Source organism: Anomaloglossus baeobatrachus, chromosome 4 (assembly GCF_048569485.1).
Source record: "Anomaloglossus baeobatrachus isolate aAnoBae1 chromosome 4, aAnoBae1.hap1, whole genome shotgun sequence".
Taxonomy (NCBI): Eukaryota; Metazoa; Chordata; class Amphibia; order Anura; family Aromobatidae; genus Anomaloglossus; species Anomaloglossus baeobatrachus.
The window spans coordinates 366,003,127-366,075,215 of NC_134356.1; the positions used below are offsets into that span (position 1 = coordinate 366,003,127).

The 72,089-nt window shown below is 46.4% G+C and overlaps 1 protein-coding gene across 1 annotated transcript; it reads left to right on the plus strand.

The window, feature by feature from the left end:
• The first annotated feature begins 3,880 nt into the window (after window positions 1-3,880).
• LOC142302414 (hyaluronidase PH-20-like) lies at window positions 3,881-19,948 on the plus strand. Its single transcript, XM_075343474.1, has 3 exons — window positions 3,881-4,714; window positions 15,654-15,743; window positions 19,583-19,948. The coding sequence occupies exons 1-3, from the start codon at window positions 3,881-3,883 to the stop codon at window positions 19,946-19,948; spliced, it is 1,290 nt and encodes a 429-aa protein (XP_075199589.1).
• The last annotated feature ends 52,141 nt before the right edge of the window (window positions 19,949-72,089 follow it).

The following is a 72,089-nucleotide window of genomic DNA, read 5'->3' on the forward strand; positions in this document are numbered from 1 at the left end:
TTGTTTGTGCTATTATTCAGTGACTATGTGATGGTAATATGTAGTCTGGTCATGGTGTGGTGGTATTTGTCCCTTGTATGTAATATTATTTGGTCAATATGAGGTGGTAATATGTGGTCTTATCATAGTGCGATGGTAGTTATCCCTTGTATGTGCTATTATTCGGTCACTATGTGGTGGTAATATTTGGTCTAGTCATAGTATGGTGGTATTTATCCCTTGTATGTTGTATTATTTGGTCCCTATGTGGTGATAACATGTGGTCTAGTCATGGTGTGGTGGTATTTATCTCTTTTATGTAATACTATTCAGTAACTATGTGGAGGTAATATATGGTCTGGTCACAGTGTGGTGGTGTATCGTACATATGTGGCCTGTGGCTGCTGATGCCAGAGATTAGGTGCAGTAGACGGTTGAGGTGAATGATGGACACAAGGTCATACTTTCCAATTTATGTAGGATTCCTTTAATAAAAATGTTCAAAACTTGTAGACAATCCCTTTAATACTATTCAAGATACTAAGAAATGAATGACAGTGACTAGAATAATGTGTACTGACAGGAGGCAATGAGATTATACATTAAGGTATTAGTATGGTAAGAAGGGAAAGAGCTTTTACTTTTACTTGTATTTTGTGGTTGAGGAAAATGCATGAAAATGGGAATGACTTGCAAAATTGGTGTGGCATTTGAATGGGCATGGTTTACTAACATAAAAAGAAACCTGTTAAAAAATGGAATCCCACCCCTGTTTGTATATAAACAACTTGATGCCTTATGCTTGGTATGTGATATACAATTTCACCTCCAGTACTGAATGGATCTATAGCGGAACTAGTGCAATTGCGAATCATCCGAAATATGTCAGGAACTATTTTTAACAGAACAATGAAAGAAGAGCCAGCTCGATCTGAGAGTGGCATGCATCATATAAAGGTGCAAATTCATGGATTTATTCCAACTGTACTATAATACAAAATGAGATTTTTAGCAAATAATTGATCAATTCTTTGAGCCACGCCTGCCACGTCACAGCAAATCTCTATAGGGGAGGTCATACTCTATATCATGTATTTCATGTGCCATGCGGCCGCCTAGATAAAAAAAATTAAAAGCAAAACCATATTGAATCACACATACCTGTAACCTATATATAACCGCTTCCATGTTGCAAAAAGAGGCTACTGCGGATAAAAGGCAGCCCACGTCCCAGCTTGCGCAGCAGACGCCACACACACCAGGACAATAGGTCAGACATGCATGGCAATGGTGGTGGTCAGCCAGCAGACCAATGTAGCATAACTACAACCATAACCATTTTTTTTTCTTTAACACAACAATGCCAGGCCACATGTTGTTTGTGCTGTTATAAATAATATTAAAGGGATTGTCCGGCCTTAGGCTACAAATCTATATTCACTTTATGAGACTGCAGACTTGTGAATCCTCATAGCACTTGAACACCCGCGACAATTGATTGAGTAAAAAGTATACCCGAGCACCCCAATGCTCGATCGAGTATTGAGAAGTGCCAAGTACGCTCACTCAACACTACTTATTATCTCTTGAAAAAAAAACATATTAGGAATTGTCTGAAAATTTCTGATCTTTAAAATTATAAAAGTACTAGCTGTAGTACCCAGGCGTTGCCCGGGATAGTAACTGTCTCTCTGTCTCTCCCCCAGTCTGTCTGTGTGTTGCTGTCTGTCTGTCTCTCTGTCTCTTTCCTTGTCTTTCTGTGTCTATGTCTCTGTCTGTCTGTTTCTATCTCGCTGTATGTATTTGTATCAGTCTATCTGTCTCCATCGGTATCTCTGTGTCTGTCTCTCTTTCCCCGTCTGTCTCTTTCCCCAGCTGTCTCTTTCCCCAGCTGTCTCTTTCCCTAGCAGTCTCTTTCACCAGCTGTCTCTTTGCCCAGCTGTCTCTTTGCCCGTCTGTCTCTGTCTCTCTTTCCACGTCTGTCTCTGTCTCTCTGTCTGTCTCTATCTCTTTGTCTCTTTCCCCGTCTGTCTCTGTCTGTGTCTGTCTGCCACTGTCTGTCTTTTTCTGTCTCTCTCTATCCATCTCCCCACCGACATCTTATTACCTCACACATAAGCTTCTTATACTAACAGTTTATTTTGTTCCTATCGCATCCACTGACAGTTGCTATTAATAGCCTATAGCTCCCACTTCCATTCAGTTTAATGGAGGCACGATTTTGGAGAGTAACTGTAAACCACAGGGTTAATTTTTCCCATCAAAATATAGTCTATGACGTTCCCTGAGTCACATGAGGCATCTGTGCAAAATTTTGTGATTGTAAATGCGACGGTGCAGATTCCTTTAGCAGACATACATACACACACACATACATTCGTACACTCAGCTTTATATATTAGATTTTAATCTAGCATATAAAGCTGACTGTATGTGTGTGTGTATGTGTGTATGTCTGCTAAAGGAATCCACACCGTCACATTTACAATCACGAAATTTTGTACAGCTGCCTCATTTGACTCAGGGAACGTCATAGACTATGTTACGAGGGGAAAATATAACCCCTCACTTTACAGTTATTCGCCAAAAAACCTGCTTACATTAAAGTCAATGGAGCTGGGATTTACAGTTCATTAATAAGCAATGACGGACATTTAGTGACAGCTTATATATCAGTTAATATGATATCGGTAGAGACAGACACACACAAAGAGAGACACACAGAGACAGAGACACACAGAGAAAGAGAAACCCAGAGACACACACACACACACACACACACACAAACACACACAGACAGATAGCCACACACAGAGACACACAGAGACAGATACACACAGAGACAGACACAGACACACAGAGACAGAGAGGGAGACAGACAGACAAAGAAGGAGACAGACAGAGAGGGAGACAGTCAGACAGAGAGGGAGACAGAAAAACATAGAGGGAGACAGTCAGAGAGGGAGACAGACAGACAGTGAGGGAGACAGACAGACAGATAGACAGAGGAAGACAGACAGAGAGGGAGACAGAGAGGGAGACAGAGAGACACAGAGAGAGACAGACAGACAGAGAGGGAGACAGATAGAAAGGGAGAGAGGGTTAGTGAGAGAGAAACTTAGTTACCATCCGGGGTAACACCGGGTACTACAGCTAGTAGTACAATAAAGCAAAAAAAAAAAAGAGAGGGCAGCTGCACAGGGCCACTCACTCGAAGGGGCCCACTTGGAGCGCTGCCATTCATGACTGTATCAGCAAGCATAGCATGCCAATACAGATAAACTCTGCAGTAGCGTAGGAAGACATGACACTTTGTTCTGTAGGACGTAGGTTGCCATGGATACCTAAGCTGCTCCTATTCCCTGCACATCAAGTAACAGACATAGCTAATCAGAAGAACTATACTACATTTCTAATTTGAGGTATTTGCTAATATGATTATTATTACACCTACTACATATTGGGATAGGACCTTAGAGATCGGAATACCCCTTTAAACTCGATTCTCCATAAACTGATCTGCTCATCTATAATGCCTATTCCTCCTGAAATATTACATCATAATTACATGAGCTAAAACAATATATTATGATATTTATGGATAACCTATAACATATAATATGATAGAATAGTAAAATCACTAAATAAATTATTTATATGCATAGACGACACAGTATAAGTTACACCATAATTCATTTAAAATAACATTTACTTCATATGCATTTTAACCCTCTGTTTTCTCTACAGGTATGAGTATTTCTTGCTTTCTAAGGAATGAATCTATAACTAAATGGCTTCTCTTGGACTCACAATGAAAATTATATTTATATTCCTAAACACAGTATTCTTGCTAACACTCAGGACTTCTTGTCAAGTGGCTAAACCGAGAGCACCGGCTGGAATGGACTCACCCTTTGTGGCTATATGGAACGCACCAACTGAACTGTGCATGAGAAAATACAGAATCCCTATAGATGTCAGTTTATTTGAGACCGTGGGAAGCACACTCCCGACTGCCACAAGCCAGAACATTACTTTATTTTACACTGATAGACTTGGCTTCTATCCATACATAGATCCAGTTACTGGTATTAGTTATAATGGAGGAATTCCTCAAATGAGCAATATGGAGAAGCACTTAAAAAAAGCTGGAGAAGATATTCTTTATTATATACCATCAACAACACAAAAAGGCCTTGCCATTATTGACTGGGAAGACTGGAGGCCAACATGGATAAGAAATTGGGCTTCTAAGGCAATATACAAGAAACACTCTATGGACTTTGCTCAGCAGAGGGACCTGACCCTTGATCATACAAAGGTAGAGTCTAAAGCCAGGCTACAGTTTGAGACTGCAGCAAAACGTTTTATGCTAAATACCCTCCGTCTCGGGAAACAACTGAGACCAAATCAACTTTGGGGGTTCTATCTATTTCCTAACTGCCATAATTATGATTATAAGCAAAATCCTCATCACTACACTGGACGCTGCCCAGAGATCGAAATGTTAAGAAATGATAAACTGAGGTGGTTATGGAAAGAAAGTACAGCACTGTTTCCAAACATGTACCTGGAGACTGCGCTAAAGTCTTCACAGCTAGGTGCTCTCTATACACGTCACCGTATCCAAGAAGCCAAAAGACTATCAACACACTCAAACAAGCTTCACTCCCTTCCTATATATATGTACAGTCGCCCTGTATTTACTGATCATAAGGAGAAATATTTGACACTGGTAAGACATATATACATGACATATAAATTACAATAGTTAATGAGAAAAAATGGCAACATGTTATACAAGGTTTAATGGTAAATTTAAAATTACTGGGTACAGGGCTCCTGGTAGGTATATTAGTGAGGACATCAGAATGTATGGGCTCCTGGTGGTATATATTAGTGAAGACATCAGAATGTATGGACTCCTTTTGGAATATAACAGTGAGAACATTAGAATGTATGGAGTCGTGGGGGTATATATCAGTGAGCAGCGTTGGTCTGGTGTGCCGGGGTAGCGGGGAAACCCCCGGTAGGCCCCGACCTTGTTTTCAAACTAAGCTGTCCCCGTCAGCCTGCAGGGCCCCCCCGCCGGGTGTATTACAATGACCTGCGGCCGCGGCTCCTTACACTGTTGAGCCACTGCCGCAGGTCTGTATGTGGCAGACAGATTACCATACCATAGTTCCAGCAGCATAGCTACAGGGGGGCAGAGGGGCGGTCCTGACCTGGAGGGGGCGCCCGGAGCTTATGAGCTGCAGCGCGGCAGGGGCAGAGCAGAAGCTGCTTCAGAGAGGAAGACAATGCATCCTAGTGGTGGATCTGCCAGGACCTGCGATGACTCATGTGACTGTGTGGGAGGAGCTGGGCAGGAGCTGCCGACCGAGGAACATGTGCCCGAGGAAGATGTGTCTGGTGAGGGGGGGCAGGGTGAGTGACATATGAGGGGTACAGACAGTGACACAGGGGTGTTAAGTGATACTGTGTATGTGGATGATTCTAAGGTTTCAGTGTGTTTGAGAGAGGCATAATTTGGAGTACAGTCAGTCTGTGTGAGATATGCAGGATATGAGGGTGCTGGGTGTGTGTGATTTGGGGGGTGCAGGGGGTGTGTGATTTGGGGGGTGTAGGGTGTGTGTGATTTGGGGCGTGCAGGGGGTGTGTGATTTGGGGGGTGTAGGGTGTGTGTGATTTGGGGGGGTGCAGGGTGTGTGTGATTTGGTGGTGCTGGGTGTGTGTGATTTGGGGGTGCAGGGTGTGTGGACCAGTCCCTGCTGCGTGACGTGGGTGAAGTCCACACGGTAACCATATATCAGTAGGGATTAGGGAAAGAGGGATAGCAGCAGTTAGAGCATGGGACGGGATTGGGAAAGCTGGGTGCTGAGCTGAAAGAAAGGCACTCGCTTACTCATCACCCAACTTTTCTATGTTCTGATATCCATCTTGTCCTCAGCTCCCAGCTTTCCCATTCTCTGATATCAGGGGAAAGCTGGGTGCTGAGGACAAGATGGCAATCAGAACATCTGGATGCTGAGGAAAAGAACCAAGTGTCCAGAGTAATTATACTTTACCACAAGTGTCTTATCCTGTACCGAGAATCAAGTGTCAGTATCCTGTACCCCCAGTGTCAGTGTCAGTATCCTGTACCCCCAGTGTCAGTGTCAGAATCCTGTACCCCCAGTGTCAGTGTCATTACCCTGTACCCCCAGTGTCAGTGTCATTATCCTGTACCCCCTGTGTCATTATCCTGTACCCCCAGTGTCAGTGTCAGTATCCTGTACCCCCAGTGTCAGTATTCTGTACCCCCAGTGTAAGTGTTATTACCCTGTACCCCAGTGTCATTATCCTGTGCCTCCAGTGTCAGTGTCATTATCCTGTACCCCCAGTGTCAGTATCCTGTACCCCCAGTGTCAGTATCCTGTACCCCCAGTGTTGGTGTTATTACCCTGTACCCCCAGTGTCATTATCCTGTGCCTCCAGTGTCAGTGTCATTATCCTATACCCCCAGTGTCATTATCCTGTACCCCAGTGTCAGTGTCATTATCATGTACCCCCAGTGTCATTATCCTGTCATTATCCTGTGCCTTCAGTGTCAGTGTCATTATCCTGTACCCCCAATGTCAGTGTCATTATCCTCTACCCCAGTGTCAGTATCCTCTACCACCAGTGTCAGTGTCATTATCTTGCACACCAGTGTCATTATCCTGTACCCCCAGTGTCAGTGTCATTATCCTGTACCCCAGTATCAGTGTCATTATCCTATACCCCAGTGTCAGTGTCATTATCCTGTACTCCCAGTGTCATTATCCTGTACCCCCCAGTGTCAGTGTTATTATCCTGTACCCCAGTATCAGTGTCATTATCCTATACCCCAGTGTCAGTGTCATTATCCTGTACTCCCAGTGTCATTATCCTGTACCCCCCAGTGTCAGTGTTATTATCCTGTAACCCCAGTGTCAGTGTTATTATCTTAGGCTATATGTAATTACTCTTCAAGGGGCCTCTATATGTGATGATAGTACAGGAGGGGCCTCCATATGTGATGATAGTACAGGAGGGGCCTCCATATGTGATGATAGTACAGGAGGGGCCTCTATATGTGATGATAGTACAGGAGGGGCCTCTATATGTGATGATAGTACAGGAGGGGCCTCCATATGTGATGATAGTACAGGAGGAGCCTCCATATGTGATGATAGTACAGGAGGGGCCTCTATATGTGATGATAGTACAGGAGGGGCCTCTATATGTGATGATAGTACAGGAGGGGCCTCTATATGTGATGATAGTACAGGAGGGGCCTCTATATGTGATGATAGTACAGGAGGGGCTTCCATATGTGATGATAGTACAGGAGGGGCCTCTATATGTGATGATATTACAGGATGGGCCTCTATATGTGATGATATTACAGGACGGGCCTCTATATGTGATGATAGTACAGGACGGGCCCCAATATGTGATGATAGTACAGGAGGGGCCTCTATATGTGATGATAGTACAGGAGGGGCCTCTATATGTGATGATAGTACAGGAGGGGCCTCTATATGTGATGATATTACAGGATGGGCCTCTATATGTGATGATAGTACAGGAGGGGCCTCTATATGTGATGATAGTACAGGAGGGGCCTCTATATGTGATGATAGCACAGGAGGGGCATCTATATGTGATGATAGCACAGGAGGGGCCTCTATATGTGATGATAGTACAGGAGGGGCCTCTATATGTGATGATAGTACAGGAGGGGCCTCTATATGTGATGATAGTACAGGAGGGGCTTCCATATGTGATGATAGTACAGGAGAGGCCTCTATATGTGATGATATTACAGGATGGGCCTCTATATGTGATGATAGTACAGGAGGGGCCTCTATATGTGATGATAGTACAGGAGGGGCTTCTATATGTGATGATAGTACAGGAGGGGCCTCTATATGTTATGATAGTACAGGAGGGGCCTCTATATGTGATGATAGTACAGGAGGGGCCTCTATATGTGATGATAGTACAGGAGGGGCCTCTATATGTGATGATAGTACAGGAGGGGCCTCTATATGTTATGATAGTGTAACGGGGTGCCGGGGGTGCCTCGGGGCTTGTAGTCGTGGCCCCCTTTTCTCTCAGGCCAACCCCCGGCTCCGCCGTCACTACTGGGACAGGGGATTGTTCTGTGGGGCAGAGTGTGGTGGAAAAGAGCATACTATCAGCCGCAGGAAGACTCTTCAGGCAGGGATCAGATAAACCAGACGACATCTTTATTGCACAGAGTTTCACAGACAGCTCAATGCACGGATCTTGTAGCGCACAGTCACAATTCCTGTCCGGGGAAATCTTTCCTTGTTGTCTCCTCTAGTGGGGATGTGCCCGGCTACTCCACTTCACCTAGGCTCCCACTCCGGCTAACACAGACTGGACCCACACCAATTCTGCTTCACCCTTGAGGACACTTCTTCTCTTCTTCCCTTCTTTCTTTCTTTCTTTCTGCCCACTCAGCTCCACACTCTGCCCCTGGCTGTTCCTTCTCCCCCGTCCCGGAATCAACTGACTTCAACACACACACACACTTCTCTCTCTAAGCTGCCGGCTCCTCCTCTCTCCTGCCCTGTTTCTATGGGGGCAGCCGTCCCACCCGGGCTCTAGGGGAAAACCCACTGCACAGTAAAAACATGTTTATTAATAACATCAACAGTAACTACCCCAGAGTGAGGTATCTTCAGGGGGAAACTGCACCTCCTTGTAAGGGGTCTGCCCACCCCTTACATTCCTCCCCTCTTTAAGCCTAAGCCTTCCGGCAAGGCTCGAACCTGTAAAACACAATTTAGCAGCAAGGCAAACTTTGGATAAAACTTTAAAACCTTCATAAACAAAGTCAACCACTGAGCGCCCAAGTTCTGCGCCCGGAGTCCCTCCTGGGAGCTCCCGGTCTTTGTAGGCAGTGTGCCCAGAGGCCTTCAGCAGGCACTCCCGGTCTTTGCTGGTCTTCTGCCCGGAGGCTTTTACAGCACTCCCGGTCTTAGTAGATAGGAGAACAAACAATAAAGTCTTCCTTAACATCACGGAGGGAGCCCCTGGCTCAGTCCAGCATCAGGCTCCTTCCGGGCTCGGTAACTTAAACATGGTTGCAAACTGTGGAACTTTTCCGGCTCTTTAACAACACCGGTCTTCAACACGAACATGTCCATCACCTCCGGTCGTTACGGGTCACTTGGGATGGTAAGCGCGCTGCCATTCGGCCCGCTGAGCCCTCGCATAATCGGAAAGGGACTGACCTGGCAAGCGGCGCAGCCTCCGGAACGGTTCGTAGTTGACTGGTGGTTCTGGCGCCTCTGTCTCCGGTTTTGCCTCTTCAACCCCCGACGGGGGTGACGGGGTCGCTGAACGGGACGGACGGGGACTACCCACGACGATCACCGGGTGTGTGACCATACTCTGGTGGATCGCTAACACCGCCGGTGTCCCCTTGTCTGGGTCAGCACTCAGTCCTGTCATGACTTCTGGCGACACCGCCATCGTGTTTCTCGGCCGGGAAATCTCAGCCAGCACCGGTCTCTGCTGTGTACGTCTCCGGTACTGACACTCTTCCCATCCGATCTCTTGCAGACCTTCCTGTAATGGCGCCGGGAACGGTGGAGATGCTGGGGAAGGTGGAGGTGGGCCTTCTTTTCCCGCTCTTGTATACGCTCCACCCCCAGTCTCACACATTAAATCGACCCAGCATAGGCGACTCTTCTTTTTCTCTGTACTGCCACCCTCTCCACATGTTTTCAGTAACATCTTAGGGCCAGCACCTCCCCTCTTTGGACGGCGTACTCTGTACTTCTTTTTCTTTGCCGGCCAACTCAGGGTCTTTCGTTTGGCGCCAATTCTTCGCGCGCTCGCTGTACTCGTGAAGACAGCGGCCATCTTACCGCCGTCTTGTGCCTGGTCCAACGCCTTAGGCACCACTTGGTCTCCATCTTCTTGGATCGGGACCCCTTGCATATAATCCGGATCCTGCCGACTACGCCACATGTAACGGGGTGCCGGGGGTGCCTCGGGGCTTGTAGTCGTGGCCCCCTTTTCTCTCAGGCCAACCCCCGGCTCCGCCGTCACTACTGGGACAGGGGATTGTTCTGTGGGGCAGAGTGTGGTGGAAAAGAGCATACTATCAGCCGCAGGAAGACTCTTCAGGCAGGGATCAGATAAACCAGACGACATCTTTATTGCACAGAGTTTCACAGACAGCTCAATGCATGGATCTTGTAGCGCACAGTCACAATTCCTGTCCGGGGAAATCTTTCCTTGTTGTCTCCTCTAGTGGGGATGTGCCCGGCTACTCCACTTCACCTAGGCTCCCACTCCGGCTAACACAGACTGGACCCACACCAATTCTGCTTCACCCTTGAGGACACTTCTTCTCTTCTTCCCTTCTTTCTTTCTTTCTTTCTGCCCACTCAGCTCCACACTCTGCCCCTGGCTGTTCCTTCTCCCCCCTCCCGGAATCAACTGACTTCAACACACACACACTTCTCTCTCTAAGCTGCCGGCTCCTCCTCTCTCCTGCCCTGTTTCTATGGGGCAGCCGTCCCACCCGGGCTCTAGGGGAAAACCCACTGCACAGTAAAAACATGTTTATTAATAACATCAACAGTAACTACCCCAGAGTGAGGTATCTTCAGGGGGAAACTGCACCTCCTTGTAAGGGGTCTGCCCACCCCTTACAATAGTACAGGAGGGGCCTCCATATGTGATGATAGTACAGGAGGGGCCTCTATATGTGATGATAGTACAGGAGGGCCTCTATATGTAATGTTAGTACAGGAGGGGCCTCTATATGTGATGATAGTACAGGAGGGGCCTCTATATGTGATGTTAGTACAGGAGGGGCCTCTATATGTGATGATAGTACAGGAGGGGCCTCTATATGTTATGATAGTACAGGAGGGGCCTCTATATGTGATGATAGTACAGGAGGGGCCTCTATATATGATGATAGTACAGGAGGGGCCTCTATATGTGATGATAGTACAGGAGGGGCCTCTATATGTGATGATAATACAGGAGGGGCCTCCATATGTGATGATAGTACAGGAGGGCCTCTATATGTTATGATAGTACAGGAGGGGCCTCTATATGTTATGATAGTACAGGAGGGGCCTCTATATGTGATGATAGTACAGGAGGGGCCTCTATATGTGATGATAGTACAGGAGGGGCCTCTATATGTTATGATAGTACAGGAGGGGCCTCTATATGTGATGATAGTACAGGAGGGGCCTCTATATGTGATGATAGTACAGGAGGGGCCTCCATATGTGATGATAGTACAGGAGGGGCTTCTATATGTGATGATAGTACAGGAGGGGCCTCCATATGTGATGATAGTACAGGAGGGGCCTCTATATGTGATGATAGTACAGGAGGGGCCTCTATATGTGATGATAGTACAGGAGGGGCCTCCATATGTGATGATAGTACAGGAGGGACCTCAATCTAAATATATGTAAAAAAAAAAAAGCCTGACCTGCCTATAGAGCAGTGTTGTCAGAATACACAGGACTAGTAAAGGGTTTATCCAACATGTTAGACTATGTTTGCACGTTGCGTTTTTTCTTATGTTTTTGTTGCGTTTTAAACAGCACTGTGTTAATGACAAAATGCATGTGTTTTCCTTCCCCAGCAAAGTCTCTGAGAAATCAGAATTTCCATGCGCATGTTGCAGTTTTTTGTCAGTGTTTTGTTGACAAATATTTGTCAAAATCTTTGACAAAAAAAAGCAGCATGTCACTTCTTGATTGCGTTTTGTCAACATTTGTTACTCATTGATTTCTCAATATGAAAACGCACAGTCCAAAACGCAACAAAAATGCGAGGAAAACGCTTGCATTTTTACTGCGTTTTTTTGTCAAACACAGTGGTTAAATTTGTCAAAAGTCTGCAGAGGGGGCAGTTTTATTGTCAAACCGGAACGCAGCGTGCGCATATACCCTAAAACTAATTTGGAAAGCATAGTGCAGCTTTTAATGGCCTCTGTCTCACAGAATGACTGATCACATCCAGTACAGACCCTGGAGCCGATCATTACTGATAATTATGTAAATGTGGAAGGTGGAAAGAGAAGACAAATATTCACCAGTCTCCACATGGAAGAGTGTATTATTTATTATTATTATTATTATTATTATTATTATTATTTATTTATAGAGCACCATTAATTCCATGGTGCTGTACATGAGAAGGGGGTTACATACAAAATACATATACAAATTAGGGCCCTGCCCTTGCGTACTTACATTCTATAGGATTATGGGGAGGAGACAGTAGGTGGGGTGTAGATTGGAGTGTATGGAGGGTAATACTGCTCACCTCCACATACTGACTCTATAGAGGATTTCCCTATATGGTGGATAGATGGCGGCAGAGATGGATTAATGTTAGTAAACTTTTCCATCTGAAGATGCTGGATAACGTTCTGCTTCTCTTTGATTATTGTTTGGCTGATGGACTTGGTGGTTTTCCTAGGACAAGGAATGTCCGTGTGTAATGCCTGCTTTACACGCTTCAATAAATCTTTCAATCCGTCGTCGGGGTCAAGTTGTAAGTGACGCACATCCTGCATCGTTCGTGACGTATTTGCGTGTGACACCTACGTGCAATCAAGATTGAACGAAAATACGGTGATCGCATACACGTCGTTTATTCCTCATACATTGGACGTTTTGTTGTATGAACCTAGTCAATTGAAACGTGTGACATCCCTCATACGATTTTGGTGTCTGATGCTATGTGCGCAGGTGTGCGCTCTGCACCGTAGCTTAAAAAAGGTCCGCTTCAGAGCGCAGCTGAAAAGCTGCGTTCTGAAGTGCCTCACAATGTCTGTCATTGACTAATCTCTGTCAGTCCGTCACTATCTCTGTCCCTCTCTCTCTGTCCATGTCAGTCTATCCCTCTTACCCCCTCTCTCATACTCACCGATCTCCGATCCCCGGCCCGGCTCTGCACGGCATTCACACTGCTCCGGCGGCTTTTACTGTTTTGAAAAAGCCGGCCGCCCATTAAACAATCTCGTATTCCCTGCTTTCCCCGCCCACCGGCGCCTATGATTGGTTACAGTGAGACACGCCCCCACGCTGAGTGACAGGTGTCACACTGCACCCAATCACAGCAGCCGGTGGGCGTGTCTATACTGTGCAGTGAAATAAATAATTAAATAATTTAAAAAAACGGCGTGCGGTTCCCCCCAATTTTAAAACCAGCCAGATAAAGCCATACGGCTGAAGGCTGGTATTCTTAGGATGGGGAGCTCCACGTTATGGGGAGCCCCCCAGCCTAACAATATCAGCCAACAGCCGCCCAGAATTGCCGCATACATTAGATGCGACAGTTCTGGGACTGTACCCGGCTCTTCCCGATTTGCCCTGGTGCGTTGGCAAATCGGGGTAATAAGGAGTTATTGGCAGCCCATAGCTGCCAATAAGTCCTAGATTAATCATGTCAGGCGTCTATGAGACACCTTCCATGATTAATCTGTAAATTACAGTAAATAAACACACACACGCCCGAAAAAATCCTTTATTATAAATAAAAAACACATTGGAATGTTTGGGTTCCTGGTAGTTATAAATTAGTGACGACATAAGAATGTATGGGCTCCAAGTAGTATATGTTAATGAGGACATCAGAATGTGTGGGTTCCTGGTAGGTATTCAGTACTGACCAAAAGTTTGGACACACCTTCTCATCTCTAGAACAACTATTAAGAGGAGACTTTGTGCAGCAGGCCTTCATGGTAAAATAGTTGCTAGGAAACCAGTGCTAAGGACAGGCAACAAGAAGAAGAGACTTGTTTGGGCTAAAGAACACAAGGAATGGACATTAGACCAGTGGAAATCTGTGCTTTGGTCTGATGAGTCCAAATTTGAGATCTTTGGATCCAACCACTGTGTCTTTGTAGAAAAGGTGAACGGATGGACTCTAAATGCCTGGTTCCCACAGTGAAGCATGAAGGAGGAGGTGTGATGGTGTGCGGGTGCTTTATTGCTGACACGGTTGGGAATTTATTCCAAATTGAAGGCATACAGAACCAGCATGCCTACCACAGCATCTTGCAGCGGTGTGCTATTCCATCTGGTTTGCATTTAGTTGGCCCATCATTTATTTTTCAACAGGACATTGACCCCAAACACACCTCCAGGCTGTGTAAGGGCTATTTGACTAAGAAGGAGATTGATGGGGTGCTACGCCAGATGACCTGGTCTCCACAGTCACCAGACCTGAACCCAATCGAGATGGTTTGGAGTGAGCTGGACCGCAGAGTGAAGGCAGAAGGGTCAACAAATGCTAAGCATCTCTGGGAACTCCTTCAAGACTGTTGGAAAACCATTTCCGGTGACTACCTCTTGAAGGTCATCAAGAGAATGCCAAGAGTGTGCAAAGCAGTAATCAAAGCAAAAGGTGGCTACTTTGAAGAACCTAGAATATAAGACATATTTTCAGTTGTTTCACACGTTTTTAAGTATTTTACTCCACATGTTTTAATTCCTAGTTTTGATGCCTTCAATGTGAATCTACAATTTTTAGTCATGAAAATAAAGAAAACTCTTTGAATAGGGAGGTATGTCCAAACGTTTGGTCTGCACTGTATATGTGTCTGTATGTATGTATGTATGTATCTGCTCTTTGTATGCTTGTATCTGTATGAAAATGCTCAGTGAATACATGCGTATGTGCTATGTGTGTGTATACATATTATGTGTGTGTAACATACAGTGATTTTTGGTTACAGATTGTATGTAGTATTCCTTAATAAACCCCCGGATGCACAGATAAGAATTCATAGGTGTAAACATGTTGGCAATCGCCCAATGAGGAAGAAAAATGCTGCTCATTCATTGGATGATTAGATTCTTTATGACAGAACAAAAATCATTGTTGTCAGCAGCACAAGGCCCGGTGCAAGCTGCAGATAACATGATACTGTATGGGGACAAATTGATCCATAAAGTGGGCTTTACACGCAGGTACGATGTTGTTTCTCGTTCCTGCGGTGTCACACATAGCGATGTGTGCTGCCGCAGGAACGACAAACAACCTGTGTTCCAAACGAGGAACAATTTTTTAAAAATGAATTACGTGTACACGCCAAACGATTTGACACCTTTTTGTGATTGTTACTGATCGCAAAAAGGTGTCACACACAACGACATCGCTAACAAGGCCGGATGTGTGTCACCAACACTGTGACCCCGACGATATCTCATTAGCGATATCATTGTGTGTAAATGGGCCTTTAGTGATTGTTCTGTGCCAATCATTCTTCCTCAAAAAGGTCGGGAAACAATCACTGAATTATTTCAATGTGGTTGATGGCGCCATTTAACAGTTTTAACTGAGCACATGTAAATGTAACTTAAATTTAACTTTAAATGTTTGCGTGTTATGGTGCAATATCTTAGCATTTACTGCCCTACTTTAATCTTTTGCCCAGTTCCCAATTTTTTCTAAAACCAACCCTTACTGATTCTAGAACAAGTGGTTATGAAAGTCATAATACTGAATTTGCACTGTATATATTAACCCTTTCAAGACTTAGGCGGTCCCATGCCTCAATATTTAGAATACATTTTTTTTTACACAGATTATGTAATTTCATTGTAGAATTATAGTTAGGATTATTTTCTTTTTCTCATTTTCAGACTGATCTTGTGAACACAATAGGTGAAAGTGCTGCTTTAGGGGCCAATGGAATTATAGTATGGGGTAGTGTGAACCTGACACGAAGTCTGGTATGTAGTTCATACTCTCTTATATCAGTCTTATATATCAATGTATCAACAAAAAAAACTCAGGCTCTTTGAATGGGTCCTATCTTGTTTAAATGAAATCTTGTATTATTGTGCAAAAGTTGTAAACTATGAGTAGTAAAACAAGAAAAATTATATTCACTATCACCATTATTATACCTTCCCATAGAAGGAGGGAAACATGTTCTTTATACCTCATGGTGCCCTCTGCAAAATTTAAAGCACACAAATGTCCTCAGAGAGGTGGTTTGGTAAACCCAGACTTCTTGATCAGTGTAGGTTAGATCACTTGAAACTACATTGATTAGCAGAACACAGAACTTTTATCTTCGATAGAATGAAACAGCAATGCACATGCTCAATTGCTACTTTAAACTGTAAAATTAGAGAGCGCAATAGGGCTTTACCCGGATAACAACTCGCTTGATTTTCTTAGTCCTGAGGAAGGGGCCTTGATCCCAGAAACGCGTCAACCTATAGAATAAAATACCATTAATCAACAATACTTTTCATTGGCGGTAGCAAGGCATAATACTCTATCTTCTCTCCAGCACCTAACAATTGCTACTTTATTCATGCCCTGTGGGGCTGCTGGGCGCTGTGCTTGGCTTTTTTCAGTAGTCCCATAGAGAATAAATGAAGGCTGCGCTCAGGCATTTGACAGCTTCACTCCATTAGGTAATGGGGATAACTGGGACCTTTGGGCATAAAAAAATCCCTGTCTTGCCGATTGGTGAGGGTCAAGGTGGGCAGTTGCTCACTGGATAGATGATAATTTGTTGTCACCTTACAACCCCAATAAGGCAGATACACAGATCTGTAACATCTGTCAAAAAATATTGGCTCAAAAAGGCTACCTTGGACAGACTTGGTGCTAGCCACTCCATCTGACAGATTCCAGAGGAACCACGTCTTGCAATAGAATCTTTCAACTTCGTAAAAAAAATTATGCTTAAAATATTATGCTGATTTAAAGTAGACATGTGGAAATGTTTTTATTATTTATTTTGTGTGGTATAACTATCTTGTTCAAGGGCATAAAGGCCCCGTTACACGCAACGACGGATCTAACGATATATCGCCGGGGTCACTGATTCCGTGACGCACATCCGGCATCGTTAGCGACATCCTTACGTGTGACAGCAAGGAACGACCATTAACAATGGAAAATACTCACCTTATTGTCCATCGTTGACACGTCGTTCCTTTTTAAAAAATCGTTGATTGTTGAGCACACAGGTTGTTCGTCGTTCCCGAGGCAGCACACATCGCTACGTGTAACACCTCGGGAATGACGAACTGCAGCTTACATGCGGTCGCTGGCAATGCGGAAGGAAGCAGATGGGTGGGATGTTACCTCCCGCTCATCTCCGCCCCTCCGCTTCTATTGGGCAGCCGCTTAGTGACGCTGCTGTAACGCCGCACGAACCGCCCCCTTAAAAAGGAGGCGGTTCGCCGGCAACAGCGACGTCGCTAGGTAGGTAAGTCCGTGTGACGGCACCAAACGATTTTGTGCGCCACGGGCAGCGATTTGCCCATGACGCACAAACGATGGGGGCGGGTGCTTTCACCAGCGATATCGCTAGCGATATCGCTGCGTGTAACACCCCCTTAAGAATTCAAACTTTTAAAACTGTGGTATTTTCAAATTGTCAATTTTTTTACATTTTCATAAATAAACAAAAATCCTATTGACTAAAATTTACTACTAACATGAAGTACAATATGTCATGAAAAAAACAATATCAGAATCACTGGGCTATGTTGAAGCATTCCAATGTTGTTACCACATACAGTGGTATGCAAAGATTTGGGCACCCCATTTTAAAATTACTGTTATTGTGAACAGTTAAGCAAGTTGAAGATGAAATGATATCTAAATGGCATAAAGTTAAAGACACATTTCCTTTGTATTTTATTCAAAAAGTTTTTATTTTCATCTTTTACATATTTAAATTAACAAAAAAAGAAAATGGGTTGGTGCAAAAGTTCCGGCCCCCTTGATGGTTAGTACCTAGTAGCACCCTCTTTGGCAAGTATCACAGCTTGTAAACGCTTTTTGTAGCCAGCCAAGAGTCTTTCAGTTCTTGTTTGAGGGATTTTCATCCATTCTTCCTTTGAAATGTCTTCCAGTTCTGAGAGATTACTGGGTTGTCCTGCATGCACTGCAGTTTTGAGGTCTAGCCACAGATTTTCAATGATGTTCAGATCAGGGGTCTGTGAGGGCAATTGTAAAACCTTCAGCTTGTGCCTTTTGGGGTAGTCTATTCTGGATTTTTACTTGTGTTTACGATCATTATCCATTTGTAGAAGCCATCCTCTCTTCAACTTCAGCTTTTTACAGCACAATTTCTGTGAGAGCTGCTCATAGAATTGCTAGAGAGGCAAATCAGAATCCCCTCAAGACTGCAAAAGACCGTCAGGAAGATCTAGTAGATTCTGGTTTTGTGGTACATTGTTCTACTGTTCAGAGACACCAGCACAAATATGGCCTTCATGGAAGAATCATCAGAAGAAAACCTCTCCTGCGTCCTCACTATAAAATGTATCATCAGATGTATGCAAATGTACATCTAAACAAGTCTGATGCATTTTTGAAACAAGTTCTGTGGACCGATGAGGTTAAAATAAAACTCTTAGGCCACAATAATCAAAGGTTTGTGTGAAGAAAAAAGGGCACAGAATTTCAGTAAAAGAACACGTCGCCAACAATTAAACATGGGGGTAGATCAATCATGCTTTGTAGCTGTGTAACAGCCAATGGCACAGGGAACATTTCATGGGTAGAATAATGTTTTCAATGAAATTTAAACAAATTATTGATGCAGACATAATACCATCTGCAAAAAAACTGAACTTAAAAAGAGGATGGCTTCTATAAATGGATGATAATCCTAAACACACATCAAAATACACAATAGACTACCTCAAAAGGCGCGAGATGAAGGTTTACAATGGCTCTCACAGTCCTCTGATCTGAGCATCATTGAAAATCCTGGCTAGACCTCAGAAGAGCAGTGCATCCGATCTGAACATCATTGAAAATCCTGGCTAGACCTCAGAAGAGCAGTGTATCCGATCTGAACATCATTGAAAATCCTGGCTAGACCTCAGAAGAGCAGTGTATCCGATCTGAACATCATTGAAAATCCTGGCTAGACCTCAGAAGAGCAGTGTATCCGATCTGAACATCATTGAAAATCCTGGGTAGAACTCAGAAGAGCAGTGCATGCAAGACGACCCAGGAATCTCACAGAACTGGAAGAGTTTTCCAAGGGAGAATGGATAAAAATCCCTCAAGCAAGAATTGAAAGACTCATGACTGGCTACAAAAAGCATTTATAAACTGTGATAGTTGCCAAAAGGGGGTGCTACTTGATACCAACCATCAGGGTGCCCAAACTTTTGCATCAGCCCATTTTCCTTTATTGCTAATTTACAAATTTAAAAGATGAAAATAATAAAATACAAAAAATACAAAGGAAATGTGTCATCCTTAACGTTATACCTTTTAGAGATCATTTAATCTTAAACTTGCTTAACTGTTCACAAAAACAGTAACTTTGACAAGGGGTGCCCAAACTTTTGCATACTACTGTAAAGTGATGCTCGTCAGAATTGTATATTTTTTCATAAATCAATAGAAATGATTGTGCTTTATTGTCTTAATATTGTGCTTTTGTTGTGCTTTTGTATGGGGGAGAACATAAAAGCAAATTTTCAACTTATGTGTACATGATGAAAAACTCACTTTATGGACTAAGCATTATATATTTGTGATAAAGATAGATCTAATCTTTATGTTGTGCTTTGTTTTTTAGAACATGTGTATGAGTTTAAATTCTTTCATCATCAACACTTTGAACCCGTACATCATTAATGTTTCATTATCAGCTAAGTTGTGTAGTGCAATACTTTGCCAAAATAATGGAGTCTGCACCCGCAAAGACTGGAACACAAACACTTACCTTCACTTAAATGTAACAAACATTACAATAAAACGATATAAAAGCAGTTATAAGGTGAGTGGAAGTCCAAGTCTGGAAGACCTAAAATATTACGCTGAAAAATTTATCTGCCATTGTTATGCTGGATATATATGTAAAAAGCCTCTAGAGCCGATTAAAATGGAACCCATGGATATTTGTATGGCACACAATATTTGTATTAAGGTCAATAAAAAATAATTGTAGGTTTTTAGTTAAGTATAATATATATGTACATCAATAACATTTCATATTTTAAAAAGTTGTGTACAATTGTCACTGTTTTTGTGGTTTAGAACTGAAATTTCCATTTTACGTACCATAATTCCATGTTATACGAAATGGATATTTATTTATATGTAATGTATGTCATTGCGAAATGTCATTTTTTAGGCCTCATACCAGCAATTTTATGCACAATGCATAAATTGGACCCATATTGTTCTACATCAACTATTGTTTTCCAAAGCTCATGCAGCCATAGACGCTGAATATGCTATGTGCTTCATGTTTTGCTTATGCTGATTTTTTTGTGAAAGTACCATAAAATGACAGAATGATTATGCTCATCACACAAAACTACACTGTGACCAAAATGCCATTACAGAACTAAGATAATTCCATAAATTCAGTACCACAACTAAACTTAATATATACAATTTTTAACATTGATTTTTCAACAACATTTACATAGTTCCCCTTAAACCACTCAAGTGTTCCTTTAGCAGTATGCTTTGGGTTATTGTCTTGTTGGAAGGTGAACCTCCATGCAAGTCTCAAATCAATGACAGACTGAAACAGGTTTTTAGTCAAGAATATCGATGTATTTTGCACCATTTATCTTTCCCTTAACTCAGACCATTTTCCCTGTCCTTGCTGCTGAAAAATTTCCCCACAGCATGATGCTGCCACTATCATGTTTCACTGTGAGAATGGTGTTCTTAGGGTGATGAGCTGTGTTGGCTTGGTGCCAGACATAGCGTTTACCTTGGTGGCCAAAAAGTTCAATTTTTGCCTCATCTGACCACAGCACCATCCACAATATATTTGGGGAGTCTCTTTGGCAAAATCAAAATGAGCATTCCAATTTTTGCTGTGAGCAGAGATGAGCAATCCTGATTGGCACAGATCAGAAAATGTTAAAATCCTACGATCTTTGGCTGGATCGGACGTCCGAACATTTACTGCAAAATTCGTCGATCTTGCCAAGGATTGGTAAATGTTCGATTGGCAAAACGTATCCTCTCCCTGCCCATTACAGCCATGTAAGGTATTGGCATGGCTGTGATTGGCCACTGTAAAAAAAAGGTTAAAGCAGTACATACTTACTGAGTCTCCCCGCAGCTGCAGCGCTACTTCCGAGGCCCATAATTATCCCTCACAAATATTCACCGCTTTCTCTGCCCGCCGTCATCTCTGATTGGCAGACCGCACCTCCACCCTCTCTGACAGCTTTATACTGCTGATGTAAAATAAATAAATGAATTTTAAAAATGCCAGGCCACCTATAAATTGATACCAGCTCAGACAAAGCATACAGCTACAGGCTGCAGCCCCCAGCCGTGTGCTTATCTTGGCTGTGTATCAAAATAGGGGGAACTGCATGCAGCTTTTTTTTTTTTTTTTAAATATTTGAATAAATAAATGAAAATTGCATGCGAATCCCACAATTTTGATACCCAGCCAAAATAAAGCCCAACAGCTGGGCACTGGTATTCTCAAGCTGGGGAGACCCATGCTTATTGGGCACGCACAGCCTAAAAATAGCAGCCTGCAGCCACGCAGGATTGCCGCATTCCTTAGATTTTCCGATTTTGTCACTTTACCTGGCTCTTTCTGATTGACTTGGTGCAGTGGAAATCGGGGTAATAAGGGGTTAATGACAGATGTGAGCTGCCACTAAGATCTGGATAAGTGATGGGTAGGAGTCTATGAGACCCCCCATTACTAATCAGATCTTTTTCTCACTTCACTTCCTTCACTTCTCCAACTTAGACTAAGGCTGATGCATCACAAAGAAATTGGTTTACAAAAATATTTGAACACAGTTTGTAATATAACAAAAGAGATAAAAATCCAAGTGGAGTGAATACTTTTTCAATGTACTGTATATATTAAGCTTTGTTAACTACATATTCACACACCCATAAAAATGTAATATATTCTTTTTTGCCAGTAGTCTCATCATCAAGAAGCTGGCAGATAGACCCTTTATGTCAGTTGTGTCAAACTCATTTACATTGAGGGCCACATGAACATTATGGTTGCTATAAAAGGCCGCTTGTAATTTAAAGGGCTCATGCAGATCCTTATGCAAAACAGTATGAGCATGGACTGCAATGCACAAACTGGCCAGTGGCTATAATAGAGCTGTACCTGGCTAGAAGGGCTATATGAGAGCACTGCCTGGGTTATAGGGCTGTATGAGAGCTGTCCCTGGATTGTAGGACTGTACGAGATCTGTCCTTGGGTAGAAGGGATATAGAAGAGCTGTTCCTGGGTAGTAGGACTATAATAGAGCTATTTCTAGATAGTAGGGCTATATGACAGCTATCCCTGGGTAGTAGGGCTTTATTACAGCTGTCCTTAGGCAGTGGGACTATACAACAACTGCCCCTGGGCAGTAGGACTATACAACAGCTTTCACTGGGTACTATGGCTAGCGTTGTACACCCCCCAAACCCCAAATCCTACACAGGCATCCTTCTAGGATTGCACACCCCCAAACTCTTACCACATGCATCTCGCAGCATTATAGACCCCCAAATCCCATTGTAGACTTCCCCCAACATCACACATTCCACAAAATACCACCACAGACATCCCCTGAATATTGCAATCCCTCCAAACACCTATTACTGGCATCCCCAGAGCATTATAGAACCCCAAAATCCCACTACAGGCATCCCTTTGCATTGTACTCCCCACAAATCTCACCGCAGTCATACCTACAGCATTATACATCCCCAAAAAGTCCCATCACAGTCATCCTCCAGCATCACACACACCGCAAAATCCCACTACAGACATCCCCCCAGAATCGCACACCCCTAAAATCCCATCAAAAGCGCCTTCACCCACATTGCACACACGCCAAATCCCTCCACAGGAATCATAGACCCCTAAATTCCACTGCAGGCATACCCACAGCATTATAGATTAACAAAATCCCACCACCAGCATCCCCCAGTATCACACATCCTCAAAATTCCAAGCATTGTACCCCCCAAATCCCGTGACAGGCATCCCTACACCATTGCACACACCCTCCAAATCCCAATACAGGTATTCCCACAGCATTTAGACCCTTAAAATCCCCCCACAGGTATCCCGTCAGTATTGTACATCCCCCAAAACCCACTACAGGCGTTCCCCCACATTATGGACCCATTAAATCCCACCAGAGGCATCCCCCTGTATTATATCCCCTCATATCCAACCACAGGCATCCCACCAGCATTATAGACCCCCTACACTTCACCACAGTCACCTTCCTAGCATCATTGACCCCACCTAAACCCTTCCACAGGCATATCCAAACATACTCTGATTATCAAAAAATGGGGAAGATACCACATCATTTTTCATTTGTTCTTTTATTTCCTATCCATATTTGTTTGCAGGGCAATTACCCCCATTTTGCTTCCTTTTGCAGCTTCCTAGCCATTACAAAGACCATTCTACAGCCATTTTACATCAAACATTTGCATCCCCATTGACTTATTTGGGGTTCAGGGTCCGAGGTCAAGTTTGGGTCAAATCTGGGTCCCAAACCAAACTTTTAACTAACGTCTGTCCGAACCCGACCATCCAAGGGTCCACTCATTTCTACACATGATGGAAATAACATCACACCTACCAGGGGCCCATACATTCTAGCATCTATAGTTTGTACTGCTCATGGCAGACTCTTTAGCACATGCACAGTACAAACTGGCATAAAATGTAAAGAAATCATGGATGGTGCTTTTTTTATGCTGGAAGCCATGAAAGGCAGAGGAGAATATCTGAGTTTTACTGGCAACCCAACTCGCGGGCCGCATAAAATGAGGTGGCTGGCCGAATTTGTCCAGCAGGTCTTGAGTATGACACCCTTGCTTTATGCAGTGAGACCACCTCCCTTGCAGGATTTTATAGTGTTACTCAACATTCTGTATTTACAGATGTGGTTATTTTTGCATGATTTTTGTAAAAGCTGTGTTAGGCCTTATCACACCCTATATTTAAACAGATACGTAAAAAAATGATACTGATGTCAATCAGTGTTTGGATCATTGTGTCATCTGTGTGACCATTTTTACCATCAGTTGTCACCAGTGTTTTTTTATGGATGGAGCAATAAATAAATAAATTACAAAGCTTCTCCTATACTTTTCAATGTTAAACATGTACAGCACACAGAAGGTACATACAGTTAGGTCCAGAAATATTTGGACAGTGACACAATTTTCACGAGTTGTGCTCTGCATGCCACCACATTGGATTTGAAATGAAACCTCTACAACAGAATTCAAGTGCAGATTGTAACGTTTAATTTGAAGGTTTGAACAAAAATATCTGATAGAAATTGTAGGAATTGTACACATTTCTTTACAAACACTCCACATTTTAGAGGGTCAAAAGTAATTGGACAAATAAACCAAACCCAAACAAAATATTTTTATTTTCAATATTTTGTTGCGAATCCTTTGGAGGCAATCACTGCCTTAAGTCTGGAACCCATGGACATCACCAAACGCTGGGTTTCCTCCTTCTTAATGCTTTGCCAGGCCTTTACAGCCGCAGCCTTCAGGTCTTGCTTGTTTGTGGGTCTTTCCGTCTTGTCTGGATTTGAGCAAGTGAAATGCATGCTCAATTGGGTTAAGATCTGGTGATTGACTTGGCCATTGCAGAATGTTCCACTTTTTTGCACTCATGAACTCCTGGGTAGCTTTGGCTGTATGCTTGGGGTCATTGTCCATCTGTACTATGAAGCGCCGTCCAATCAACTTTGCGGCATTTGGCTGAATCTGGGCTGAAAGTATATCCCTGTACACTTCAGAATTCATCCGGCTACTCTTGTCTGCTGTTATGTCATCAATAAACACAAGTGACCCAGTGCCATTGAAAGCCATGCATGCCCATGCCATCACGTTGCCTCCACCATGTTTTACAGAGGATGTGGTGTGCCTTGGATCATGTGCCATTCCCTTTCTTCTCCAAACTTTTTTCTTCCCATCATTCTGGTACAGGTTGATCTTTGTCTCATCTGTCCATAGAATACTTTTCCAGAACTGAGCTGGCTTCATGAGGTGTTTTTCAGCAAATTTAACTCTGGCCTGTCTATTTTTGGAATTGATGAATGGTTTGCATCTAGATGTGAACCCTTTGTATTTACTTTCATGGAGTCTTCTCTTTACTGTTGACTTAGAGACAGATACACCTACTTCACTGAGAGTGTTCTGGACTTCAGTTGATGTTGTGAACGGGTTCTTCTTCACCAAAGAAAGTATGCGGCGATCATCCACCACTGTTGTCATCCGTGGACGCCCAGGCCTTTTTGAGTTCCCAAGCTCACCAGTCAATTCCTTTTTTCTCAGAATGTACCCGACTGTTGATTTTGCTACTCCAAGCATGTCTGCTATCTCTCTGATGGATTTTTTCTTTTTTTTCAGCCTCAGGATGTTCTGCTTCACCTCAATTGGGAGTTCCTTAGACCGCATGTTGTCTGGTCACAGCAACAGCTTCCAAATGCAAAACCACACACCTGTAATCAACCCCAGACCTTTTAACTACTTCATTGATTACAGGTTAACGAGGGAGACGCCTTCAGAGTTAATTGCAGCCCTTAGAGTCCCTTGTCCAATTACTTTTGGTCCCTTGAAAAAGAGGAGGCAATGCATTACAGAGCTATGATTCCTAAACCCTTTCTCCGATTTGGATGTGAAAACTCTCATATTGCAGCTGGGAGTGTGCACTTTCAGCCCATATTATATATATAATTGTATATCTGAACATGTTTTTGTAAACAGCTAAAATAACAAAACTTGTGTCACTGTCCAAATATTTCTGGCCCTGACTGTATATAATCCATGTGCTGTACATGTTTTTCACAAACCCATAGATTTCTAATGGCCCTTTTCATCTGTGGTGACGGAAAAGCATAGGCATGTGTATAGTAGCATAGGTTATAATGGCAATGTGTGGTATCCCTGGAAAAAAGGTTACAACACGTACATACCACATGGACATTCGAATGAGGCCTAAATTCTGTGAATTTTTTTTGTCTTAGTCTGCTGGTTTTTGGAACAGATACTTAAAACATTCATGTGTGTATATTTTGAAAGATGCTATTTTTGTTACATGTTTTAGTTTTACAGCTCATTATCAATAAAACATGTTGTCATAACACCAAACCAAAATGAATTGTGCCTCTTTTTGTGTGTGTATATATATATATATATATATATATATATATATATATAGTATGTGAGAGAATGACATGATTCTGAATGGATTTCTTCACGTGACAAAATCAAACAACATATGGTGGTTGTTGTTAGTGATCCCATCAAATAACATGGCATTAGTATCAGTGGGTTCTCACTTTAAATGCTTCACCCTCCAGCCTGTTTTCACTACAGGACCGGGCCAATTTTTTCAATTCTGGTTAGTGTTACTATGAGTTAATAACTCTGAAATGCTTCTATGGATGCCGGTGATTTTGAGATTTGTTTTTCGTCACAAATTGTACTTCATGATATTTTTTTGCGTTTCTTCGTGAAAATAATGTAAATTTGGTGAAAAGGTTTCAAAATTTGAATTTGTATGACCTTAAAACAGAGTTGTTTACTGTCACACAAAATAGTTAATAAATAACATTTCTCACATGTCTACTTTACATCAGCACCATTATTGAAACATATTTTTTTGTTAGGAAGTTAGAAGGGTTAAAAGTTTATCAGCAATTTCTGATTTTCCAACAAAATTTACAAAACCATTGTTTTAGGGACCACATCACATTTGAAGTGACTTTGAGAGGCCGAGGTGACAGAAAATACCCCAAAGTGACCCCATTCTAAAAACTGCGCTCCTCACACTGCTCAACATCACATCCAAGAAATGTATTAGTCTTTTAGGTGCTTCACAGGAAATAAAGCAATGTGGAAGGAAAAAAATCCCACAAAAAATCTTACTTTTGCCCCAAATTTTGCATTTTCACAAGGGTAACAGGAAAAAAATGCATTATATAATTTGTTGTTCAATTTCTCAATTTCTCCTATGGAAAACTACTGTTTGGGCACATGGCAGGGCTTGGAAGGGAAGGAACGCCATTTGAATTTTTGAAAGCAAAATTGGCTCTAGCTGATAGCAGACACCACATTTTGGAAACTAGACCTTTCAAGGAATTCACCTAGATGTGTGTTGAGCAACTTGAACCCCCCAGTTGCTTAACAGAATTGTATAACATTGAACTGTGAAAATTAAAAAATAAATTTTTACAACAAAAATGTTACTTTAACTCCAAATCTTTCAATTTCACAAGAGTAAAGCCCGCTACACACGCTTCAATATATCTCACAATCCGTCGTTGGGGTCAAGTTGTAAGTGACGCACATCCGGCATCGTTTGTGAGGTATCTGCGTGTGACATCTACGTGCGATCAGGATTGAACGCAAAACCGTTGATCGCAAACACATCGTATCATTCTCTAGAATTGAGCGTTTTGTTGCACGAACCTAGTGAATTGTAACGTGTGACATCCCTCATACGATTTCAGTGTCTGATGCTATGTGCGCAGGTGTGCGCTCTGCACCGCAGCTTAAAAAAGGTCTGCTTCAGAGCGCAGCTGAAAAGCTGCGTTCTGAAGCGCCTCACAATGTCTGTCAGTCACTAATCTCTGTCAGTCGGTCACTATCTCTGTCCCTCACTCTCTGTCCATGTCAGTCTATCCCCCTCTCTCATATACTCACCGATCCCCGATCCCCGGCGCTGCACGGCGTTCACACTGCTCCGGCGGCTTTTACTGTTTTGAAAAAGCCGGCCGCCCATTAAACAATCTCGTATTCCCTGCTTTACCCGCCCACCGGTGCCTATGATTGGTTGCAGTGAGACACGCCCCCACGCTGAGTGACAGGTGTCACACTGCACCCAATCACAGCAGCCGGTGGGCGGGTCTATACTGTGTAGTGAAATAAATAATTAAATAATTAAAAAAAACGGCGTGCGGTTCCCCCCAATTTTAAAACCAGCCAGATAAAGCCATACGGCTGAAGGCTGGTATTCTCAGGATGGGGAGCTCCACGTTATGGGGAGCCCCCCAGCCTAACAATATCAGCCAACAGCCGCCCAGAATTGCCGCATACATTATATGCGACAGTTCTGGGACTGTACCCGGCTCTTCCCGATTTGCCCTGGTGCGTTGGCAAATCGGGGTAATAAGGAGTTATTGGCAGCCCATAGCTGACAATAAGTCCTAGATTAATCATGTCAGGCGTCTATGAGACACCCTCCATGATTAATCTGTAAATTACAGTAAATAAACACACACACACCCGAAAAAATCCTTTATTAGAAATAAAAACACAAACATATACCCTGGTTCACCACTTTAATCAGCCCCAAAAAGCCTTCCTTGTCCGGCGTACTCCAGGATGCTCCAGCGTCGCTTCCAGCGCTGCTGCATGGAGGTGACCGGAGCTGCAGAATACACCGCCGCTCCGGTCACCTCCACGCAGGTAATGAAGACAGCCGCGCGATCAGCTGCTGTCACTGAGGTTACCCGCTGTCACTGGATCCAGCGGTGGCCGCGGGTAACCTCAGTGACAGCTCAGCTGATCGCGCTACTCACCGCCGCTCCTATCACCTCCACGCAGCAACTGAGGTGAGTAGCGCGATCAGGTGAGCTGTCACTGAGGTTACCCGCGGCCACCGCTGGATCCAGTGACAGCGGGTAACCTCAGTGACAGCAGCTGATCGCGCGGCTGTCTTCATTACCTGCGTGGAGGTGACCGGAGCGGCTGTGTCTGCTGCAGCTCCGGTCACCTCCATGCAGCAGCGCTGGAAGCGACGCTGGAGCATCCTGGATTACGCCGGACATGGAGGGCTTTTTGGGGCTGATTAAAGTGGTGAACCAGGGTATATGTTTGTGTTTTTTATTTCTAATAAAGGATTTTTCGGGTGTGTGTGTTTATTTACTGTAATTTACAGATTAATCATGGAAGGTGTCTCATAGACGCCTGACATGATTAATCTAGGACTTATTGGCAGCTATGGGCTGCCAATAACTCCTTATTACCCCGATTTGCCAACGCACCAGGGCAAATCGGGAAGAGCCGGGTACAGTCCCAGAACTGTCGCATATAATGTATGCGGCAATTCTGGGCGGCTGTTGGCTGATATTGTTAGGCTGGGGGGCTCCCCATAACGTGGAGCTCCCCATCCTGAGAATACCAGCCTTCAGCCGTATGGCTTTATCTGGCTGGTTTTAAAATTGGGGGGAACCGCATGCCGTTTTTTTTAATTATTTAATTATTTATTTCACTACACAGTATAGACACGCCCACCGGCTGCTGTGATTGGGTGCAGTGTGACACCTGTCACTCAGAGTGGGGGCGTGTCTCACTGTAACCAATCATAGGCGCCGGTGGGCGGGGAAAGCAGGGAATACGAGATTGTTTAATGGGCGGCCGGCTTTTTCAAAACAGTAAAAGCCGCCGGAGCAGTGTGAACGCAGTGCCGGGGATCGGGGATCGGTGAGTATATGAGAGAGGGCTGCTAACTTCAGTAATTTAGGAGATTAGCGGTCACCGGTGAGTCCTTCACTGGTGACCGCTAATCAGGGCGCGACACAGACAGAGCCGCAGCATGACCGTGAAGTCGGGTGAAGTTCACCCGAGTTCATTCTGATCCTGCGGCTCTGTCTGTGTCTGCTGTCATCTGCCATGCAGCTCTGCTACATGGCTGTCTGTGTCTGTGTCTGCTGTTAGCGGCCATGTAGCAGAGCTGAATGGCAGATGACATAGTAAAAACGCATCCCTACACATTACACACGTTTGGCAAGTCAATAAATAAAAAAAAAAAAAAGGTGCCCAATGCATACGTCACAGAACACATGATCTAAAGGATCGCACACAAAATTGACCAATTTAACATAGACTACTAACGCACGTGTGACAGCAAATGAACGACCAACGTGAAATCTCAAGATCCCGTATGCAACCTGGGCGTGTCACATCGCAAATGCGATTGTACAACTAATTGCAACGTGTAAAGTGGGCTTAACAGGATAAAATTGACTGTGCTATTTGTCATTCAATTTCTCTTGAGTACACCGATACCCCATATGTGGGAGAGAAGTACTGTATGGGCACACGACAGAGCTTGGAATGGAAGGAGCACCATTTGACTTTTTGAATGCAAAATTGTATGGAATCATTAGTGGATGCCATATTGTGTTTGGAGATCCCCTCATTTACTTAAAAAGTGAAACCCCTCACAAGTGACCTAATTTTTGAAACTAGGCCCCTCAAGGAATTTATTTAGGTGTATGTTGAGCACCTTGAAACTACAGAAATCTATAACACTGAGCTGTGAAAATAAAAATAATACATTTTTATCAGAAAAATGTTGCTCTAACCCCAAATGTTTCATTTTCACAAGGGTAGCAGGAAAAATAGACCAAACAATTTGTTGTGCAATTTCTCCTTAGTTCATCAATACCATATGTGGTCGAAAACTACTTTAGAGGCACAGTACAAAGTAAAGAAGGGAAGGAGTGTCATATTGGAGTTCAGATTTAATTGGAATGGTTTGTGGGTGTTATGTCAGATTGGCAGAGGCCCTGAGGTGCCAGAACAGCAGAAATCTCACACAAGTGACCCCATTTTACAAACTGCAGCCCTCAATGAATTCATCTACAAGTGCAGTTAGCATATTGACACTATAGGTGTGTCACAACATTTTCAACTATTGGGCAGTGAAGAAAAGATAGTTACATATTTACCACTAAAATGTTGTTTTAGCCCCAGATTTCCAATTTTCACAACTGGAATAGATAAAAAAGGCTCCATAATGTGTCAAACAATTTTTCCTGAACATAGCAATACCCAACATTTGACTATACAGTACTGTTTGGCTACACAGCGGAGCTAGGGAGAGAAGGAGCGCCATTTGACTTTTGGAGCACAGATTTTAAAAGAATAGTTTGCAGACTCCATTTGCAGAACCCTTAAGTGTCAGAAAAGCAGAAATCCCCTCAAGTTACAATATTTTGATAATTACACCACTCTTGGAGTTCATCTATGGGTGTAGTGACAATTTAGTCTCTGTAAAACACCCGTGAAGTCAAAAGCAATAATTGTTACACCACTAAAAATTGCAAATAAGTCCTTGTTGTGCCCATAAAGTGTGACCAACTCATGCTTCTGGAGAAGTACATTACACCCAGTAAATTAAGTGGGTTTCCTCACTACAACAATACCAAACAGGTGGACATTATCTGTGGTTTAAGCACTTTAAGGAGGTCAGAAGGGAGGGAGATATTTGAATTTGGGATTGAAGATTTTGCTGGATTTCTTTTTTTGAGGTGTAGCCATAGCTCTTGTCCAGAGCTTTTGTGCTACCATTAACATGAAAGCCCCCTATATTTCCGGTAACAGATGATGGAGTTAAGTGGTGACTTGTGTTTTTGTGGGTTGAGTTGAATGCTATTTGGTGGCAATTTGGGGTACAGAACATTTTGGATCAGTTCTCATTTACTCTACTCTCTATGCTGAGCACTTACATTAGAGTTTCCATCTACATCTCTGAAATACATGTGTCGGGTACGCTCACACAAGCGTATGAATCGGACAAGTGCAATGCGAGAAAATCTCACATTGCACTCTGACCAATGTTAGTCATTGAGGCAGAACAGTTGGTCAGCTTTTCTGGCATCCAGATTCTGGATATATTTTCAGTCTTTATTAAGAAGAAAGCATTGAACAATAAAATAAAAAAGTATTTTTAGTAAGAGATATATGCAAAGTTTCTTGTATTTGCAAGTTCTTTACAATCTTAACCATTAGTGATGTTGAGACTAAAGCCAGCCATTTGATGGTAGTCACCTAAAAGACCCTTTGGCCTATTTGTCTGCCGACAGCTATCTCAGGTGACTCTCCCATATAGAAAGGTGCTCGTTTGTCATAGAACTCCTGTGTTCTCTGAGAAAGCCATCAGCTGACTTGTTGGCTGGAAACTTGCTTCTTAGAGAACAATGTGATCGGCAGTCTGAAATAGGACATACCTGATGGACATCTTCCCTGACGATCAGTCGGACAACGCTTCGATGCTCGTTAGACTGTTGTCTGAACTTGTCAATATTGCTGGATTTTGCAAATATTACTATAATCTGTATGGAGGCCTTAACATTTTAATGAGTATCTGTCACCAGTGTTTTGCTACCCCATCTGAGAGCAGAATAATGTAGGGAGAGACCCTGAATCCAGCGATGTGTCACTTACTCAGCTGTTTGCTGTCATTTTCTTAAAATCAATGTTTTCTCTGCTGCAGATATAGCAGTTATATAGTGCTCATGAATATGCTGGACTACTATGCTGGACTAATCTACTGCTGATTAAACAGTGATTTTATCAAAACTACACTAAGCAGCCTAGTAAGTTACACATTGCTGGAATCAGGATCTTTGCCCCTAGGTTATGCTGTTATCACATTAGGTGTTAAAAAACTGGTGACAGATTCCTTTTTAATAAGTCTGTCACCATCAAAATACCTTTTAGAGAAAATATACAGTGATATATGGGAATTCACCACTATAAAAATTATACAAGCACTGCACCTGTATTGGAAACCTGTTTGTGAAAATAACTTTTAATCCATAGGCAAATGAGGGAGCTTTGGTGCAACTTTGCCGTGGTTATGAGTTTAGTGTACTGATACGTATCCTCATCTTTTGCCTTGTGGACTGTCCTAGCTTGCAATGGACATCGTCCCCTTCTGCTGTGAACGCAGCCCTGGATGTGTGTGCATGTGCACTAATACTGGCTAGATGCCTGGAGGTATGTGTTTTTCTACCTTGCTTGCACGTTACATTCCCTGGTGTATATGCAGCATCCACAGAAAGGAATTAGGGAGGAGCATTCACTTTTAGACTGAGCGCTGTGCATCACAAGTTTGGGCAGTCCCCAAGACATAAATAGAGGGGGGTAAACGTGCACGTGGCTCATGGCCACTTCATAGGTGCATCTAAGCCCCCTCATTTGCACATGGATAAAAAGTTATTTTCACAAGCACTGTACCAGTAATTGATATGGTGCTAGTAAAGTCTCCTACATAACTGTATTGTCAGCCAAAATGTCAATTTGAGGGTGATAGACTCCCTTTAATTCTCAATTCTGCCTCTACAATGGCATTCATTTTCACCTGTAGATAACACCCAAAAAATAAAAGCTACTAAAGCTACTTTGCCTACAGAAGTTGAGCTACTGCCTAATTTCAGAATTCACAGAATAGAATTATTACTATAATGATTAATGACAGCATTATGTTGATATTGCAATATGTTCAGCAAACAACATTGGAGAAAAGTGAAAATTAAAGTTGAATTCTGGCAGAATCTGATGTTTGCTTAGATGTTCTAGTTAGAGGTGTTAAGTTTTTATGAGAATTAACCTGATAGTACCAGTCATATAAAAGCTGTCTGCAAAGCAAATCTACACAGCTTAGTCCATGATACTGATGTTGGACGTCTAGTTGGCTCATCCTTGTAATATTGTGCCCAGTAGTATTGTGCTCATCCTTGTAGCATTGTGCCCAGTAGTATTGTGCCTATTCTTGTGATATTGTGCCCATCCTTGTGGTATTGTGCCCAGTAGTACTGTGCTCATCCTTATAGTATTGTGCCGAGTAGTATTGTGCCCATCCTTTTAGTATTGTGCCCAAAAGTATTGTACCCATCCTTGTAGTATTGTGCCCAGTAGTATTGTACCCAATCTTGTAGTATTGTGCCCAGTAGTATTGTGCCCATCCTTGTAGTATTGTGCTCAGTAGTATTGTGCCCATCCTCGTGGTATTGTGCCCATTAGAATTGAGCCCATCCTTGTAGTATTGTGCCCAGTAGTATTGTGCCCATCCTTGTAGTATTGTGCCCAGTAGTATTGTGCCCATCCTTGTAGTTTTGTACCCAGTAGTATTGTGCCCATCCTTGTAAAATTGTGGCCAGTAGTATTGTGCCCATCCTTGTAATATTGTGCCCAGTTGTATTGTGCCCATCCTTGGAGTAGTGTGCCCAGTAGTATTGCGCTTATCCTTGTAGTACTTTGCCCTGCGGTATCGTGCCTATCCTTGTAGTATTGGGCCCAGTGGTATTGTGCTCATCCTTGTAGTATTGTGCTCTTCAGTATTGGGCCCATCCTTGTAGTATTGTGCCCTGCAGTGTTGTGCTCATCCTTGTAGTATTCTGTCCTGCAGTATTGTGCCCATCCTTGTAGTAGTGTTCCCTGCAGTATTGTGCCCATCCTAGTAGTATTGTGCCCTGCAGTATTGTGCCCATTATTGTAGTATTGTGCTCATCCTTGTGTCCTTCAGCATTGTGTCCTGCAGTATTGTGCCCATTATTGTAGTATTGTGCTCATCCTTGTGTCCTTCAGCATTGTGTCCTGCAGTATTGTGCCCTGCAGTATTGTGTCCTGCGGTACTGTGCTCATCCTTGTGGTATTGTGACCATCCTTTAGTAATACGCAAAAATAAAAATTCTCAATTTTCCTCTGTTCCCTGTGTGCCCACGATCAGTGTTTGCAGCGTTTTGAATGCAGTATGTTTCAGCTGCGTCCAAAATGCTGCGATGTACAGTACAAGCAGAGTGGATGGCATTTCTAAAAATCCCATGGCCACTGCGCTTGTGCGGTCAGCAGTGCAGTGACCTGCAGTGCGGCTTGCAGAGGCCGCAGCATGTAAATTTATGCTGCAGAGTTTCATGCCCTCCCTAGGGAGAACACAGTGAGGAGACCGCAGCACCCCAAACCCTGATCGCGGGCACGGGCAGCTGCAGTCTTTTAAGAAGGAGACTTGCGGCCCCACAGGTCAGGACCCGCCACGTCCAGGATGCAGCGGGTCCTGATCATGAGCACGTACCTGCTTGTTGTGGCTCGTGACAATCGCAGCTCTATGCTCGAGGACCAGCGCCGGCAGGACTTTACTACAATTGAATCATTTGCGGTGCAATGCAGAGGAGCTGTCTGCGTTATACCAATGGCTACCGCCAGCCAATCAAATGCAAGGAGGTGACGTCATACAGCGACGTAATTTCCTTGCATCTGACTGGCGGGCAGCAGCTATTGATTTAGTGCAGACAGCTCCATTGCGTGGCGCCGCTGCCCGAAATGATTCAATTGTAGTAAAGTCCTGCTGGCACCGGTCCCCGAGCATAGAGCTGCGATTGTCATGGGGTCTGCAGGCCGCAACAAGCAGCCTCTGATCTAGATCAACCTTCCTCCACCAATTATACATTTTGCACTAAATCATTTATAACCAACAATGATGTGTATACTGAGGAAATCTCTCAGCCCTATAGTAAACAGTGTGTGGTTGCATTGAAGTTACATCATACTTTGTTTGAGGGCACTGTAAGATACTTTGTGGTGGACACTGGGGGTATCACATTGTATGGGTGATCATAACTGTGAGGGGCCTTATACTGAATGTTTTCAGCTGTTGAGAAATAAGACTGCATGAGGGCCTGTGAGAGGGTACTGTAGGGTGATAATACTGTGTGTGGTGATGCTATGAAGGTATCATAGTCTGTGTGGGAGTTGATGGGGCATCACACTGTGGGGAGGCTGATAAGACATCATACTGTGTAACGGAATTTACTGTGAGGGGGAAGTCATGTTGTATGTGGGGGCTGTATGGCCATCATACTTAGTGGTGGGCTGTATGGGCATCATTCTGAGTGGTTGGAGTGGTTGGCTGTAGTCAATAAAAAAAGGTGGATCCTCAGCACAAAGAACGTCCATAGAAACTTGAAATAAAGTTAAAATTTAATTTCAAAATGAAATTTTAACTTTGTTTCAAGTTTCTATGGACGTTCTTTGTGCTGGGGATCCGCCTTTTTTGATTGACTACAGCTTTCTTGACCCACGAGCACCGTCCGGATTTTCCTTCCTGGAATGACTACATGGTGGTGAGCTGATTCACTCTTTTTTATGAGTGGTTGGCTGTATGGGCATCATTCAGTGTGGGGAACTGGAAGCATTGAGCTGTGTGACTGTGTGGGGAATTGTGGGGTAATCATATTGTACATGGGGAAGTCTACTTAATAATGGAGGCATCATAATTTATGGGGGGCACTATGGGGGTATCATAGTGTATGTGGTGAGCACTGTGAGAGCCATGAAAGAGGTACAGTATTGGACTTTACAAGGAGCTAGATTTCTGAGTGGGTACATATAATGGATAGGACAATATTTAGGGTACTGGCTTAGTGAAAAGTAAAAATTGCAGAAATTATCTTTAAAAGTTTGGATATATGTTTTAAGGTATCACTATTTACATGAAAATCGATTGTAAAATCATCATCCTTTTAGCTCAACATTTGACCACTAGATGTCAACAAAACCCATATTTCCACATTACCAAACTCAGCTTTTCTGCTTTGTTGTTAAACATGTAATAGTTACAAAGAAAAGATTTATTTATTTTACTTTCTTATATAGTACCACTAATTACTCAGCGCTGTCTCCACTGAGGTTCACAATCTAAAATCCCCAGCAGTATGTCTTTGGAGGGATAGGAAACCCACACAAACACCGGGAGAACTTTTTTACAGATAGATGTCCTTGGCATTTTCCTGATTACAGAAGCATTCCCATGAAGTTTTTCTTTGATTACTAAACGTGTGTGTGTGTGTGTGTGTGTGTGTGTGTGTGTGTGTGTGTGTGTGTGTTAGTTAATATTCTCATGTCAACTATTTTCTCCAATATCCAGTGCCATTCTGCTCTTCTTCTCAGTGATGTCACTGCTCTGAAGACTCTCTGAGTCACATTGTGTTCTTCATGAAAATTGGCTTTAATCCCTTCACCCACCAGTGATTTTGCGTTGTTCGTTTTAGTTTTTTCCTTCCCTTTTTCCAAGAGCCATAACGTTTATTATTTTCCCATCATTATAGCCATATGAGGGCTTGTTTTTTTGCAGGAAGAGTTGTAGTTTTGAATGACACCATTCATTCTTCCCCATATTGTACTGGAAAACGGGAAACAAAATTCCAAGTGCGGTGAAATTGAAAAAAAAAAAAGTGCAATTGCATGATTATTTTTTTTTATTTACCATGTTCACTATATGGTAACACTGACCTGGCATTATGATTCCCCAGGTCGGTTTGAGTATGCAGATACCAAATATGTACAGTTTTACTTTTATCTAAGCGGTGAAAAAAATTCAGAAGTTTGTGAATGGCACTTTTGATGCCACTTTCTGAGACCCGTAGCACTCTCACTTTTCGGGATCTGAGGCTCAGTAACAGCTTATGTTTTGCTTGTTAAGCTGATATTTTTGCATAGATGGAATGTTTACATTAGAGGTAGGAAAAGCGGCTAAACTCCAAAATTTATTTAGAAAAAGTTCTTCTATTCCTACTTCTGCCGCTTTTTATGGATATTGGAGTTGAGCCGCTTTTTCTACCTCTAATGTGAACTTTCGTGGATTTAGACTCATTTGGAGTGTGCACCTCTTGATATCCTTACAGCAAGAGAAGGGTTGGAGCAGCTATCCAATGACCACTGAATTCTAAAGTGTGCTTTACACGCTGCGACATCGCTAGCGATAGCTAGCGATGTCGTGCGCGATAGCAGCCGCCCCCGTCGTTCGTGTAACATTTAGTGATTGATGCCGTAGCGAACACTATCGCTATGGCAGCATCACACGGACATACCTGGTCAGCGACGTCGCTGTGACCGCCGAGCAATCCCTCCTTCAAGGGCGAGGTGCGTTCGACATCATAGCAACGTCACTGCGGTGTCACTAAGCGGCCGCCCAATAGCAGAGGAGGGGCAGAGATGAGCGGCCGGAACATTCCGCCCACCTCCTTCCTTCCTCATTGCCGGTGGACGCAGGTAAAGAGATGTTCGTCGTTCCTGCGGTGTCACACATAGCGATGTGTGATGCCGCAGGAAAGACGAACAGCATCGTACCTGCAGCAGCAACGATATTATGAAAAGGAGCGGCGTGTCAACGAGCAATAATTTTTGACGCTTTTGCGATCGTTGATCGTTGCTTCTTGGTGTCACACGCTGCGATGTCACTAACGGCGCCGGATGTGCGTCACTAACAACGTGACCCCGACAATATATCATTGGCGATGTCGCAGCGTGTAAAGCACTTTTAAAGGTAACTCTGGTAGTGCAGGATCGTTTTATATATTTTGTCTTTTGCATAGATGCAAAGTTTTGATCGCCTATTATTTCATTTTAATGCAATGTTGTGGCGACCCAAAAAAATTAAATTTTGGCACTTTGGCATTTTTTTCTACTACGTTGTGTACTGATCAGATTCATTGATTTTATTCTTTGACAGTTTGGGCTTTTCTGAATGCATCAATACCAAATACAGTGGAACCTTCGACTATGAGCATAATTGGTTTCGGGAGCATGCTCTTAAACCAAGTTACTCTTATATCAAAGCAAATTTTCCCATAGGAAAAAATTGAAATGCTGACAATTCGTTCCACAACCCAAAAATATTTACTGTATTTATACAAAATTAATACAGTAATACAAAATAATGTACTGTATTCATATAATATTATTACAGTACACTAATACAAAATACTGTACAGTAAAAAATGAAACAAATTAAACTGCACATTCGCTTACAATAGAATTGTTGGTGTGAAAGAGGTACAGTATAAGCAATGGGCTGTACTGGTTAGCAGAAAGAATATACAATATTGTATCCACAAATGCAAATTGATAGTCATGCTGTATAGTATATACTGTACTGTACAATGGTATACTGTATACAGTACATATGTACAGAAAGTTACCTCCAGAGCAGGTCAGAGCACGGTGAAAGGACAGAACCGAAAGTGTGCATAGTATCTATTTGCTCTTATTGCAAAACATTGCTCTTAAACCAAGTTACAAATTTGTAAAAACCTTTGTTTGTTTTGCAAAACACTCTCAAACCAAGTTACTCTTACTCCAAGGTTCCACTGTATGTGTAATTTATTATTATTATTGTTTTATTATCAATGGGGCAAAAGGGGGGTGATTTGAACTTTTAGGTTTTGTTGATTTTTTTAAAATATTTTTTTTAAGCTCTTATTTTTTATTTTTACTGATTTTACTAGTCCTCCTAGGGGAATTTTTGGCTGTGCACTGCGATCGCTTCTGCTAATCAGAGCGATGCATCAGCATCGCTCTGATCAGCAGAAATGTCTTGTTCCTGTGAGTGCCGGTGCTCTGCCAACTTTCAAAGAAAGTAAGTCATCACACCGACAGGGGTCAAATTCTGACCCCATGCTGTCATGGCAACATATTGGCGCCCTACGATCCCATCACGATGGTGGCGGGGAACAGTGTGGTCCCACTGGAGGGCGTTATAGATTGCACTGTCAGAGTATGACAGTGCGATCTAAGGGGTTAACATCAATTGTCCCAATGTACAAATAGTATAATGGCGCAGAGTGGATGCATGGGACTGGGCTTGGCCCAGTGTGACGGCCTGACAAAATTAGGTTGTCACAGGAGACTGCATCCATCTTCCAGATGCAGGACTCTCTTCTCCTTGTCCTACCAACACAACCCCACACAGGTACAAACACCAGCCAAAAAAGGCTAGTCACCCCCTCAGGACAATAGGGACACACCAGTGGGCGGGGCCAGGCAGATGGTGACGCCCATCTAGGGGTTCTGAGGTGCCAGAGGAGGGAACACATCAGTAGAGTGGAGGAGTTAAGTTTGGACAGTGGAAGTGAGAGGAGTGAAGTGATAGTCGGGGGTTGTAGCTCCCAGACTACCGGACTACCTGAGCTGACTAGGTGGCAGATGGCAGAGCAGGGCCACAGGCAATGGAGATCCGGTCGCGGGAGATGTTAAATGGACCAATACAGGGTTGTAGCCCGCCGGTGCCGACAGCAGGAATCCGGTCCGGAAGACGTACACAGGCAGGGTACTTGCACCCTAGGGCGAGGACAGCTTCAAGCACCTTTCCAATTAACCAGCAGGGGACAAGATTCCAAGTCTTGTCCCACTAGCAACTCAGATAGAGCGAGACGGAAGCCCAATGCAGGGGATAGGCCGTATGCAAGTGGCTGCAAAAATAGCAAGGGTCAGATCTCGAGGGTGACAGCTCCCACAGCAAAGACACCGGGAGTGGACTTTTCCCGTTCCATGCGGACTAGTCAACACATGAGACACCAAACTAGAGTGCAGGAGGAAGCCCCGGGACTACACCTCCCCTACCCGTGGAGGGGATACCATCCTGCTGCCCCGCTCCATCAGCTCTGGGCATCCCAAACAAAGGCAGCGGCAGTGTTACCAACAATCACTGCAACCCACGGGTGGCGTCACTGACAAACGTTCCCCTGTAAATAACCCCTATATTGAGTTGTGGGCGACAGGCTGCTGCATGAGCCCCGGATCCGGCTGCCACTCGAGCCACAGCCACGATCCCGGATCCGAGCGTCTCGAGTAGTCCCCCTGCCGTGGTCTGTGCTCCTCCCCGATACACCAGCATAGCTACCTTAAATCTTCATCAGTAACAGGTGAATGAGTGACAGGTGTAGGCCTGGTGCTCTGAGACCATGGCCAAGACCAAAGAGCTGTCTATGGACACCAGGGACAAAATTGTAGACCTGCACAAGGCTGGGATGGGATGCATGATAATAGGCAAGCAGCTTAATGAGAAGACAACTATTGGCTTTATTATAAGAAAATTGAAGAAACTCAAGATGTCTGTCAATCTTACTTGGTCTGGGGCTCCATGCAAGATCTCACCTCATGGGGTAAGGATGATTCTGAGAATGGTCAGGAATCATCCCAGAACTACACAACCTAGGCAATGACCTGAGTAGAGCTGGGACCACAGTCTCAGAGATTACCTTTAGTAACACACTACGCCGTTATGAATTAAAATCCTGCAGGGCATGAAAAGTTTCCCTGCTAATGTCAGCACATGCTGAGGCCCGTTTGAAGTTCGCCAATGACCAGAGGAGGCATGAGAGAAGGTCATGTTGTCAGATGAAACCAAAACAGAACTTTTTGGTATCATCTCCACTTGCCAGGTTTGGTGGAAGAAGAAGGATGAGTACAATCTCCAGAACACCATCCCAAACATGAAGCATGGGGTAGAAACATCATACTTTGGGGATACTATTCTGCAAAAGTGACAAGACCACTGTAGCATATTGATGGGAGGATGAATAGGGTCATGTATCGTAAGATTTTGGCCAACAACTGTCCTTCCTCAGTAAGAGAGTTAAAAATGGGTCATGGGTGGGTTTTCCTACATGACAATGACTCAAAACACACAGCCAGGGCAACTAAGGAGTGGCTCCTTAAAAAGCATTTCATGGTCCTGGAGTGGACTAGCCAGTCTCCAGACCTGAACCCAATAGATAATCTTTGTAAGGAGCTGAAACTCAATGTTGTCCAGTGACAGCCTCAAAATCTGAAAGATTTGGAGAACTTTATGGGGGGGAGGGTGGTTAAAATCGCTGCTGCAGTGTCTGCAAAGTTGGTCAAGAACTACAGGAAAACATCTGACCTCTGTTATTGCAAACAAAGGTTTATGTACCAAATATTAAGTTCTGTTTTTCTATTGTATCAAATACTTATTTCATGCAAATTAATTATTTAAAAATCATGCAATATGAATTTCGGATTTTTGGAGGGGATTTTGTCTGTCACAAATGTGTACCTATTTACCTAGTTTATTGTGTACCGACAATAAAAATTACAAACCTCTTCATTGGTCATAGATGGGAAGACTTGCAAAATCAGCAATATATAAAATGCATGTTTTCTCCACTATGAGTAAAATAAATAATTGGAATGGGTTTTTTAGATAGTAAGGTAAAAAACACACAAAGGACGAACTTAAACTCTTTGTTTCTGTTACCATTATTCAAACTAAAACCAATGATGCCATAGCTGCAAGGCAACAGTGCCAATCATTAATCCACCATGCTACTAAGATACTTAGTACAGTATATCACAGTACACTGGGTACGGAAAGTATTCAGACCCCTTTAAAATGTTCACTCTTTGTTTCATTGCAGCCCTTTGGTAAATTCAAAAAGGTTCATTTCTTTTTCTCATTAATGTGCACTGTGCAACCCATCTGACAGAAAAAAAACAGAAATCTAGAACTTTTTGCAAATTTATTAAACAAGTAAAACTGAAATATCACATGGTCATAAGTATTCAGACCCTTTGCATCAGTCACATGCTGTCTATTTCCTTGTGATCCTTCTTGAGATGGTTCTACTCTTTCATTGGAGACCAGTTGTGTTTAATTAAACTGATAGGACTTGATTTGGAAAGGCACACACCTGTCTATATAAGACATCACAGGTCACAGTGCATGTCTGACCAAATGAGAATCATGAGGTCAAAGGAATTGCCCAAGGAGCTCAGAGACAAAATTGTGGCAAGGCACAGATCTGGCCAAGGTTAGAAAATATTTTCTGTAGTACTCAAGGTTCCTAAGAGCACAGTGGCCTCCATAATCCTTAAATGGAAGAAGTTTGGGACCACCTGAACTTTTCCTAGACCTGGCCGTCCAGCCAAACTGAGCAATCGTGGGAGAAGAGTCTTGGTGAGAGAGGAACAGAATTACACCAAGATCACTGTGACTGAGCTCCAGAGATGCAGTAGGGAGATGGGAGAAAGTTGCAGAAAGTCACCTATCACTGCAGTCTTCCACCAGTCGGGCCTTTATGGCAGAGTGGCCCAAGGGAAGCCTCTCCTCAGTGCAAGACATATGAAAGCCTGCATAGAGTTTGCAAAAAAACAAATGAAGGACTCCCAGACTATGAGAAATAAGATTCTCTGGTCTGATGAGATGAAGATAGAACTTTTTGGTGATAATTCTAAGCAGTACGTGTGGAGAAAACCAGGCAACCTGCCCAATACAATCCCAACAGTGAAACATGGTGGTGGCAGCATCATGCTATGGGGGTGTTTTTCAGCTGCAGGGAAAGGACGACTGGTTGAAATTGAATGAAAGATGAATACAGCCAAGTACAGAGATATCCTTGAAGAAAACTTCTTCCAGAATGCTCTGGACCTCAGACTTGGCCAAAGGTTCACCTTCCAACAGGACAGTGACCCTAAGCACAGCTAAAATAACAAAGCAGTGGCTTCAGAACAACTCTGTGACCATTCTTGACTGGCCCAGCCAGAGAACTGACCTAAACCCAATTCAGCATCTCTGGAGAGATCTGAAAATGGCTGTCCACTAACGTTCCCTATCCCACCTGAAGGAACTGGAGAGAATCTGCAAGGATGAATGGCAGTGGATCCACAAAGCCAGGTGTGAAAAACTTGTATCATTCCCAAGAAGACTCATGGCTGTACTAGCTCAAAAGGGTGCTTCTACTAAATACTGACCAAAGGGTCTGAATACTTATGACCATGTGATATTTCAGTTTTTGATGTTTAATAAATTTGCAAAAATGTCTACATTTCTGCGTTTTTTTGAGTCAATAGTGTACATTAATGAGAAAAAAATGAACCTTTTTTGAATTTACCAAATGGCTGCAATGAAACAAAGAATGAAAAAATTAAAGGGTTCTGAATACTTTCCGTACCCACTGTATATCACAAAAATTAGTACACTGAAGATATAATACTGTGATTAGAGTTGAGCGCGGTTCGCGGTTCTCCAGTTCGCGGTTCGAGTGATTTCGAGTGATTTTGATTTGGATCGAACTAGAACTCGAGCTTTTTGCTAAAGTTCGATAGTTCTAGTTACGTTCGAGAACGGTTCTAGCAGCAAAAAGCAGGGTTTTTTACAGCTACAGTGTGCAGGGAGCCATCGCTGGCAGCTTGCCAGAAGCTGGTAACCAAGATAAACATCGGGTATCCAAGCAAAGCGCTTTGGTTAGTAACCCGATATTTATCCTAGTTATGTGTGTAGGAAGCTCAGCTCGCTCCGCCCCCTCCTGCACGCGGCATGTACACATACATACACACACACTCACACTCACCTGTCCCCAGCCATGCAGTCCACGACACTGACGTCCTCAGCGCCACATAACCCCGCTAGGCTCCACCCACTTCGCACTCCGCCGCCAGCACACATGGCTCCGTCCACCTGGCACTCTGCACACATGGTCCTGCTAGGCTCCGCCCGCCTGACACTCTGCACACAAGGTCCCGCTAGGCCCCGCCCACCTGGAACTCTGCACACATTACCCCGCTAGGCTCCGCCCACCTGGCACTCTGCGCACATGGCACTGCTAAGCTCCGCCCACCTGGCACTCTGCACACATCGTCCCACTAGGCTCCACCCACCTGACACTCTGCACACATTACCCCGCTAGGCTCTGCCCACCTGTCACTCTGCACACATGGTCCCGCTAGGCTCCGCCCATCTGGCACTCTGCACACATTGCCCCGCTAGGCTCCGCCCACATGTCACTCTGCACACATTACCCCGCTAGGCTCCGCCCACCTGGCACTCTGCACACATGGCGCTGCTAGGCTCCGCCCACCTGGCACTCTGCACACATTACCCCACTGGGCTCCGCCCACCTGGCACTCTGCACACATTACCCCGCTAGGCTCCGCCCACCTGGCACTCTGCACACATTGCCCTGCTAGGCTCCGCCCACATGTCACTCTGCACACATTACCCCGCTAGGCTCTGCCCACCTGGCACTCTGCACACATGGCGCTGCTAGGCTCCGCCCACCTGGCACTCTGCACACATTACCCCGCTAGGCTCCGCCCACCTGGCACTCTGCACACATGGCGCTGCTAGGCTCCACCCACCTGGCACTCTACACACATTACCCCGCTGGGCTCCGCCCACCTGGCACTCTGCACACATTACCCCGCTAGGCTTCGCCCACCTGGCACTCTGCACACATGGTCCCGCTCGGCTTACCTGCGGTGATGAAGTCCCGACCTCAGCGCTGTCACTGTCCTCCATGGCCGCCGCTTGTCACATCACCTTCTCTCGCTTCCGACCCGAAACTGACTAGCGGTGACGTCACGGGCCTCTCGCGATACTTGGCTGTGAAGGTCATTGAACTCAGTGACAGGTGCTGTCAGCAGTGCAGGAGATCAGCGCAGGTAATGTACCTCGCTGACAGCAGCACTTGTCATCCCCTGCAGTGACCTGCGCTGACCCATTGATGTTAGCTCAGGTCACTGCACTGCTCTCCCAGCCAATGAAGAACATCCTGCTCTTCATTGACTGGGACAGTGTGGATTGTCATGGGAACCCCTTGGATTACACCAGACCTGGATTTGTTTTTCTTTCTAATAAATTGGTTAAAGAGGGAATGTATTGGGGAGTGTTTTTTCAAATAAAAATGTGTTTGTCGTCTATTTTTTTTTATTACTGACTGGGTTGGTGATGTCGGGTATCTGATAGATGCCTGACCTCACCAACCCCAGGGCTTGGTGCCAGGTGACATTACACATCTGGTATTAACCCCATATATTACCTCGTTTGCCACCGCACCAGGGCATGGGATGAGCTGGGGCGAAGCACCAGGATTGGCGCATCTAATGGATGCGCCACTTCTGGGGCGGCTGCAGCCTGCTATTTTTAGGCTGGGGAGAGTCCAATAACCATGGACCTCCCTAGTCTGAGAATATCAGACCCCAGCTGTCTGCTTTACCTTGGCTGGTGATCCAATTTTGGGGGGACCCCTACGTGTTTTTTTTTAAAAATTATTTATTTAATTTAAAATAACAGCGTGGGGTGCCTCAGTTTTGGATTACCAGCCAAGGTGAAGCTGCCAGCTGTGGTCTGCAGGCTGCAGCCGTCTGCTTTACCCTAGCTGGCTACAAAAATAGGGGGAACCCTACGTCATTTTTTTTTTCATTTTTTTGGCTAAATACAAAGCTAAGCACCCCTTAGTGCCATGAAAGGCACCAAAGGGTGCAAAATTACAAAATGCAGGAGAGTGGGACATTATGTGTCTTTCTGCCATTATAATGACAGAAAAGACTGATATGAAGTGTACAAGCACTGTAAAATCACCAGAGCGCTCTACGCTGTGAAAAGCAGTAGAAAATGGCACTGGAGTCAACATGTGACCGCCTCATGTAGGTTGAAGCTATGGATCCTGGGTAAATTTATGTATTTTCCCTCCTTCAGTTTTTTTTCAGTACGGAAAAAAACCAGAAGGCACACGGATGACAAACAGATGACATATGGACCGTCTACGGAACGGAAACGGATGCCACACGGATGCACCCGTGAAAAAAAACGGACTGTTTTTTGCAGACCGCAAAAATGGATCGGTCGTGTTAATGTAGCCTTATTCTGATCTGCCGTTTATAAACAGCAGGCAGAAATAAGTGAATAACGCCCCCCCCAGCGTCAGAAAATCTCCGGGGTTTCAGGCGTAGCTGAGACCCTGGAGATCCTGATTCAGGACAGTTTTTCCGGTCCCCGCTCACGTGATCACAGGTATACACCGTACACCGATGATCACGTTACAGTAAATGACAGCGCCGGTAAAAAATTATTTATCTCCCATCTGGCATGAACAAACATGATAAATCTCCTACCCGGTCCCCTCCGGTCCCCCGGTGTCGCCAAAGTGCCCCCCCTGATGCCCTCCCAGAAATCCAAGATGGCCGCGCGCACAGCAGCGCGCCGGCCGCATTCACCCTACTCCTCTGATTTCTGTCGCATGTGCCATGACACATGCGACAGAAAACTCCTCCCCAGGCCCTGCCAGGTCACCCCCTATAACCCCACCGGTGTTCCCCGGTGTCCCACGGTACCTGTGCAGCGTTGATCCCCCGCGGCCCTCTCCTTCACAATAGACCCTGCCGCATGCACAGAGCGGCTGTCAGCTCAAGTTCCTGTGTTCAGACACAGTGAGTGGTGGTTATGCATCTGTAAACTAAATGGGCAGCACGGTGGCTCAGTGGTTAGCACTGCAGTCTTGCAGCGCTGAAGTCCTGGGTTCAATTCCCACCAAGGACACCATCTGTAAGAAGTTTGTATGTTCTCCCCGTGTTTGCGTGGGTTTCCTCCCACACTCCAAAGACATACAGATAGGGAATTTAGATTGTGAGCCCCAATGGGGACAGTGTTCCCAATGTATGCAAAGCGCTATGGAATTAATAGTGCTAAATAAATGAATAAATTATTATTATTACTGCAATGCCCTGCTCATGAGGTAAGGAACATAGTTGATCAGGAGAGCTATATACTACATTTCCAAATGTAGGCATTTGATTTTATAGTTGCACTGCTGAACGACTACCAAACATGAGAATCCGTTATACGCCACAAGAAAACACATCTAAATAGCGAGCTCTGTTGTTTAGTATTCATTCAGCTGGATAACTGGACTTAAAGGGGTATTCCATCTCCAAGATCCTATCCCCAATATATAGTAGGTGGAATAGCAGTAATATCAGCAAATACCAATATTTGGAAATGTAGAATAGTTCTCCTGATTAGGCATGCCCTTACCTCATGAGCAGGGCATTGCAGCTTTGGTAGCAACCGTTACGACATGGACTCTGCTGCTGTGGACCCGCGGGAGAGTGGGTGCAGATTCATTGCACCCACACTCCTCACATGGAGGGTCTGCACTCCTAGAAAATGGGGGATACGTTCCCGTTTTTTCCTTACAATAAATTTGTGAAAGAGGGAATGTTTTGGGGAGTTTTCTTTCAAATAAATTTTTTTTGTTGATTTTTTTTGTTAGTACTGACAGTTTGTGATGTCGGGTATCTGATAGACACCATGACATCACAAACTGCTGGGCTTGATGTCAGGTGACTTTACAACTAGTATCAACCCCATTTATTCCCCCGTTTGCCACTGCACCAGGGCACGGGATGAGCTGTGGTTAAGCGCCAGGATTGGCGCATCTAGTGGATGCGCCACGTCTGGGGTGCCTGTGGCCTGCTATTTTCAGGCTGTGAAGGCCCAATAACTATGGACCTTCCCACCCTGAGAATACCAGACCACAGATGTCCGCTTTACCTTGGCTGGTGATCCAATTTGGGGGGGACCCTACTTTTTTTTTTGTAATTATTATTATTTATAAAATAATTATAAAAAAAGAGCCTGGGGTGACCTCCACATTGGATCCCCAACCACGGTAAAGCTGCCAGCTGTGGTTTTCAGGCTACAGCCGTCTGCTTTACCCTAGGTGGCTATCAAAAATGGGGGGACCCAACATCATTTTTTTTTAACTATTTTTTAAATAAAAAAAATTAATGGGCTTCCCTGTATTTTGATTGCCAGCCAAGGTAACACCAGGCAGATAGCTGTCTGCTTTATCTGCACTGAGAATCAAAAATACCACGGAGCGCTACGTCATTTTTTTTAAAGATTTACTTTTACAGCACTGTCATGTCAGGCAATCAAAATACAGGGAAGCCCTTTTTGTTTTTAGTTATTAAAATAAATAATACAAAAAATATATATGGGCTCCCGCTGCATTTTTTGTATTGCTAGCTAAGGGTAATCCAAGCAGCTACTGGCTGCTAACCCCCACTGCTTGGTGTTACCTTCACTGGCAATGGAAAATCCAGGGAAGCATTTTTTAATTTTTTTGCCAAAAAACTACAAAAAAATGACGTGCGCTTCGCCATATTTTTGTATGCTAGCCAGGTACAGCAGGCAGGTACGGGCTGCCCGTAACCCCCAGCTGCCTATTTGTACCCAGCTGGGAACTAAAAATATAGGGAAGCCCTTTTTTTAATTAATTCATGAATTTTATGAAATAATTATAAAAAAAAACAAAAAACCACGTAGGCTTCGCCCCACTTTTGTGTCCAGCCGGGTACAACTAGGCAGCTGGGGATTGGAATCCACAGCACAGGTTAGCTCGAGGTTTCTGGGCCCTTCTGCTGTGAATTGCAGTCCGCAGCCGCCCCAGAAAATGGCGCTCTCATAGAAGCGCCATCATCTGGCGCTGTATCCAACTCTTCCAACAGCCCTGGAGCCGGGTGGCTTGTTGGGTAATCATGAGTTAATACTGGCTTTGTTTTACTAGCCAGTATTAAGCCAGAGATTCTTAATGTCAGGCACGTTTGACCCGGCCATTAAGAATCTCCAATAAAGGGTTAAAAAAAACACCACACAGAAAAAAAATACTTTAATAGAAATAAATACACAGACACATTAGAGACTCCATCTTTATTACCCCTTGTCAGCCCTCCACTATCCTGCTCTTCTGTTTTCTTTCCCCTTCAACACATGCAGCTCTGTCTGCTCCATCAGACAGCACAGCTGCATGGGGGAAGACGCTGTGCTCCGTGCAGAAATCACTCTGTGAGTGTGACCACAGGCTCACGGCTGTAAGCGGTGGCACGGGTTGCCATAGCAACGCTGCTCCGATCACGTGATTCCGGTGCCGCTGCGTGCTGGTAGCGGGACGTCCCCGTCACCGCTACCAAGCGCGTTTCTATGGCAACGGTGATTTCCGTGATTGACCGGCTGTGTCAGCCGGTCAGGAGCCGGCTTCTGCGGACGCTGGTAACTACGGCAAAACATCTGGTAACCAAGAAGCCCTTTCCTTGGTTACCCGATGTTTACCGTAGTTACCAGCGTCCGCCGCTCTCACGCTGCCAGTGCCAGCCCCCTGCACACATAGCCAGACTACACATCGGGTTAAATTAACCCGATGTGTACTCTGGCTAGGAGTGAAGGGAGCCAGCGCTAAGCGGTGTGCGCTGGTAACCAAGGTAAATTTCGGGTTGGTTACCCGATATTTACCTTAGTTACCAAGCGCAGCATCGCTTCCACACGTGCTGCTGGCTGGGGGCTGTGGTCACTGGTTGCTGGTGAGATCTGCCTGTGTGACAGCTCACCAGCAACCCGTGTAGCGACGCTCCAGCGATCCCTGCCAGGTCAGGTTGCTGGTGGGATCGCTGGAGCGTCGCTTAGTGTGACGGTACCTTAAGGGAATGGGGAAGCAGAGCGGGGAGTCGAGCTAGAGCATGCCACCGGTACACGGCGATACACAAACGTGCACCGTGTAACAGAGAGATGCAATGACAGGTCCTACATGACGCGCCATAGTCATGTGACCAGTCTGTAGCCAATGAGATAACAGGCACGTGACTGGTCACATGGCTATTTTTCACGTCACGATAGGTCCTGCATCACTGCTGGCAGTGCTGGTTACCGGGAGGATTCAGCGATCATCGGATGGAATAGCGGCAGGAGACAGAGTGCAGGAGGGATCGCGGGGACCGGTAAGTGTTATGGCAATGTTTATTAACTGTATGTGTACATTTATAATGTGTTTTTATGTGTTTGTGATTGCCTCCTATTGTTTCCTATGCAAGTACAGTGGTTCGCCGAACCGAACTCGAACGAGACCTCCGTTCGGCGAACCGAACTCGAGCCGAACCACGGCCGGTTTGCTCATCTCTAACTGTGATACAATATAGAGTAGTCAGTGTACAGCGTGTATAACAGTGTAAATTTGGCAAGCCCTCTAAATAACTCAGCACACAACCATTAATGGCAACAAAAGTGAGTACACCCCTATGTATTGGCTAATATTCTTATTATTACACCTACTACACTTTGGGATAGGATCTTGGAGATGGGAATACTCCTTTAACTCTCTTGGTCATGGAGCTTACAAGAGCTTCAAAGGAGACACTGGAATCCTCTTCCACTCCTCCATGATGAGATCACAGAGCTGGTGGATATAAGAGACCTTGCAATCCTCCACCTTCTGTTTGAGGATGCCCCACAGATGCTCAATAGGGTTTAGGTCTGGACACATGCTTGGCCAGTCCAGCACCTTTACCATGAGTTTACGTCTTTACGTTTAAAGGGGCCACCTATATCCAGCAGCAAGGTACTGCCATGGGGGCGGCATGTGCCCCAGCTTATGCCAACCTTTTCCTGGGGGCATGGGAAAGGGAGATCTTCCTCACGGAACCAGACGTCAACATCCTTAAAGTTAACAACTGGATGAGATATATAGATGACGTCTGGTTCCTGTGGGACGGTGCCCCCAGGGAACTGAAGGAGTTTATTGACAGACTGAACAACAACTCTGTCAATATATTCCTTACGTACCGGTCCGGTCGCGAGATCGATTTTCTAGATCTCAAAATCCAAACTTCTGATGACGGGAAAGTAACAACAGAGATATATAGGAAACCAACGGCGACAAACGCATTCCTGCACGCTCAATCGTCACATCTCCCTGCAACAATCAAAAGCATCCCGATAGCACAATTCTTTAGAGCCCGTAGGATTTGTTCTTCTGAGGAGGCATTTTCGGTGCAGGCAGAAGACCTAACACAAAGGTTCCTGCACCGAGGATACAGCAGAAGAGCAATCAAACATGGATACGATAGAGCAAAAAAACACACGAGAGAGTCCTTACTATACTCCAATTATGTGCAACCAAATAAGCAAAAGCAAGACGTAGTCCGTCTAATTACAACGTACAACAATCGTTGGCAGGATATTGTGGAGATTTTTAAAAAACATTGGGGAATTTTAAAAACAGACCCAACATTGAAATCTAATATTCCACAATACCCATTAGTTACGGCATGTCGGGCTAGGAATATGAGGGACTACCTCGTGCGAAGTCATTATGGCCCCACACTAAATCAACATAATGTGGGTACAATTGGGTTTTACCCGTGTGGATTGTGCAAAGCTTGCAATAATATGCGTAAGGCAAAAACTTTTCGTGGAGCTAGGGATAGCAGAGAATACGAGATTAGGGCGCTTTTAAGTTGCTCTTCCAAAGCCGTAATATATCAAGCTTCCTGCCCATGCGGCCTATATTACATAGGCATGACTACTCGGGAGCTAAAAGTTCGAGTTGGGGAACACGTCAGGGATATAAAAAACTCAAAAGAAACATCTAGTAAAGAGAAATTGAAGACCATCCCTCGACATTTCAAGGAGTTCCACAACTCTGACTCTCGACTGTTGGCCATAAAAGCTATTGATCAAATTAAGATTGATGCACGAGGCGGTGATACCGGCAGACAGAACCCTTGCACGTCTGGAAAGCCGGTGGATTTACAGACTGGGAACTGTGGCCCCAGAGGGTTTAAATGAAAATTTTGGATTCAATGCCTTTTTGTGAACATACGTCCTATAGTGGGTGGGACGCCTTTTTCAATGTTTTAGCAATTTTTATTTACATGTATTGTTTGTCATTGTGTAATATTGGCATTTTTGCTTATTGGAACAGGGGAACATGTACCTTGCTTGAGTTTTAATATATATTCTTGTTTTCTCTTGAGGTTACCTTTATCCAATATGTGGACCCCATATCTAAGATATATAATTGGCAATGGATAATCTGAATTACGGAAATCCCCAAATTAATGGAACTGGCTATCTACATTGGGTGTTCTAATTGAGGCACCATCCGTCAATCAACAATCAAGATGGACGAACGCTACAGTACTATGGACTTGACCATACGGTCGAAGGACGAAAGATTGATCAATAAAGACCGATAAATATCCCCAGCCTTATTCCATCCATCGGACTTTTGTTCGCATGTAGGGCTGTATGAGGTTTTTTGTGGCCTCTGTTCCTGTTGGCTTGTGGCCCCTCCTTTCCTCCCCTTTTTGTTTTGGCCTATCTTGTTACCTCTCCCCTCTTTCTTGTCAGGTTAAGACTATGGTTGCATATTAACATATTTAAGCAACATTAGTAATTGGAGTTGTTTGGCTGAATGATGGGGGCCGTATGGTCCCTACAGCGGTCTATTAGTTATGATGTGGACAACTATAGGGGGGATACACATTGGGAAATATGGTACCACGAATGTTTTTTTAATACAGGTCTAAGCCCGTTTTGTGAGGCCAAGGAAGCCCCGTGTGCGTGTAGGGGGTGGGCAGACCCCTTACAAAGGAGCCCGGAAATGTTAATGCTGTTTAATAAAAATGTTTTTATTGTATTGTATTGTATGTATATTGGGTTACTGTACCCCCTAGTGGCCGGGTGGGACGGCTGTCACCACAGTGGAAAGGAGGAGCCGGCAGGAGAAAGGGGAGGGAAAAAGTTGTTGTTGAGGAAAAGTGGGAGATCAGCAGGCAGTTGGTTGTGGGACAGGAGAGAGGAAGCAGAGCAGGGGCAGAGTGTGGGAGCTGGATAAAGGAGAAGCCGGAGAGAAAAGGAGCGGGCAGAATCTCAAGAGCGAAGCAGACCGGTGTGGGTCCGGTTTGTGGGTAGCCAATAGTGGCAGCCGGGTGAAGCAGAGTAGCCGGGCACATCCCCACTGGAGAAGACGCCAAGGGCAGGCTTCCCCCAGCTAAAGCAGTGTACAGCCATCTTTATCTGCATATCTGCCGGTTGTGTGAAGGAGCGGTGAACAATAAAACATGCTTGCTGATTTCACTGAAACACGTCTGAAGAGTGTTTGTACGTCGGACGACCGTTGCACCACCACACTCTGCCCCACCATGACATCTCCTGTCCCCAAAGTGACGGCGGAACCAGGGGTAAGCCTGATAGCAAGGGCCACGACTACAAGCCCCGAGGCACCCCTGGCACCCCGTTACATGTGGCGTAGTTGGCAGGATGCGAATTACATGCAAGGGGCCCCGACCCAGGAAGACGGAGACCAGGTGGTGCTTAGGGCACAGGATCCGGACTATTGGAGAAGATTCCCGATCCCATGGTGGGAAGAAGAAGAAGTGCCTAAGGCGTTGGACCAGGCACAAGATGGCGGCAAGATGGCCGTCGTCTGTGAAGACACAGAAAGCGCGCGCAGAATTGGCGCCAAAAGAAGGGGCTGGCCGGTGCCGAAAAAGAAGTTCGGAGTACTCCGCCCAAAGAGGGGAGGTGCCGGTCCCAGGGCACGGATGAAGATATGTGAAGTGGGCGGTGTTCCAGAGAAAAAGAAGAACCGCCGCGGAGGGGTCGACCTGATGTGGGAGACTGGGGGTGGAGTATACCCAAGAGCGGGAAAAATAGGCCCGCCTCCACTTCCTCCAGCTTCTCCACTGACTCCGCCGCCATTATCAGAGTTGCCGACTGCTAACGAGATGGAGACCTCCAGACAGCAGCAAGAGGTGGTGGCCGCGCTGGCAGCCACTAACCTGGGCCGAGGACGTCCTAAGCAGTCTGCGGCTGCAGCTGCGGAAGCGCTTCCTATCAACGTACAGGCTGTACCAGGAGGACAAGAGCGCCCGACCAAAGTGACCTGGGTTACAAAGTGGGACGCGGTGACCGGAGAGACCACGACTGAGGTCCGGGCGACATACACCGCTCGGCTGCCGTCGGGGAATCGACCCCTGGGAACCCCATACCCATATCCGGACCTGGAGACACCCCCGCCAGTCGCGGTGGGACCGTCGACACCTGTTCCAGTTCAAGCTTCGGAAGATCCACACGCCCGGAAGCTGGAGAAGGACAACTGGGTTTTTTTCTGGGACCCAGTACAGCCGTCACCCTTACCTCAACGGAAGTCCCCGTCCCCAGAACCGGACCCGGTATAGGAGCGACTGCTTGCCGAGACCGTGGCCCGGGAAATGATGGCTGGGTCCCGGAGTCAGGAGTTCGAGCAGCAGTGCACCACCGGAATAGTGGTGAAGTTCAATCAAAAGGAGGGCTACGGCTTCATCAAGGATGAAGAGACCGGCGATGACTATTTTTATAATAGAGTGAATCTGGACGTTGAAGGCCTACCCCAGCACCTGCATACGTTATATCCGGGGGAAAAGGTCCGGTTTATGCGAGAGGTGGGATGCCGAGGCCTCTTTGCAGTCGGCGTAACCCGGATGCCTACCTCACAAGAGGCTGCTCAATGGCAGCAAGAACTGGAGTGGGAGGAATGCCAGTACCGGCGGCGGTCGCAGCCAAGACCGGTGCTAGCTGAACTCTCCTACCCGAGACGCACCTTAGCCGTAACCCCTGAAGTGATGCCCGGACCGACCGCTTACCCGGAGAAGGGAACCCCGGCGGTGCTGGCGATTAGCCAGAACATAACCTCACATCCGGTAATCGTCATGGACATACCTCAGCCGCCTCGTGCAGCGACCCCGTCACCCCCATCGGGGGTTGAGGAGACCAAGGCACCGGAGCCCACCGTCGGTTATGAGCCCTTCCAGAGATTGCGCCGGCTGCCCGGGCAGTCCTTGTCGGACTATGTCTATGACTATGATCGGCTTGTTTGAAGACCGGCGTTGTTTTGAACCGGAAGAAGTTTTATTGTTTATCACCGTTAAAGCTGTTGAGCCCGGAGAGAGCCTGCTGCTGGACTGAGCCGGTGGCTCCCTCCGCGTCATTGAAGAAGATGTTGCCGCTGTGTATTCCTGCCGTCTAAACGTCTAAGACCGGGAGTGCCTGCCGACGGCCTCCGGGCACAACTAAGACCGGGAGCTTCCAGGAGGAACTCCGGGCGCTGGACTGGCGTACCCCCGTTGGGTACCCTAGGGTACGCATGGTTGTCGCTTTACTAAAATGACTTTGTTTAGTTTTTAACTGTGTTTTAGGGTTGTGCCTTGCCGGGAGGCTCAGGCTTTAAGAGGGGAGGTATGTAGGGGGTGGGCAGACCCCTTACAAAGGAGCCCGGAAATGTTAATGCTGTTTAATAAAAATGTTTTTATTGTATTGTATTGTATGTATATTGGGTTAGGGTACCCCCTAGTGGCCGGGTGGGACGGCTGTCACCACAGTGGAAAGGAGGAGCCGGCAGGAGAAAGGGGAGGGAAAAAGTTGTTGTTGAGGAAAAGTGGGAGATCAGCAGGCAGTTGGTTGTGGGACGGGAGAGAGGAAGCAGAGCAGGGGCAGAGTGTGGGAGCTGGATAAAGGAGAAGCCGGAGAGAAAAGGAGCGGGCAGAATCTCAAGAGCGAAGCAGACCGGTGTGGGTCCGGTTTGTGGGTAGCCAATAGTGGGAGCCGGGTGAAGCAGAGTAGCCGGGCACATCCCCACTGGAGAAGACGCCAAGGGCAGGCTTCCCCCAGCTAAAGCAGTGTACAGCCATCTTTATCTGCATATCTGCCGGTTGTGTGAAGGAGCGGTGAACAATAAAACATGCTTGCTGATTTCACTGAAACACGTCTGAAGAGTGTTTGTACGTCGGACGACCGTTGCACCACCACACTCTGCCCCACCATGACATCTCCTGTCCCCAAAGTGACGGCGGAACCAGGGGTAAGCCTGATAGCAAGGGCCACGACTACAAGCCCCGATGCACCCCTGGCACCCCGTTACATGCGTATATACGTGTGTCTAATGAGGTCACGATATGATCAACAGAGGTTATAGGTGGGAGGCGAGTTGGAAGTAAATGGCCCATATGGCTGATTAGCCGGGTATGCATTAATGCAGATTATATAGAATATGTGTGTACTATGCCACACTATTTCGGTGGTCCGTATGGCTGATTAGCTAGGTACGCATTAATGTGGAGTAGAAATAATATGTGTGTATCATGTCACACTATTTTTGGTGATTAAAATTATGTATACAGCTCTATATTTAGTTTATTCAGTAGCTGTTGTGGTCTTCCTCTTTTGAGAGAAACTTATAAAAATCAGATATTTGTGCGGACCGAGCGGCTTTGGTCCCGATCGTGGATTCTTGAGGTCCGTGTATGCATGTGGTGGTTACTACCGCTCTGCTATCCACGCCGTGCGCAGCTGGGATCCGGGAGGAGAACCCCTTGCTCTGCAGTACGGCCGCTGTGTGTGGGCCGCGCGCACGCCCAGTAGCTTCGGCATCGCGTTGCCGTGGTTGCGGGGCCTGCTCGCGTCCCGCCCCAGGCCGGAAACAGAGTGAGGTAATTTCCGGTGTTTTCTTCGACCGGAACCATGCTGCGCCGATACTAGCGTGGAGCCAAGCACGTAATTATACACCACATGCATCTAATCCTGATGGAATATATAAAGGGTGACAGCCCAGCAAGGTATGTACCTGCCTCCTGGCGAAGCCCTAGGCGGTGAAACGCGTTGAGGCGTGGTGGGTGGTGAATCAATTACTTTAGTCAGGTCTGTATGCTATTGTATGATTCTGCCTTATTACTCTTGCAGTCAATAATGATATTTGCTGTGATGTGTTCCTGTGGGTTGCCTGTATAGCTTGGTGTAAAGCAAGTAATACTTTTTTCCAGCACCACCCGACCTGTAAATCGTGCAGGTGAGGGTGGAAGTATGGTTTAGTATTTAACATCATACATTTGTAAGCCTATTGAACTTGGGAATTTTTGGATGGTGTGATTTTGAAGGGCTAGCAAGTGTTTGAAGCTGTCAATAAATTATGTGGGACCATTGCTACTTGATGGCCCCCCTTGCGACCCATTGCTGTGCGACTATTCACAAGTTATGAAGCTATTATACAATCTATTAGCATTTAAACTAATCTAGTTAGGGATATAGGGACGGGGTGTCTCCTAGTGATGAGCAGGCTGATATAGGTGTGCTGGTAGACATGTACCCATTAGGGACGCACACAAAACGAATGAAGCTGTAATTGGCTTCTTCGGCAAAATAATTGAATTGGAAAGCTCACACACAAAGAGCCTACCCCTGGCTACCCCCTGTATGACCTTTATGGATATACACGATGGTAAATTGATATCTGCAAATTAAATATTTGTTATATTTGGATTAATGATTCTAAGTATTATGCTAGGACCTGAGAGACTTTTTTAGTCTCCAACCCACCCTCCTTCCAATTTGTGGGAGTTACAGTTGCACCTTTCTCTACCCTATTGTGTCTATGTATGTGTTTTAAGTATATGAAATAAAGTATAATTTTTACAGAACATGGCATCATGCATATATTCTTGGTTCAAGGATATAAGTGGTTATATCAATAGGGATTAGGTCTGGACACATGCTTGGCCAGTCCAGCACCTTTACCATGAGTTTATTTGGCAAGTCAGTGGTTATCATGAAGGTGTGTTTAGGGTCGTTATCAGGTTTGAATACTGCCCTGTGGTCCAGTTTCAGAAAGAAAGGGATCATGCTTTGCTTCAGAATGTCAAAGTACAAGTTGGCATTCATGGTTCCCTCATAAACTGTAGCTCCCAACAGCTGGCAGCACTCATGCAGCACCCAACCATGTCACTCGCACCAGCATGCTTGACTGTAGGCAAAACACACTTCTCTTTGTCTTCCTCATCTGGTTGCCACCACACGTGCTTCACACTATCTGAACCAAATAAGTTTATCTTGGTCTCATTAGTCCACAGGACATGGTTCCAGTAATCCATGTCCTTAGTCTGCTTGTGTTCATCAAACTGATTATGGACCTCTTTGTACATTACCTTTGCAAGATGCTTCCTTCTGGGATAACAGCCATGCAGACTATTTTAACAAAATGTGCCACGTATCGTCTTCTGAGCACTGACATGCTTCCCCCCTACCCCTTTAACTTATAGAGCAATGCTGGCAACACTCATATGCCTATTTTGAAAATACAACCTCTGGATATGACGCTGCACTCAACTCCTTTGGTAGACCATGGCAAGGTTGGTTCTGAGTGGAACCTATCTTGCTAAACTACTGTATGGTCTTGGCCACTGTTCTGCAACTCAATTTCAGGGTGTTGGTAATCTTATTATAGTCTAGGCCATCTTATATAAAACAGCATTTATTTTTAGATCCTCAGAGAATTCTTTGCTATGGGGTGCTATGTTGAATGTCTAGTGACCAGCATGAAAACGTGTGTGAGCGATGACATCAAATTTTACACACCTGCTCCCCATTCACACTTGAGACCTTGTAACAATAAGGAGTCACATGACACTGGGGGGGGGGAAATGACTAATTGGGCACAATTTGACCATTTTCACATAGTGGTGTACTCACTTTTGTTGCCAGCGGAGCTGTATGTTTAGTTATTGGAAGGCACATTAAAATTACACTCTTATACAAGTTGTACACTGACTTCATTACATTGTAAAAGTGTCATAACATCAGTCTTGCCTCATGAAAAAATATAACAAAATATTCAAAAAAAATGTGAGAGTTGTACTCACTTTTGTGATATAGTGTATATACAGATGTGTCTATCCTTATCTCAACTCTTGGTTATCTTGATTTATAGAAAAAAACACTTTTGTTCAACTTCCAATCAAGTAATGAATCTTGTGCACTCATTTTTTACTATTTTGTACAAAAAGGAAAAGAAAAGATACATCATCACATATTATTTTGAAGTATATAAATATCTGTGGGTGTTTATGTGTAAGACACCCTTGTGCTTTTGTGCCACCCCAGCAGCAGTTGAACTGCTCTGATCCGGGGTTGCTGTGGCTCGAGGGTCTCCAGACCCGTGGGCTTGCGGCCACGTCAAATGTAAGGGGATATTTACATGAGATGAATGTTCGTGACGCCACCTGTGGGTTGCGGTAAAGAGGAGTACCGCCTTTGCCGATGGGAGTACCGGGCAGATGGTGTGGGGAAGCCAGGTGTTGTTCCCTCCACAGGTAGGGAAGGCCCCGGATGGTGGGGATTTGGTGAACAGGTGGCTTGGCCTTGGGAAGCAGGGTGCAGGGGTCAGATTACTCACTGCGGTAGTCGTGGTGCTGGATCAGGTGGATTAGGCAGACACTCACACAGATGGTAAACCAAAGTCTCTAGGCACCGCAGTCTTTATGGGGGGAGCCCGTCTAGGTCCCGCTCCCACCAGTGCTTCTGTGCACAAATTGATTGACAGTTGTGGCCCCTTTGCTTGAAACTTTTGGGGCCCTGTTACCCTTGTGAATGTCAGCTGTGCTCTTGGTGGCTGGCACTTGGGATTTCAGTGGGTTGTGTATTTTGGAGAACCCTATCCCCCGCGTTGTGCTGATACCTCCAATCTCTGAGCTCTTGGGGAAAGTTCATAAAGGAATTATCCTCTACAGGTTAATTATCAGGTTGCTTGAAGCTACTCCCTGATCTAGGGTCCAGTACCCCGCCGTGCTCAGTACCGGTAAGGTGGTTGGGCTTTCTGGTGCTAACAGTCCTCCTGCGTCTGTTACACTCCTGTCCAGTGTTCCTAATACCGGTCCCCGACTCTTGTGGTCCTGGACCACCGTTTGCGACTCAACCTGTCGCTTCCCTGGGAGCTGCAACTCCCCTGCTCCTCACTCTCTGAGGGCTAACACTTCACTCACTCTAAGCTGACTTCCTCTCTCCCACCAGTCTGCCTGACTCCTAGGTGGGCGGCCATGCTCCAACTTGACCAACCCACTGGTGTGTCTGTCCAGCCCTGGTGTAAGGTGTGGTTGGGATTTGTAATGCGGATGTCAGTGACACTGTTGATGGGAACCTGGAACCATGGGGGGCAGGCCCTGCACCCTGTGGTACAGGATGCAGTTCCCTGTAGCACCCTGATGCAGTCAGGGGCGCTACACTTTCCAAACAGCTTTGACCCAGTATGGCCACAAGATCTATAATGGTGTTCAGTATCATCTTGCACTAAAACATTAGCATCAAATCAGTCAAAGTGAATATGAGTTTATAACCTTGCTTGACTTTGAAACTTAACGAATTGCCTCAACGTCTTCCTCCTTCCCTTTCTCCTCCCCCTTTATATTCCCTAACTCCTTCCATTCCCACTTCCCCTCCAATACCCCTTCCCCATCCACTTTTAGCCTACCCTTTCTTCCCTTCCTCTTCCCCTTCTTTGTTCTTTCAACAATATTTTTAAGAATGCATTTTAAATACTTCAATTACCCCCTCCCCTGTTATTGTAAACCCCTTAAAATTTAATAAAGTATACAAATAAGTAAAAGTGTAACCGTTATTTTAATTTTTATTTCAGAAATCAAAAGTGCACATGAAAATAAGCAACTTTGTAATATATCTTATTAGAGAAATGTGCTTTTTTCTCTGCCAGAACTGATCAGGCATTATCAAAATTCTCAGTTCTGAGATAAAATCTGTATTCAGTGAAGAGTTTCCATTACTGAGCTAGGAAATAGCAGATGTTACTGATGAGATTCTATGATGATGGGAGGAGGGAGCAGCTAGAGGCAGAGGGAGGAACTAGAGACAGGCGGAGGAGCTAGAGAAAGAGAGAGGAGATAGAGGCAGGAGTAAGAATCAGAGGATGGAGCTAGAGGCAGAGGGAGGGCCTATAAGCAGCAGGGGCTAAAGGCAGAGGGTGGCTCTAGAGTCAGATGGACGGGCTAGAGGCAGAGGGAGGAGCTAGAGGCAGAAGCAAGAATAAGAGGGTGGAGTTAGAGGCAGTGGGAGGGCCTATAAGCAGAGGGGGCTAAAGGCAGAGGGTGTTGTAGAGGCAGATGGAGGGGCTAGAGGCAGAGGGAGGAGCTATAGGTAGAAGGTGGAGCTACAGGTAGAGAGAGCTAAAGGCAGAAGGTGGAGCTAGATGCAGAGGGACGGGCTACAATTCTCTACACTGCACACTGATTTGGCTTTTCTTTTTCTAGTTTCTGAGTTAAAAAACATAAATTCACTCACATCATGTTGTTTGTTTTTAGTTTTAAGTAATTTTTTTTACTTCATTCGTTGCTTTACTTTTTTAAAGGGAACCTGACACGCTGCATGTATCAGACACTGGCTGCATGATTTCAGCCATGTATGTTTAACACTGAAAACACTTCAATATTTCAGAAAAAACATTGTTTAATAGCTGCGCGGGACCAGGCCACACGGGTGACTAGTCAGGCAGGAGGGTCCCAAGCGTTTCTTCGCACCCGCTGCACTGGTGTGACTGTTTTATTCCTGTGTGCGTATATGCGTGTACAGGGAGAGACCTGTCAATCCAGGGCCATGAGTGAAAAGAAACTGCCGGGTCTCTCCTGTCCCACTAGTCTCCCCTGCGGCTCGGTCCCCAGCAGCTAGGAAACTATGTTTTTCTTTGAAGAATTAAACATATACAGCTGAAATCATGTAACCAGCATCTGATACAGGCTGCCAGTGTCAGTTTCCCTTTAGAAAGGTAAAAAGTAACGTACACCTTGATTACAGGCTCTGTTCTTTCAGCCATGTCAGAATTTTAATTCTGTGTATATGTTCTCATATATCCTTTATAAGCTTTTGCAACTTGTATAAGTTTAACTAAGAGAGAAGTTTTAACAATTTGTTTTTAAAAGAAAGCAACTTCCCGTTCTGCTGAAGAAAGGACTTCTTACCTCAGCATTTGCCTGGGGTAATAACTACTACATAGTTTACTTTCTATGTATTTCCAGCATGTAGATATGTCCTGTGGAGGCAGGGAGTCCTTGGCTTTTCTGCACGAGAGTATGGACTGGCTAAAGAAAACTAAAAAGAAAATGTATGAGTAGTGTTCTTCTTATATCATCAAGATTCCTGACTCCTATAAACTCGAAATGGTTAATTAAAATGTTTTTCACTTTCAACAAAATGGACCCCAAACACTTTATAAAATGACAAATTCAGAAGGTAGCCACTCTCTCTGGATCCAAAACTGGATCTCAGTTGCGCCTCTGATCTTTGTAGTTGTGACCTCATGTTGACATTATGTGTCGAGCCCTGGGCACGCTGTGTCGGTGCATTACCTTCAGGGACTCCGCTGTCAGTCTGGATCTTGTCACCGGTAGGAAATTTTCTATTTGTCGTGACGCCACTCTCAGTATTGCGGTCAGTGGGGACCGCCACTGCAGGTTGAGGGACGCCTGGGGCTGATGGTGAGTGCAGTTAGTTGGAATTGCCTCCTGAGAGTGAGGCAAGCCCCAGGACCCTGTGTAGGTGCGTAGAACCACAAGGCGCAGAATAACTCCACACACGCAGAATGTCTTTCAGGGGTTTTACTCACTTCAGATGGCAGGGTGAGTAACCCGGGCGTAGCTGGGATGAACCAGGCTGGAACCAGGTATCCTTCAGGCTGACTGTTGATGGTGACTACCAACTCGCCTTCCTTAGCCCTTGGTGGTTTGGGGTAACCCCGACTTTTAGTCCCTATGGGGGTCACCCAGGGAAGTTGCTGAAGCCTCTCTCCCCTTCGGTTGCCGTTTGCTTGTTGCCTGGGCCAGATCACTCCAGCTGCTTGCCTCCTGTGAACTATGGGCCCTAACTGTGGCTACGTGGCTGCGGCTTTTAGGTGTTGTGGTGTGGGCTTTGAGGGCCCCACACCGGCAGGTTTAGCAGGGAAAGGTGGATCTATCCCCGCTCCGGGATCTGCCGCCCGTTTGGGCCTGGTTCTCCCTAGCAGTCTCCTTACTTCCCACTCCGTGCTCTCTCTCTAGCTGAAGATGGGTTTCGGGTAGCACTCCTAGGTGACCGTTCTCCCCCGTCGGTAGCCACTGCGCGGACGCTGTCAGACTGCAACAGCCCCCGGGGTCTGCTCCTCTCTGAGCTCCCTGGACTCTGCACTGAACCGGCTCACTGCTCCTCCTCTCCTGTTCTTGCCTACGCCACCTAGCAACCAGGCTCTCTTACCACACCCCTTGAGTGGAGATGGAGGCTTTTGGCCCCCTCCACTATTCCAGTGGAGGTGAAGGCTTTTCCCCCTCCTGGGATCCCCAGGGGTCCTCTCAAAGGTACATGTGTGAGACCTGATCACTATGCGCCTGTGTAGTCACACCTCGGTCAGCCTTCTGGATTACCTGTATTGTACTGTCCCCAGCATGGGTGCAGTACTCAGTGGTGCCTGACCAGGTCAGGGGCGCCACATATGCATCATTGCTCGGGCCATCAAGATTGGCAGAGGCAATGAGTTGAGTGATTAGCTGCAGTGGTGATGCAGGCTATCAACATGATAAATGTCACCATTGCAGCTAAAAGCAAGTAGACCGTAGAAGTGTTTGAGAAGCCGTGAAGAGACAGTGCTGTATAGGGTGGGAAAGTACCATCTGATTTTGTTATTTTAAATATAAGAGTTTGGGGTCCTCTTCGTGGAAACTGGAAAACCTATTTTAGGCCTCTTTCACACGTTTGTGAAAATCACGCACGTTTTTCACGGACGTGTCAAAGGTGCATATTGTCCTGCGTTAGTCGTGTTTACGGCACACGTGTGTTCTCCGTGTGTTATCCGTGATAACACACGGAGAACGGGAACTTTCTGCTCACCTGTCCCTGGCGTTGCTGTCCGTGGTGCTGATCTTCGGTCTCCGGTCCTGCCGACTCCCTGCTGCTGCAGCTTCCGGCCGTATTGAAGTGAATATGTAATGAGCGGCGGTCTGAAGCAAGTGACAGCAGAGACAGGAGGGCTGGAGAAGGTGAGTAAAGGTTTTTTTTTTCTCAGACACGTGTGTTTTCTCCGGCGCGTGTCACATGGAACACCTCCGTGTGGTCCGTTTGCGTTCCATGTGACACCCGTGATACCGGATAAAAACGGACATGTCTATGTGTGGAGCACACGGACACACGTATGCTCCACACATACACAAGGTCCATGGCAGAACACGCACGTGAGCGCAGACCCATTGATTTTAATGGGTCTACGTGTGCCCGTGTCTCCGGTACGTGAGGAAAAGGACCAAACACGTACCGAAGACTAGGACGTGTGAAATATGCCTAAAGGGGTTTTCCCATGAACAAAGTTAATTTCAAAGTTGATTTTAATCAATACATCTTGGAATAATAATAAGTTCCACAATTGGATGTGTTTTAAAAAAATGTTCCTGTGCTGAGATAATCTTATATATGTGACCCTGTTATGTACCGTGTTGTAACGTCCGGGTGGTGGAACCTCTGGACCGTACACCGGTTTCCCTTGAGGAGGCAGCCAGGCAGGTCACCCCGCCAGAGGGTCTGGGTGCACGGCGGCCGAAGCACTATTGGTAGCCGGACAGTCCGTATGGGAGCAGGAAAGGTGGATGGAGTTCTGGACGGTGGTCCGGGTGACGAGGCTCAGAGTCCGAGGCCAGGTGGTAAGGTCAGGCGGGATCCGGGACTTGCTGAGCGATGGAACGGGTCACCAAGCGGAGCCAGGGACTGGAGACAGGCGGAGCTGCAGAGATGGTGGAATGTTGCACCTCGTGGCTCTCCTGTGGCAAGGAATGAGACAGTCTCCTTGTCTGCCACGAGTGCTCCTCCTCAGCAGCGCCGAAGGTCTGCCAGACTGCGCAGAGTGCAGGAGAGACCTCCTCAGAGAGGCAGCACAAGGGTGACACCTAGTGGTACTCCTGTTGCAAGAAATGAGACGGTCTCCCATTCCTTTCCGGCCGCAGCTCCTCCTGCTCAGCAGCCTCGAAGGTCTGTGAGGTTGCGCAATGTGCAGAGGTTTGCTGCTCAGGGAAGCAGTGAGACTCCCGTTATCTCTACACATTGTGAGACCGAGGATCCCGCCTCTATTTCCCAGAGGCAGGAGGGTGAGCATGTGCTATGCTTGGTGGATCCTGATTCGCCCACTGACGTCACACGGCTTGATGACAAGGCTGGTGACGTGGTGAATCCTGACTGGCCAGGCTGGGATGTCGTGGATCCTGATTGGGTCAAGTCCGTCATCTCCGCCTCGCGCCCGCCCTTGGCTGGAGCTACACCTCCTTAAAAGCTCCTCCTGCCATCATGGCGGCGCGCGACCGTCCTTCTATGTTTGGATGTCTGGCAGCGTGCTGCCACGCCACTGCTCAGGCATTATCTTCCTCTGTGGGCTTGGCCCTTGCTGCTTAGGCAGCCCCTGGTTTGCAGGCCGTGTCCCTGCCTTGCTGCTCCGGCAGTAGCTCCTTCTACAGGCCGTGTTCCTGTCCCAGGTGAGCTCCTCGAGTCTCCACTGGACTCACCTGGTTATTGAAAGCACACGTGCGTGGGCACCTCTGTGCTACCCTCGTGCCATATTCTCGTGACTTCCACTGGCACACGTGCGTGGGCACCTCTGTGCTTCCCCGTGCAACAGGTACACCGAGCCGTGTGATCCCTGCCATACAACCCACACGGGTTAGAGCAGACCGGTGTACATAGATCGTCTGTGACATTCCAGACGATCGCTAGCAGCAACCCGCTCACTATTCACCCACCATAGCAGCGGTTCCTTACACCGCACAGTGGACCTTGACCGGCGGAAGCTGTCCATTCCCCATCTTGGCACGCTTCCCCGGGTCCCCCTCGTAACATTACGGTCGCGCCAAAGGTCTGGCTATGGCTGAAGAGCAGCAGCAGTTGCTGCGTTATGTGCAGCAGTTGGAATCACGTTTGGCAGCAGTGGAGCAGTCTTCCTCCGACAAGACTGCTCTGACGACAGTCGCCACCCAGGCGGCTACCCAGGCTGTGCTATTGGGCGGAAGGTCTCCTCGCCTTGCGCTTCCAGAGCGCTTTAGCGGGGACAGCTCCGAGTGCCGTGGGTTTATAAACCAAGTTACCACCTACTTAGAGCTGTCCGCGAATCTTTACGCTACCGAGAAGGCGAAGGTAGCCTTCGTCCAGTCCCTGCTCACAGGGAGAGCGCTGAAGTGGTCTACGCCGTTGTGGGAGCGCGGAGATTGGGTGGTGACTAACTTAGCATCTTATCTTGGGGCCATGAGAATGGTGTTCCTCGGGCCTCAAGTCACCCACGACTCCGCGCTGCGCCTCCTACGACTTCGGCAAGGGTCCACTTCAGTCGGGGACTTTGCCGTACACTTTAGGACACTTGCCGCAGAGCTGGACTGGCCCGATAAGGTCCTTGTCCCTGTGTTCTGGGAGGGCCTGGCAGGGTTCGTCAAAGACACACTGGCCACGCGTGAGGTGCCTGCTACTTTAGAGTCCTTGATTGTGGTTGCCTCTCGCATAGACATCCGCCAGGCGGAGCGGAGGCTCGAGGTCTCTTCAGCACCCACGTCCTCACGGCCTAAAAAGCGTCTGGCTCCCGTCTTCCACCAGACAGGTCTCCCAGCCAGCTCTGTAGGCGACTCCGTGGAGTCAATGGAGGTGTCCAAAGCGGTCTCCTCTACCCCAGGTTCTCGGTCTGGTGTCATCTGCTTTTCCTGTGGGCAGAGGGGACACATAGCTACCCGATGTCCCAAACCGTCGGGAAAAGACAGCGTCTAGTTTCCATCAGAGGGGGGTTCCTAGACGCTGCTTCTCCCTCTAGGTTGACTATCAGCGCCCAGTTGCAGTTTGGCACTACTCTCTTCTCTGCTCTGGCCTGCCTGGACTCAGGCGCTGATGGCAATTTCATTTCGACCTCCCTGGCAACCCGATACTCAGTTCCCCTGGTTCTCTTGCCCAAGCCACTCAGGGTTCGGGTAGTCAACGGGTCCCTACTAGTCGATCCCATCACCCAGATCACCATCCCTCTCAGGATGGAAGTATCACCAGGACACCATGAGCAGGTGTCCTTCCTGGTGCTTCCAGGGGGGACGGATGAGATCCTACTGGGCCTCCCCTGGTTGAGACAGCATGCTCCTATACTCAACTGGGCAACAGGGGAGATCTCATCATGGGCAGGATCCTGTAGGGAGCACCTCATGACTACCGAACCACCCGCTACCATTAGGTCGGTTGGGTCCTCAGGGAATACAGGGGAGCCAGGTTTACCGACACCTTATGAGGCCTACAGGGACGTCTTCTCCAAGAGGGCCGCAGATACCCTTCCTCCCCACCGGCCATACGATTGCCGAATAGACCTGAAGCCAGGCTCCGAGCCCCCTAGGGGCAGAGTGTATCCCCTCTCTGCTCCAGAGACGGAGGCTATGTCCAAATATATTCAGGACAGCCTGGCAAAAGGGTTCATTCGCAAGTCTATTTCACCGGCCGGTGCGGGGTTCTTCTTCGTGCAAAAGAAGGAAGGGGATCTACGCCCCTGTATCGATTACAGGGGATTAAATGCAATCACGATCAAAAACAAATACCCTTTGCCCCTCATTACGGAGTTATTTGATCGATTCCGCGGGGCAAAGATCTTCACGAAGCTGGATCTACGCGGGGCGTATAATCTAGTGCGAGTCCGAGAGGGCGATGAGTGGAAGACCGCCTTCAACACCAGGGACGGTCACTACGAGTATCTCGTAATGCCCTTCGGACTCTGCAATGCCCCCGCCGTATTTCAAGACTTTGTGAATGATGTTTTCCGGGATTTGTATCTTTCCGTGGTTGCATACCTGGATGATATCCTTATCTTCTCCCCCGATCTTGCCACCCATCGGAGGGATGTCATCCGAGTACTTAAGAGGCTCCGCACTCATTCGTTATATGCTAAGCTAGAAAAGTGCGTTTTTGAACGTGAATCCTTGCCGTTCCTGGGGTATATCGTGTCCAGTCAGGGGTTAGCAATGGATCCGGGGAAGTTGGAGACAGTGATGAAATGGCCTGAGCCCCGCTCGCTGAAAGCGATCCAGCGATTCTTGGGGTTTATCAATTATTATCGCCAGTTCATTCCCAACTTCTCGACGGTGGCAGCACCCATCATTGCCCTTACCCGCAAGGGCGCTAATCCCAAAGCATGGGCACGGGAAACGGTAGAGGCATTTCACACTCTCAAAACTTACTTCTCCAGAGCTCCCATCCTTCATCGTCCAGACATCTCCAAACCCTTTCTACTAGAGGTAGACGCCTCTTCGGTCGGTGCTGGTGCAGTCCTGTACCAGAAAGACGAACGAGGAAGGAAGCATCCATGTTTCTTTTTCTCCAAAACCTTTTCTCCGGCCGAGAGGAACTACTCCATAGGGGATAGGGAGTTACTGGCGATGAAACTAGCATTCCAGGAGTGGCGGCATCTCCTGGAGGGTGCGAAGCATCCATTTGAAGTATTTTCCGACCATAAAAATCTCACATACCTCCAGACAGCACAACGCCTGAACCCAAGGCAGGCCCGTTGGTCCTTGTTCTTCTCCCGGTTCCGCTTTATTATCCGCCACCTGGCCGGTGAGAAGAACGTACGGGCCGATGCCTTGTCACGTTGTATGGTTGTGTTGGAGGAGGACGAGGAGGAGCCTCGTCTTATACTACCCCCGGACAGCTTGAGGATGGTCACTCCCACTTCTTTGGACCAGGTGCCACCTGGCAAGACCTTCGTTCCCCCTGAACTACGGAATGAGGTGCTATCGTGGGCCCATGCCTCCAAGGTCGGGGGTCACTTTGGGGTCAAAAGGACCAGAGACCTTGTGACTAGGCACTATTGGTGGCCGAGACTACCCCAGGACATACAGGAGTATGTGGGAGCCTGTATGTCGTGTGCACGGAATAAGCCGTCCCGGCAGAGACCGGCAGGTCTTCTTCACCCACTGCCAGTGCCGGATCGTCCCTGGGAAGTGGTGGGAATGGACTTCCTGGGAGATCTGCCCAAGTCAGCAGGTCACAAGGTCGTATGGGTCATCACGGACCACTTCTCTAAAATGGTCCACTTGGTGCCTCTCCCACGACTCCCGACGTCACGTGCTCTCGCCACCTTATTCATTAGGCATGTATTTAGGCTGCATGGCATGCCTGACAAGGTGGTGAGCGACCGGGGTCCCCAGTTCGCGTCTCGCTTCTGGAGAGAGCTCTGTAAGCTCCTGCAGATAGAGCTGAACATCTCCTCCGCATACCATCCCGAAACCAATGGACTGGTAGAGAGGACCAATCAGACCTTGGTAACTTACCTCCGCCATTTTATCTCCGCGCACCACGACAACTGGGCTAACCTCCTTCCTTGGGCCGAATTTGCCATTAATAATTCGGTCCATGAATCCTCTGGTCAGACTCCGTTCCTGCTCAATAACGGACAACATCCCAGAATCCCGGTTCCTATGCCCATAACGTCACCCGATCCTAGAGTGGAGGATTGGGCGACCGAGGCCCGGGAGATCTGGGATAACACCCAAGAGGCCCTTAAGAGGGCTAAAGACCGGATGGTGACAACGGCTGATGAGCGCCGCCGCCCTGCACCATCCTTCGCCCCTGGTGACCTAGTGTGGCTGTCCTCTAAGAATGTTAACCTACGGGTACAGGCAGCCAAGTTCGCCCCTAGGTACCTGCGTCCGTTTAAAGTGCTAGAGAAGGTGAACCCGGTGGCATACCGACTCCAGCTCCCTCCATGCTGGGCTATAGCCAACACCTTTCCCGTGTCCCTCCTGTAACCCGTACGACTTAATAAGTTCTCGGGGTCCCTGACGCCTCAAACTGACCCCCCGCCCGACGACTCTGAGGTGGCGAAGCTTGTGGAGACAAAAGTTATACGGGGCAGGAGGTACTACCTTGTGGAGTGGGTCGGCCGTGGTCCGGAGCATATATCCTGGGAATTGGAGGATCATATCCACGCCCCGGGTTTGATAGCGGCCTTTGAGCATGGGCAGGGGGGGGGCCTAGACGGGGGGGTAATGTTGCACCTCGTGGCTCTCCTGTGGCAAGGAATGAGACAGTCTCCTTGCCTGCCACGAGTGCTCCTCCTCAGCAGCGCCGAAGGTCTGCCAGACTGCGCAGAGTGCAGGAGAGACCTCCTCAGAGAGGCAGCACAAGGGTGACACCTAGTGGTACTCCTGTTGCAAGAAATGAGACGGTCTCCCATTCCTTTCCGGCCGCAGCTCCTCCTGCTCAGCAGCCTCGAAGGTCTGTGAGGTTGCGCAATGTGCAGAGGTTTGCTGCTCAGGGAAGCAGTGAGACTCCCGTTATCTCTACACATTGTGAGACCGAGGATCCCGCCTCTATTTCCCAGAGGCAGGAGGGTGAGCATGTGCTATGCTTGGTGGATCCTGATTCGCCCACTGACGTCACACGGCTTGATGACAAGGCTGGTGACGTGGTGAATCCTGACTGGCCAGGCTGGGATGTCGTGGATCCTGATTGGGTCAAGTCCGTCATCTCCGCCTCGCGCCCGCCCTTGGCTGGAGCTACACCTCCTTAAAAGCTCCTCCTGCCATCATGGCGGCGCGCGACCGTCCTTCTATGTTTGGATGTCTGGCAGCGTGCTGCCACGCCACTGCTCAGGCATTATCTTCCTCTGTGGGCTTGGCCCTTGCTGCTTAGGCAGCCCCTGGTTTGCAGGCCGTGTCCCTGCCTTGCTGCTCCGGCAGTAGCTCCTTCTACAGGCCGTGTTCCTGTCCCAGGTGAGCTCCTCGAGTCTCCACTGGACTCACCTGGTTATTGAAAGCACACGTGCGTGGGCACCTCTGTGCTACCCTCGTGCCATATTCTCGTGACTTCCACTGGCACACGTGCGTGGGCACCTCTGTGCTTCCCCGTGCAACAGGTACACCGAGCCGTGTGATCCCTGCCATACAACCCACACGGGTTAGAGCAGACCGGTGTACATAGATCGTCTGTGACATTCCAGACGATCGCTAGCAGCAACCCGCTCACTCTTCACCCACCATAGCAGCGGTCCCTTACACCGCACAGTGGACCTTGACCGGCGGAAGCTGTCCATTCCCCATCTTGGCACGCTTCCCCGGGTCCCCCTCGTAACAGTGGAACATCCGCCGAAGTCACCGTCAGGGTACGGGAATGAGCGTGGTTCGGAGCGGCTGGCGTGGCAGGACAGGCTCTACGAGACAGGACAGGGTTAATGCAGGCAAGGTACAAGGCAAAGCAATAGGGGACCTGAACACTAGCTTACTAAACACGTAGAACAGGCCCCGCCCACCAGGAAAGAGAACCCTTATATACCCTGTACCTTTCTATGCAATATCCTGTTTCTGGTTGCTGGCCCTTTAAGAAAGGGTCAATGACCGCGCGCGCGCCCTAATGCGCATGCGCCAGGCCCGTGTGCCAGAAGTCAGTCCAGGAAGCGGTGAGGAGGAGGCAGGAGCGCCCGGCTGGGAGTCCCACCTCGCAGAGGAGCGCCGGGAGAGAGGAGCAGGACGCGTGGAGGCTGCAGGCGGGGACGAGGAGGACGGGACCGGAGTGGTGAGCAGGGGACGCCGCCGGGGAGCGGGAAGCGGGCCACGGGGACCGGAGAACGGGACAAGGGGACCGGGAAGCGTGACAGTACCCCCTCCCCTACGCCCCCCCCCCCCCGCAAGCGGGACAGGAAGGCACGAATTAGAAGAGTGCCAACATTCTCCCGGGGCTCCCAGGACCTATCTTCAGGACCATAACCCGCCCAGTCCACCAGGAAGTATTGCCGACCACGTACGGTCTTCATGGCCACGATATCCCTTACCGCATAGATGTCATCGTCAGCGATGGGAGGAGGAGCAGTACCGACTTCAGCGGAGAAGGGACCAAGGACAACAGGCTTGAGCAAGGAGACATGGAAAGAGTTGGGTATCCGCATCGTGGCCGGGAGCTGCAGCTTGTAGGAGACAGCATTAATCTTGCTGACGACTTTAAACGGCCCGATGTAACGAGGACCCAACTTGTACGATGGCAACTTCAATCGGACATACTTGGATGCAAGCCAGACCAGATCACCAGGGGAGAAACACGGGGGATCCAAGCGCCTTTTGTCCGCATGTCTCTT

What these genes read in the sequence shown, in the direction of transcription:
- LOC142302414 (XM_075343474.1), top strand. Translation starts at nt 3,881, where the DNA reads ATGGACTCACCCTTTGTGGCTATATGGAACGCACCAACTGAACTGTGC. An exon ending in AGGAGAAATATTTGACACTG is followed by an intron (nt 4,715 to 15,653) that starts GTAAGACATATA and finishes TCTCATTTTCAG; the next exon opens with ACTGATCTTGTGAACACAAT. An exon ending in TGAACCTGACACGAAGTCTG is followed by an intron (nt 15,744 to 19,582) that starts GTATGTAGTTCA and finishes TTTGTTTTTTAG; the next exon opens with AACATGTGTATGAGTTTAAA.